This window comes from Leucopleurus acutus, assembly GCF_964270905.1.
Source record: "Leucopleurus acutus genome assembly, chromosome: X".
Lineage (NCBI taxonomy): Eukaryota > Metazoa > Chordata > Mammalia > Artiodactyla > Delphinidae > Leucopleurus > Leucopleurus acutus.
Window position 1 is genome coordinate 110,539,488 of NC_139148.1, and position 72,089 is coordinate 110,611,576.

Here is a 72,089-nt window from a genome sequence, read left to right on the forward strand (position 1 = left end):
CCTGGTGGCACAGTGGTTGAGAGTCCACCTGCCGATGCAAGGGACATGGGTTCATGCCCCAGTCCGGGAAGATCCCACATGCCGCGGAGCGGCTGGGCCCGTGAGCCATGGCCACTGAGCCTGTGCGTCCGGAGCCTGTGCTCCGCAACGGGAGAGGCCACAACAGTGAGAGGCCCGCGTACCGCAAAAAAAAATAAAAAATAAAAATCTCTGGAGATAAAGAAGGGTGTCAGGAATTTGCCTTTTTGAAAACACCCTACACACACCAGTTAATCCCAATCCAAACCAAAGTTGGTGACCACTTCCCTGCACTATTTGTATATTTGCCCTTACTAATGTCTCTTTCTGGATTACCCTTTCCCCTCATCTCTGTCCATCCCTCAAGGTCCATCTTAATTGCAGCCTCTTTCAAAAAGCCTTCTTTGATGTTCCCCACCACGATAGGTAGACTAGTCCTCTCCCATTGCCTTGTGGTGGGAGGTACAGGGAAACAAGAGAGCTGAGGTGTAAGGGAGTGTTGAGGGCGCTAGAAAGAGATAGATTTCCAGGGAAGGAACAAAGATTTGCACTTGGAGTATTATTCATTTGTGTTGAGGTTGCTACATGAGTGTAAAGTAGAGACTTAATCAAAAACAAAGTAAAGCTGTCCAGGCCCAGAATGCGATAGAACATTCACATTACATGTGTTACATCTCTCCAAGCCAAAATTATTAAAAATCCCTGCCAGCTTCTTAATTCCTGGAACATAGAAGGTATCTGATATATATATTTTTTAATTTGAAGACTGAAGTAATAATCAAGGGTCTATATATGCTGTTTGTGAAATCCCTGTGTTATCAAGAACTATGCTGGTTTGCAATAGACAGACCATTTAAAAAATGTCTTAAATCTCAATTCAAAAAACTTTTTTGGATACTTCTGCATATCAGACGCTATTGATGGGGTTAAACACAATGATGGGTTTAATTCCTTGCCTCCCCCTTTTCAAGGAACTAATAATGCAATGGAGGAGACACATAGGTACTGTAATACCAGGCCTAATGAGATTTCTGTTAAATAGAACTAAAAGCAAGTGCTGACGGAGGGTGAATTCTAATTAGTAGAATGAAAGAATTGAGGAGTAGCAGTTTTTGCAGGTTTGTCTGAGATGCATAGAAACCAGTGGTTATCTATCCTTGGTAGATTCTCACCTTTTAGAGCCCTGGTGGCTCGGGAAAAGCCTATGCTTTCTATTTCCCTCCACACCGGAATGAGCATGTGGAGAAATACAAGTGGGATTCTTTGTTGGATCCAATTTGGGGAAAGAGGAGGCCCGGGAAATGTGGACTTGTGCCTGTGGGAAATAGAAGCCAGCGAGAGGGCAGCCATTACCCTGTCAAATCCTGACAGGAAAGTCAGCATGTAATATGAACTCCGTGTTGCTGGTCGTGGGAGAAATGGCAAAAAGAAAGAGAAGGCTTAAAGAGGACACGGCATTCCTAAACTTAATTGAGTCTGAATTCCCCACCTCCAATCCCAAAGCCAGATATGAGCCTACGCAGGGGAGTGCCACAGCTGCAGGAGATCTCATCTGCAGACGGAGGGGTTGGACAAGCTGACTGCTTTATTGCGCTCAAACTCTGGTATGTTATGGTCCTTTTGTATATCCCAGGGTCCACCAGAAGGGTAAGGGGCAAAGCTGATTGGCCCTGGGATTGTAAAGACAAAGCAAAGTACTATCCCAATCACCCAGCAACCTTAGCTGTACTTCCTGGAGAAAGCCATAGGAAAGAAAAGGGTAATTAGGAGTTACAAAATATCTGCGAAATCTTAGTTCATATGCTTGGGAGCTGCCTAAGCCCTGGGGACCAACAGTACAGACAGGAAATCAATATTAAATACTCTTTGTACATTAGCTCCTGAAAGTTCACTATCAACTTCTGAAAATGATCCTCTATAAAAGGCAGCTAAACCTTGGGCAACCTTCATGTGGCTTGGTGACACAGAGGCTAAAAAGTCCCCAAGGGACCCATGGAAGTCAAAGAACAGGAGCTACAGATGATTTTTACAGCGTGTCATTGGGGCTCCAGGCAGGGTAATTCAACCCTGCATTTGCATACAATAAGCACTTCAACTGTGTCCTCAATGAGAAGTACTCGCTAAAAATTTGTGAGTCAGCTAAAAGTTGAAGATCTGGCCTACGGGGAAGAAAGTGGGAAAGGTAAGGGAGAGTAAGGAAGAGTCTGCATCAGGGAGACTGTTCGTAGCAGGGGCCTCCCTCAATTTCCTCTAGAGAAAAAAATTCTTCCCCTAAGCAGCTAGTACGCTGTAGGAGAGAGGAAACAGAATGATATCCCTCCCTGCTGGAGATGTGACGACGGCCTACACTCTCTGGTCACTAGATCCTGATCTCCCCATCAGGCTGAATTTGGTCGCCAGCTGTTACAAAGCGTGCATGTTTGTGCATCTGTATGCACACGTGTGTGTGAGCTCTTGTGCTTTTGAGAACATGTGTGAGTTATTATGTGTCCAAAATAACATAGGAAAAGAATTGAAGGGTAAAGGGTCTCCCTAAGATTAACTGGACTTCAAATGCCCCAAATCCTGAAGCCAAACGTAAGCCTAAAATGGCCCATATACATTCTAACCTTATACATTCTAACCTTATTTTTTGTAATGGAACCTCTTAGTGGGCGGTCTCAAACAGAGTAATATACATAACCTTTCACTTGTCTGTTACCAGCTAACAAACACTGTTGCCGTGGTGGATGAGTAATCCAGTCACCTGTCCTCATATTCCCAGTGTTCACATTAAACTAATAATAAAAAAAAAGTCTCAATATTCAGAAAAAGGGGAAAAACAGGCTGATTTTCTATTTATCTTCTCCCCAAACCTATTTCTGTTTCTGCATCCCAAAATACTGACTAGTATAGCTCCCTGAAATAGGGACGGAGACTGTATGTTTATCTTTCCCCTAGTTTAATGAAAATTTGGACTTCTGTCTGTGTTTCCACCACTAGACATTTTCAAGGCTAGTAACTTCAAGTGAAAGCGAATGAAGGTTTTTAAATCTACAAACCGCATTAAATATTTGCAGGGCACCTCTACAGTTTGGAACCTCTCCCTTACGAGATTATTTTTTTTCCAGCATCTTATTAGGCATGCTTTGTACATGACCTTGGGAGCCAGGGTGTGTTCCAAAATAACATTATCTTGCACCCCAGGAGTACACTGGCAACCTTTAGCTATTACACTTGGAAATTGAAATCAATTTCCCTTTCCCAACTCTGCCTTTATGGCCAGGTGTTTGTAAGGTTATTTTGTAGGCAAAAGTGTCTCCACAGTTCAATGGAGCTGATGAACTGGGATGTGGAAAGCACCCCACTGACAAACCCACGCACCTAAGGTTGAAATGAGAGACGTGCTGTTAGCGGACGGGTTATAGGCTGGCATTCAGATCTAGTTATAGGGCCAGCCTGTGCACACGGAGACGCTGTCCACACATTTTCTTCTTAACTGCCCTTACACTCCTCGGGGCATGGGTGATATACATTTGCTTTAATTACCTTGATGGCTTCAGAGTATTTCTCTTAAATGACTAGCAGTTAATTCCTGGGTACATAAAAGATCCTCTCAAGCATCTCCTAGAGACACCAAACTGATCTGGAAGTAGGAAACAATAAGATCAAAGACGACTGAGGTGTCTGTCTGGAATGGAGGAAGGAAAACAATTACAGCAAGGGTTCTTTAACTTATCAGTGTGATAAGAATGCAGATTCCAAGGCCCGCCTTCTTAGAGATTCCAATTCCTTAAATTTAAGACAGGATGTAGAACCCTACACTGTAATAAGAATGACTGTGAGCAATTCTGAAGCAATGGCCTCAGGACCACTCTTTGAGAAAAACTACATTGGAGAAAGAGTTTTAATTCATAAAATTCATAAAAGGGAAGTGGTGACATCGTTTCAGACGAAGCGATACTAAGCTATCAGGAAAGGAAGGCTTCAGTGACCGTGATGGAGGAGAAACAGCCTAAGCAGCAGTGGTCCAAACTTGGCAGACCAACCAACCAAAGGAAGTTGGCAAAAGCCGCATAAACTTCATTAAATATCTATAAAAGCCTATTTGTATAGAGATTAATGCCCCATTCTAATCTCACCACCTGCAGTACAATAGCAAATGCAGCAATTACACAAAGTTCAGTGCACAGAACTAGTACACAGCAGATATTCAGTAATGGACAGACTAATGGGAAGAGAGCAAAATGGATTTTTTCCCAGACCGCAACCTCAAGAAACATTTGGGGTGGGGAGAGGATATGATTCATAGCCTATGGCCACAAAGCTCTCTGCCAGCTTTGGATGGTGGGACCACAGTCAAAGAACAAGAAGTGAGTGCAGCACTTGCGCCTGTTCCCACAATGCCCGTTCCCAAAAGCTATGATGTTCGGCAACTGCACTGAAGACTTCACACTTTCTGGCCCCAGGCTCAAATCCTTGGCTTTCTCTCCCTTTCCTATTTATTACATAGGCAGTACACGTACACAGGATGAACTGCATCAAACTCAGGGCTTTGCCTTGCATAGGGGGCTACATTGGCACACTGGCTACTCAGAAAGGAGGTCAGCTATGGTGCATTTCCAAAGGAAATGACTGAGGATGGAACATGGGAAAATAAGTCCCCTCCACGGGCTCTAAGAACACTTTGTTTTGTCTTACACGGTAGGGAGGCAACAATTCCCTCCCCAGATTATTCTGAAACATTATGAAGCAGAGGCAATAAACCTGGGAAAGCAGGGGTCAATGAAGCAAAACAGATGAGCGTGTGATCTGAAGTCAAAAAGACCTGGATCTGAAACCAAGCACTGCCATGTGGAAACTGTTAGGCATCGGGAAGGAAATTCAACTCTTCCAAGCCTATTTTCAGATCTGTAACTTGAGAAGGACAATACTAAAACTTCTCTCTTTCATGGTATTATTTTGAGGATTGATTAAATGAGATTAATGCAAAGAATTTAACGCAATACTTGACAATAAGTACTCAACACAAGAAATCGTCTTTATAATGACATGCCATAAGCCATAGCAACATGAGGAGATCGTGTTTGTAAGGACATAGAGAAGCATCCCTACTTCTGTCCTGTCTATGTTGCCTTGGAGATAGAGGAGAGTGGAGAGGGATTTGTGTACTGATGTTAATTATGTATAAATATCTCAGGTAGTTGTTTTTACTATTATTGCCATCTGCTAGAGGCTCTGATTGATACTTCCTTCCCTTGTCTCCACGTGCTGCCTCTTCAATCTTCTAGCCCCCATAGTAAGTCTGAGCCTCCTTAAATGACTGGGCCTCAATTTCTCTGTATCCTGTAACCAGATCAATTTGGCTAAAATTCAAAAGCGAACTAACATCATGCAAAATCTAGTTAATACCAGTAAGAAACTAGAATAACTAGCAAGTGATAAGATTATAACAAAGTTGACTCTCTCCAACACACTTTAAAACACACAGATGCACTACTTTTACTGGCATTAGCTGTCTCCACCCCATACTCCCATCAATCCAAAGGATGATTTGTAGAGCCTGTCAGGGGGACTGCTCTGGTATTTTCTTGTTTTCATGAATAACAGTTGGGGTTTTGACATACTTTCAGAACTGGTAGCAATGGTACCACCTTACATTTGTATGATAATTGTTTTAAAGTACTTTCGAATAGGCAATCCTCATGATAACTCTGTGGTAGAGCCTTCGAAGAGAAGAGGCACGAAAAAGATAGTCAAAATATGACAAAGACTGAGAGACTGAGACAAAGAGACAGGCTGCAATAAAGAGAAAGACAGAGACAAGGAGGCAGACGCAGAGATACAGACACTGAGAGAGACACCAAATGTGAGATAACAGAATTAAAAAGCAACCAGAAGAGTAAGCTAGACAGGAACAGTCAAAGCAGAAAACAGGTGAAATGAAAAGGCAAGGGGGAAAAAAAATCAAAGACCTTATAAATGAATAAACCCTGAGCGTGGCCCTTCAGGAGGGCCAGGGGCTGTCAGCCAAGGTGCTCCTCCTGGATGTCCTATTCAGAACAGTGGTGAACTCAAAGGGCCATCAGTCAGGAAAGATGCATGAGCAAGGAAGGCCTGAAAGATAAAGCTTATTTTCTCCATTAGTTTTTAACCCTTACCTCCTTTTATAAACATGAAACATGACTTCTCCCTTTGTTGTGATAAATCCTCTCTGAGGGAGCTTGCCACCCAACTGTTCGAGAATCACTGACATAGGGCAACTAGAGTGTGTGCTACTGATTTCCATCAGTCAGGAAAAATTGATCAAACTTTGCTTTCTACCATTAAAAATGCTATAACATCAACGATTGTTTTCTAAGCCACACATGTCCCCTGCCCTCTTCTGAAATACTCTTGCCTTCACACGGTTCCCTTTCCCTCGCATCCTCCAAATGCAACAGGGAAGAACAAATCTGACTCCATATTAGATCTGTTTCTTTCACTTGAACCTTTGGATTTTACTGCTTTTGCTTTGAATTAAGAATGTTGCCTATGGGACTTCCCTGGTGGCCCAGTGGTAAAGAATCTGCCTTTCAACGCAGGGGACGCGGGTTCGATCCCTGGTCAGGCAACTAAGCCTGCACCACAACTACTGAGCTCGCATGCCTCAACAAGAGAGCCTGCATGCTGCAGACTACAGAGTCCACACGCTCTGGAGCCCGCGTGCCACAACTACAGAGCCCACGCGCCCTGAAGCCCGCGTGCCACAACTAGAGAGAAAAACCGCATGTCACAACCAGACAGAAGCTCGCGTGCCACAACAAAAGATCCTGTATGCCTCAACAAAGATCCCGCGTACTGCAACTAAGACCCGACGCAGCCAAATAAATAAATAAATATTAAAAAGAAAAAGAATGTTACCTATAACCTGAAATATACAGGATAGCCCGTTCTCAAGGCTCTGACCTTTAAGGGTATAACACTTTCCCATTCATATAGAGATAAAAAGTTGCAGAACAGAGAATAACATTTGTCTTGTTGGAGGTTTATAGGAACGTTGTGACCTGACCTACGTGGACAGATGCAAGAACAAAGGATTCCTACACCAAGAAGCCTGCAACGACCAACCACACCCCCTCCCTCACCTTGACTTTAAAAATGCTTTACTGAAACCCTTCAGGGAGTTTGGGTTTTGGCGGGGCATGGGCCACCCATCTCCTTGCATGGCCCTGCAATAAACCTTTCTTTGTTCCAAACTCCGACATTTCAGTATTATTTGGCCTTACTGTGCGCTGGGCACACAAACCTGTGTCCGGTAACACAAACGCACACATGGTGACAAACTTGCCCATCCCTTGAAACTCACTGGCCTGGACAAAGCTCCACGTGAGATGCAGGCTGTAGAGCAGGACAAAAACTTCAAGTGAGGAGGATGCTGTTTCTTTACAAATAGTCAAAGTTGCCAATTGTGCAGTTCCAGTAAGGGTAGATGTCATCTCTCCACCGATCTTCCCGGAATTGCCTTCTTCACAATGCCTTTCCTTCTGTCATCAACAGTCCTGGTCTGAGATCTTATGTACTGCTGGGGCAGAAGCTATAATAAGGAGATTTGATGCCCTTTTTAAGGCTTAAAAGACTGTATTTTCCCTCTGAAAATGCTTACAGTAACTGCAAGAAGATACTGCTGCTATTTCATAAAAGCAAGGCAGCATGCCCATCTCAGTCCATCCTCAGTGGGCGAAGGGGTCCACTGGCAGCGAAGTGAAGCTAATGCCAAAGGAAAGTCATTAGAAACAGAAGCAGGGGACACGCAAAGAGCAGCTTCCAACTGAGCTCAGCTGAGTTCCCCTCCTGACAGATTGGGCAATATTTCTGTGTTGGGGGTGGCGAAGGAAGTCAACCTCTGACTTTGATAAGTCTTCTTCAGATGTTACCAGGTCACTTGAATAATGACCTGAGGTGGGATTTCAAAAAAATTTGTAAAAGCCATATCCCAGTAGGCAGGCAGCTAGGACGCCATACCCTTGCCTTGTCTCGCTGCATCAACAGGAAATCACTGACTGCTGTGCTTGAGGGAAATAAAACAGGTTCATTTTACTACACACTTCACAGAGAGGCAGAAGTAGCGGGGAACTCAAATGCATGGCAGAAGGTGGGAGCAGGAAAAACTGTATTGAACAATTTGAACTGCATTGCAAATGGCATCACGACCAGAAAATTGAAGTCCCTGCTGCATCGCTGGGAACTGGCTAAAGGGCAGTACCGTTAAGAATGGGTATCGTCCCCCTGTGAGACAATGAGTTTACTCTCACCATCATCACTGCCTCAAACCTTCCCCTGGACGAGACGCGGACCCTAAACTCTGACCATAGCCTAAGCCTCTAATCTTGACCAGCTGCTTTAAAAATTACATCAGGGGCCAGACAAAATCGGAAGCATCAGTTTTCTCCATCCCTACGGCAAGAGAACCAATTCAAAGTAACATTTAGGGTCAGTAGGTGGGATGTATTACCTTTGTATATGAAGAACAGCAAAGAGAAAACTGGGGTTGTAGAAAGGAGAAGGAAGACTTGCCTCGGAAATCTTCTGACAGAAGTTCCTCTTACAGGACCCAAGGTTAGGCAGACTGCTACTTCTGACTAACTGGCTAAAAGTGTGCAGCGCAATGCTGATAACATATACTCAGAGACTCCCCCTGTATAAGGCAGCATAGAGGGAGTCACTAATTTCTCCCACCTCGTCAGAAAGCCTCATTGTAAGGCAAAGGAAACCTCTACATGTTGGCCTATAAGCTAACTGAAGCACAACCCTGTGGTTGGAGGATTTGATTTTTTGAGAAAACCAAATTGGAGAAACCTGGGTTCAACCACTGGCTGTCCCCCTTCCTAGGGACAAGACCTTGGACAAGAAAGTCTACAGTCTCTGAGTCTCACAGTCACCATCTACAACGCAAGATTTCTTAGGATACTTAACTTTGTAGAACTAGTGTGAGGGTTAAAGGAGATAATATACGTAGAGTCCGTAGCACAGGTCACAGCACAAAATAATGGCAGTTATAGTAACTGTTATTATTATTACTGCCCCTACTATAACACAGTTCTCTTGAGAGTTTGGAAGCACGACTTGAGTTTCAGTATGTGCTCCACCACTCCACAGCCTAGCACTTTTGCCCAGGTCACTAACCCCCTCTGTACCTCTGCTTCCTTGCCTGCCTCACAGGACTGTGAAGATTAAATCAACTAGCATATGTGAAACACTTTGAAACAGTGCCCAGCACAGAGTAAGTCCCATATAAATATTAGCTACTATTACTAGTATTTTGGTAAACATCTTGAGGGCTTCGCTTACAGGTCCCCACGGTACCTCCAGCTCCCAGCAGTTTCTCAGCCTGTGCTGCTAAACCTACTGTCTCCACTAAAAGCCTAAATCTAACCACTAAAACTTCAGCCCACAAATGAAGGTTTGGAACCACATCTGCCTGTTAAGATTCTGTCCGCAAAGGCACGTGCCATCACACTTCTCCAGGATCCAACCCTCTGTCGTCTCCCATTTATGAGTCACTGAGATGCCATAGTTGCACCTGTCACAGTAGATTATGTTATGTCAGGAGGACAATGCAACAGCAGACACAACTGGTTGTGGCATGTAAGAAAATGACAAATAAGTCCCAGGAATTTGAAAAGACAGTTTTCGAAAGGGAGGGCAGGTGCTGAGCCTGGATGTGAAGTGAAAACTACGTACAAATTGAAAGATGGAGAAAGGGTTTCTTCATTCCAGATTCGGCCCTGGGCCAAGTTGGAAGTCCACATAATTTCCATTTACATCCTTCCTTCTATTCTCTCAGTGTACCCAATGTCTGGATCGACTACTATGGTAACCCAATTAGGTCTATCTGCTGTAGATGGGACCTTTATTCCAGAATGTTCCCTCTCAGCTCCCTCCTGTCTTGCTCAAATCCCCAAATTCTACTCCTTCAGTATCTTACCTAGGATATACGAGGCTGATCAGATCTTAACCTGTTACTCTTCTCAGGGGCATATTTCACTGTAAAAGCCTTTAGCAGCTTTAGCCTAGGAAAATGTCTCTCCGAGAAAAAAAGGAAGGGACTTTTTGAAAGACAGAGATATGTGAAGAGATTAGACTAGTGGCGGGGGGGGGGGAAACCTTCGGAAGTGCCTACTGAACTCACTCAGTTTTTGCAGCAAATAAATATGGACACTATGTGTTAATTCTTTCCCAAGCACAAGAACTTCAGCAATTAAAAACAAAATGAGGTCCCTGAAGTCATTTATGTTCTAGTAGGGAAGAAAATAACCAAGAAAAATATAATTTTGGATTATGTGAGAATATGAAGGGAATTATTTAGGACGATGATAGAAGAGAGGTTAACAGGAATGAGGGCGACTGAAAAATCATATAGTATGCTAAGGGATGATTTCCTATGTGGCATGGGGCAGGTCCTATACAAGCTTCAATAGTAAGGTGAATCAGAACACATTAGTCCACGAATCTTACTTCCTACAAGAGGAGAGTGAAGGAAAGTGTCTGGCATCTGTACACCCTAACTTTGAAAGCTTCATTTTTTTGTGGGCAAAGAACACCCACTGTCCCTAAAATACAGCTTCTTTTCTTACTTTTCTGCTTCAGTTACTCTCTCAAATGTCATAAATGACTTCCTTTCTACAAATCTTGTTTTCTTTTACTTTTTTCAATACATGATATCTTGGTAACTTATGTAACAATGATCTTAGCGTTTGAAATCTTCTGAAATTATTTCATATGGGATAGTTGTTTTCTTTTTCTATTTCAACTAGTGTTTCACCCACTATGGTCCATAGACTACCTGTTTCTGAATTACTGTGTGAGCCTATAAAAGAAGCAGATGGCGATACTAAGGTTCAGGGGGCTGTGGGTACACTGTGATGGGACAATGGCCACAGAGCCAGAGAAAAACCGCTGATCTGAAGTTTGACCTTACTCAGCACCATTTATTTGAGGACTATGGTCTCACAGACTTTTGCAGATTGCATATGGATTCCCAAAGACTCTGGGCTAAAGAGAACCTTAAACAACATGGTCTATTTTCCTTGATACCCCATGCTATATGCAAGTTTAAGACAGTGTTTCTCAGGTTCTCTGCATGGACAATGTGTGGACCACCTAGGTCATACCCACCTTGTGGCTCTTACTTAAATGTAGATATGAGGTAAATGCGTACTTTCTGTACTATCTTACTTTTTCTGTAAATCTAAAACACTTTTAAAATTAAAGAAAATAATCATCAAAAGAAAAAAGATGGCAGAGTAAACATTTTAATACTAATGATTTGAGAGAAATAATTACCGACACACAATAAAAGAGATGCAGTTAAGAGTGAGGAGCAAAGGAAAGATTCAATATATGGGCAAATCTAAATAAGTACTGACTATGCAAAACAATAATAATATCTTCTGGGGTTTACATAATACATGTTATTAAAATATGCAGTAATAATAACCCAAAGGTGGGGGTGGTAGATACAGTTAAAGAATCATCATGGCATTGCTTTGCCTAGAAAGTCAGAAAAATGTTAATAACTTTATTCTCTAATAAGTCAAGGATGCATGTTATAAGTTCTCTCATAACCACTAGAAGAAGAATAAGAAAAAATATATAACCAATAAACTAATAGAAAGGAGGAAAGAAATGTTCAAAATATACTTAATCTAAAATAAGGAAATAAAGTATAAGGGAACATAGAATATGTGGGACAAATAAAAGATAAAAACAACTAGTTAGAAATTATGCTCAGCCCTCCATGTCCACGGATGCAGAACCCGTGGACATGGAGTGCCAACTATATACCACACCATTTTATATAACGGACATGAGTATCCACAGATTTTGGTAACAACGAGGGTCCTAGAACCAATCCCCTGCAGACACCGAGGGATGACTGTACACTTAAACCCAAATAGATAAACAGTTTCATTACATATGAATGGCATAAATACTCCAATAAAAATACACAGACCATCAAACTTGATTGAAAACAACAAATATATGCTGCTTTCAAGAGATATACCTTACATACAAGGACACAGAAAGGCTGAAAGTTACGGGACAGAATAACTTAAAGTAAAAGGATACAAAAGATATATTATGCTTCCACTAGAAATAAAGAGCTGGTATTCTTCTAGTAAAACAGAAAAAGTAGACTTTATTGTAAGATACATGACTGATGATAGAAAGAGACATATTTTGATGAAACATTCCATCAAGAAGATATAAAAAGGTTTAATTTGTATGCGCCTACGAATATGGCATCAAAATACTGTATGTGAAACAAAAATTGATAGAACAAAAAGAGAAATAGAAATCAAGTAGATTTATTCCAGGAATGTAAGGTCGGTTTGACTTTCAAAAACAAATCATAGCAATTCAATACATGAACAAAATCAAGAAAAAAAAAGATATTCTCAATAATGTAGATAAAGCATTTGATAAAATTCAGAATCCATTCATGATTTTTAAAAATAACTCTTAGCAAACTAATACTAAAAGGAATCTCTTTAGTATAGAAAAGAACTTAACATAGAACTTACAGCAAACATAATGCCTGAAAGTGAAATGCTGAAAGCTTTCTTCCCTGACATCAGGAATAAGACAAGAACGTCCCCCATCACTGCTAGTATTCAGCATTACACTCAAGATACTCACTGGAGCAAGAGGGCAAGGAAAAAGAACTATAATTTTAAGGACTGGAAAGGAAGAAATAAACCCCTCTATATTTTCAGGTGACAGAATTGTATATATAGAAAATATAAAGGAATCAAAAAGTAAACTCTGATAATACTTAGTACCATGACTAGAATCATAGTCCATATACCCAGAGCAGTTGTATTTCTATACAATATCAACAAATAATAATAATATATATTTTAAAGGTATCATTTATAATAACAACCAATAAAAAAGAAAAACCAAATCCATAGGAATAAATCTAATGAAAGATATATTCTATACAGAAAAACTGGGACTTCCTGGTGGCGCAGTGGATAAGACTCCGAGCTCCCAATTCAGGGGGCCCGGGTTCGATCCCTGGTCCAGGAACTAGATCCCACATGCATGCCGCAACTAAGAGTTCACATGCCACAACTAAGGAGCCCACCTGCTGCAGCTAAGGAGACCATGTGCCTCAACTAAGGAGCTGGCAAGCCACAACTAAGGAGCCCTGGAGCTGCAACTAAGACCCAGAGGAAGCAACCAACCAACCAAACAAATAAATAAATAAATCTTTAAAAAGGAAGAAGAAGAAAAACTATGCGGCGTTATTGGTAGAAAGTAAAGAAGGCTGAACTAAACGGAGAAATACACCAAGTTCATAGATTGGGACACTCAATATTTGAAAGAGGTTGACTCTCCCAAATTGATCTACCTATAGATTTATTACTATTCCAATTAAAATCTTACAGTTTTGGTGGAAATTAGCAACATAATTCTAACATTTAAATGGAAATGAAAAGAGCCAAGAAGGGTCAAGTGCCACTCTTTAAAAGGAAAACAGTGCTGAAGCACTTATACTACCAGATAACCAGTATTATTATGAAGCTACAATAATTAAGACGATATGGTATGGTAGAAAGAGACCAATGGCACATAACATGAAATCCAGATATAGACCAATACATATATAGATACCTGATGAATGACCAGTGTGGCACTGGAAAGCAGTGGGAAGATGAAGTATTGGATAACTTAGATATCAATAGGGAAAAAGTGAACCTTGACCCTTACTACACACCATGCACAAAAATAATTTCAAGATGGATTACAGATCAACGTGTGAAAGACGAAACAACAAAAATTCCAAAAAATAACATAGGGCAATATCTTCAAGACCTTGAAATAGAGAAAGAATTCTAACCTGAAGGAAAATACAATGAATGGGTATTTATTGAATTGGTAAGTTCTATTTAAAGGAGATACCAGTAAGAAAAAGAATACGCAAGGCACCAAATGGCTTTTGCAACATATAACCGACAAAGGGCACATATCCAGAATAAAAAGAAATATTATCAACACAATGTTGAATGAAATAATCCATATTCCAAAGAGTACAAACTATATAATTCACATTTCATAAAATTCAAAATAGGCAGTTAATCTAATCAATCAGAATTAGAAATCAAGATAGCATTTACCTTTGGGGAGGTGGGTGGTGATAATGAATATAGGAAATAAAGGAGGTTTCTGGGAGCTTGTAATGCTATTTATATTGACCTGTGTAATGATTATAACAGATATTTTCACTCTGGGCTCATTCACTATCATTTTTGTTGTCTGCGTCAGAGAATCACTTCATTTCACATTGGACCTCCTACTAGTTTCTTGGTTGACGGAGTCCCCTCACTAGCATGGCCATCTCTCTATTACGAGCTTCACATGATGACTAGCACAAACCCTAGCATTCAAAGGGGGAACTGACTTTTTATTGATGTGAGTGAGAGAAAGAAAGTAATGGAGCAAATAAGGAAAAAATGTAGGAATCTATGAAGGACAGAATGCATCCTTCAATACAAGACTACTTGGGAATACATTATTAAAAGGCACAGTAAACCAAAACATGGAAAAGCAGGAGCTACGGCATAATGTCTACTCACCTATCACACAGGGTCAGATACAAAAGAAATGAGAAAGATGTACATAAGAACATTCTCCAGATTTTTCTTTATATATTTTAAAACCCGTTTCTTTATACACGCAAACACAAACTAACGGATGATCACCACCTTCACCATCCCTGCTCGTAATATCCCCTCCTTTACAATCCCAATGTTAGTGTCTTTGTTTCCCCACTGACAAAACAGTTAAAACAGTTAAGGTCATGAGCTTTTCCTTAAAGCCAACGAAATACAAGCAGGAAAGATTCAGGCAGAAAATGAGTTAGTCTAATGGTTCTCAAAGCCATCAGTGTGAATTACAATCACCTGGAGGAGTTCGTGAAAGCACAGTCACAGGCCTTCCCCCTAGAGAGTTTACATTTGAAAATTACCATAGGAGATTCTGCTGCAGGTGGTTTATGGGGGGAGATACTGATCTCGCTCAACACCCTACATTTCCTTAGAATTATTGTGTTATCATGCTATATATATACTCTGGGTCTAATTTTTAAAATTTTATTTTCAGGCTTCCCAGGTGGCGCAGTGGTTGGGGGTCTGCCTGCCGATGCGGGAGACGCGGGTTCGTGCCCCGTTCCAGGAGGATCCCGCATGCCGCGGAGCGGATGGTCCCGTGAGCCATGGCTGCTGAGCCTGCGCGTCCGGAGCCTGTGCTCCGCAACGGGAGAGGCCGCAGCGGTGGGAGGCCCGCGTACAGCAAAGAAAAAAAAAAAAAAAAAAAGGAACCCCATTGTGAATCCTTCAAAAGCGAAAAATTATTCCTTGATTTATTTGTTGCATAAATTCAGATTTTCATATCTGAGTTCACCTGCTGGGAAGAAACGTTCTCCCCACTGTCTAGGTCCTCTTGGCTAGCTTGCTGTTCAATATGTGACCTCACAATTCTCTGGTTTACATGGAACTATTTAGAAAAACAAACAAGTAGAGTTGCAATGTTAACTAGAGTGATTGGATTGAAGGGCTTCCAGGAGCCAGTAGGACAAAAGACAAAAGGAGCATGGGCCTCTGTATGGAAGGAAAACAAAATAAAAGGGAAGAGGTTAAAACCAAGAGAAGCATTCCGTAACTGTGAAGAGATGTAGCTATGAGGCTCAAGAGCCCTAGGCTTGAGATGTTTTTTCCAAGCTGTAGAAGGAATTAGGGGGCAAGACAGTCACTAGTTCCTTCAATAGCAAGGTAAGCTTAGGGAAATCTCTAACCTGATCTAGGGTATGACCACAGAGGAACTAGGAAGTGAAGACTAGTTAGAGAACCAAGAAGGGGAGGATGTAGGTCAGAAACGGGCTATATTTGGAGGATATATCAAGTCAATAGTACAAGGTTATGTCTTATTGTTTCTCTGTGCCCTGTGATAGCCTCAGACATACAGTAGATTTGTTAAACTTAATGAAAATAGCCAAAAAGGGTGGTGTCAAAACTAACCACTGGGGACTGAATGGATGTTATTACCTCTCAGGTCACAGCCCAAAAGGAAGCCATGACGATTAAGTCATAGCAGCAAAGATGGGACTTTTTGAATCATACAGTCTATATATCAGATCAAACAAGAAGCCAACATTTTAGCAAGGAAGTTCCAAATCTCTATCATGAAACTCGTGAAGTTGCTGTGTAAGCACAATAAATAAGATGACACAGAAAAGATTCCAATGATAATGTGCAGCACATAGTAAATTTATAAAATTATCTGTTCCCTTCCTCTTAATTCCCTACCAATCTCAACTTATTTCCAAAAGACAGGACCCCTACCTCCCTTTATTTTTTTTTTTGCCCATACCGCATGGCTTGTGGGATCTCAGTTCCCCAGTCAGGGATCAAACCCATGCCCCCTGCAGTGGAAGCGCAAAGTCTTAACCACCAGACCACCAGGGAAGTCCCCAGAACCCCTTTTTGTAAACATGGAATAATACTGTGGCGGGCCATGGACTACTTTGGCAAAAGTTCAATTCAACAAATTATTTCTGCACACCTAATAACTGCCCAGTACTACAGAGGACACAAAGATAAATCAAACGCAACTCCTACCTTAAAGGAGGTAAGAATTCATAAGTGAAACAAGATGTGCATGAATGGCCTCAATTCGAAGAACAAGCCAAAATGCCATAGATTTCTATTAAATCCCAGGGAACCCGGCGGTTATTTTTAATTACACACAAGAGTTAATCAGAAGAAGAAATGCATAGTTAATAGAATTTTATTTTTCTTAATTGCTAGCAGTGTATCAAACCAATCCATCTGAGAGAGAGCTGGGGTCCTGTGTCACATGGTCAGGGGAGTATATGAAACAAAGAAAGAAGATTTTAGGATGGCATCAATGAGTCATCCTAAACAATGAGTCATCCTAAACAATGAGTCATCCTAAACAAACAATCAGCGGCATCATCCCAAACTCAAGTGCCAAACTGTTTGCTATTCACATCTGAGGGAAAATAAAGGTAGGGAACTTAGAGCTGGGCTTCTCAAGCATAGCTCTAACAGCCCCTTTGGCGTGTCTTCCTGTCCCACGCTAACACAGGATACAACAAGACTCCAGAGTCTGCCATAAACAGAAAGGGCTTCTCTTCCCAGAAAAGCCATCATGTTTCCAGAGTCGGTTCTACCAAGAATTAAGCTTCTGGCTTCTTTGGGAACAAATTTATATATCTCCAATTCATACTCTCTTTGGGGGTTAATAAGTTTCAACTGCTAAAGTAGTGGTTTTCAAATTTTACTTTAGGAATGGAACTTTTTTTTTTGACCCTAAGTGGTCCAGAAATCAACTATGAAAAAGAGATCAAAGTGAAGAAGGTACAGTTGAAGCAGGGCTGTGGATGTGTGGAACCCTGCTGCCCGAGCCTCCATCTTCTCCCCAGTCCCCTCAGTGTCTCCTGAGGGGGCTTTGCAGAATCCCCAAGAAAAAGGTAGCCTTTGAATTATTATTATATCAGAGTCAAAATGTGATTTTAATAACTAGGAAGAATCCCTCAGAAAAGGAATGATAATATTTTTAACAAAATATCTTGATGGTCAACTGGGTGTAAAAGGCTAGATCAGGAGAGCCTGGATCGGAAAGAAAAAGTTTAAAAATACAGCAAGTTAAACTTCCCCGCATTAGAATTAAATAAGAGTTTATGGTGGGGAGAAAGGAAAAAGAATATTTGTAAAACTTTGTGATATTGGTGATGCTGCGAAATTTCACCAAACACACAAGCTTATACTGATGGTCCCTGACTTATGATGGTTCACCTTGATTTTTCAACTTCACCTTCGTGCGAAAGCAATATACCTTCAATAGAAGCCATACTTCGAATTTTGAATTTTGATCTTTTCCCAGGCTAGCCCTGTGCTGTACGATCTGCTCTCCTGATGCTGGGCAGCACAGTGAGCCGCAGCTCCCAGTCAGCCCCGTGATCACGAGCGTAAACAACTGAAACAATTCTGTACCCATACAACCATTCTGTTTTTCACTTTCAGTACAGTATTCAGTGAATTCCATCAGATATTCCACACTTTACTATAAAATAGGCTTGGTGTTAAATGATTTTGCTCAACTGTAGGCTACCGTAAATGTTCTGAGCATGTTGAAAGTAGGCTAGGCTAAGCTATGATGGTCCGTAGGTGTATTAGATGCATTTTCAACTTACGATAGTTTCAACTCCTGATGGGTTTATCAGGACGTAAAGGCCGTTGTAAGACCAGGAAGACCTGTATAAGTGAGTATTTGTTGTGGAAATCAAAGAACTGAGCTCCCAATTCTGGACTGGCATGGGACAAAGGAAAGAGAAAGAGACTAGAGGTAAAAAGAGACCAGTAACAATGACAATTCAGTGCAAGCAAAAATAAAATGTGAGCCGTTTTAATTTATAGAAAAAAAAAGAAAACTGAGAGGGCAAGGAACTTCCAACAGAAAGTGGGATAATAATGCCCTCACATAATTTTATCTAAATTTCAAAGAGCACAACTTGGATTTAGGTCCAAAAACCTATTTGGCACATGAGGGAACTCTGATTTTTCTCTGAGTACGGAATGAAAAATAAAAGATTACTCTCTTGCCCTAATTCTCCAAGTTGTCAGCCCTTCGAGAGAGAGACAGAGACAGACAAAGAAACAGACTATGGGCACTTCAAAGAGAGAGACTGACTATGGGTACTTCCTTAACGCTCCCAGAAAAAAAGTGGAGAAAAGGGAGAGAAGGGTGAAGTAGAAACAAGAGTAATGGAGGAGAAAAGGTAGGAATAAAAAAACAGAAAAGGAAGAGATATGGCATAAACATAAGTAGAAGACTAGGAAAAGACAGAAAAAATAAGGTGAGGGTAAATTTTCTAGCCAAGTCAGGAAAGCTCCTTCCAAAACTCAAAACTCAAACATCCAGTGTGGACCACACATGCATGTACCTGCTTATGTGCCCTAGTTGTTTTTATCTCCAGAAGGAGACTATCATCTTGAGAAGAGAGTTCTACAGAAATATCTTCTATTTCTCATGGCTCCTACAAATCACGTTCCAGTGCCCCCCACCAATGATGCTCAGTAAATGATGGTTAAATGAAAAAAATCACTCCTTGGTTCTCTCTGTCTATTTGTCCAGGTACATGTCCTTTCACCCTCCATGAGAAATGAACTACCTATAAATCCCTTACCACACTGTGCTATTTCAAATCTCTGGGACTTTGCACATTTTAGGTATTCCTGCCAGAAATGTCCTTCACTCTGCCTGCCTGCCAAATTCCTAAATCCTCATCTTATGCCCACTTCCATTATTTTATTTATCATCCAACACATTCATTATCTGTACATATGTTTGCTTCACCAACTGAACTGTGAGATTTAGAAAGATAGATCCTATGTCTTTCTCAGCCCTCATAGCATTCCCAACATTTCTTTCATTCAGTCAACAAATATTTATTAATCATCTATGTCTATCTTGTTACCCAATCTGTGAACTCCTGGATAGCAATGACTGTATTACTGACACCACTAGATGACTAGAACACAGCACACCCCCTCGCACATACAGGGTGCTCAGAATGTGTTGGTTAAATTAACACAGCAATTATAAAACACTGCCAACCTCTGACTATAACCTGAATGTCTTATGTGTAAAAGGACCGGCCAGTATAAAGATTTTGGAATCGTCTTTAGGCAAAGATATTACTCCGTCCCAGAGCCCTTCTTCTTTCCTCAGAGAGATTATTTTCTGTCTCTGCAACTTAACATTTAAAAAGCTGTGTACTGTTTGTTGTTCACTGAAACACCAGGCTAGTGAAATGATTAAAAGAAAAGGTACTGGGGGCTTCCCTGGTGGCGTAGTGGTTAAGAATCCACCTGCTAATGCAGGGGACATGGGTTCGAGCTCTGGTCTGGGAAGATCCCACATGCCACGGAGCAACTAAGCCTGTGTGCCACAACTACTGAGCCCACGAGCCACAACTACTGAGCCTACGCTCTAGAGCCCGTGAGCCACAACTACTGAAGCTCACATGTCTAGAGCCTGTGCTCTGCAACAAGAGAAGCCACCGCAATGAGAAGCCAGCGCACCACAACGAAGAGTAGTCACAGCTTGCTGCAACTAGAGAAAGCCCACGCACAGCAACAAAGACCCAACACAGCCAAAAATAAATAAATTAATTAATTAATTTATTTTTTAAAAAAGAGGGGCTTCCCTGGTGGTGCAGTGGTTGGGAGTCTGCTTGCTAATGCGGGGGACATGGGTTCGAGCCCTGGTCTGGGAAGTTCCCACATGCCGTGGAGCAGCTAGACCCCGTGAGCCACAACTGCTGAGCCTGCGCATCTGGAGCCTGTGCTCCGCAACGAGAGAGGCCGCGATAGTGAGAGGCCTGCGCACCGCGATGAAGAGTGGCCCCCGCTTGCCCCAACTAGAGAAAGCCCTCGCACAGAAACGGAGACCCAACACAGCCAAAAATAAATTAATAAATAGCTGCTATTAAAAAACAAAACAAAAACAAAAACCTTAAAAAAAAAAAGGAAAAGAAAAGGCACTGGAATAAGATAAATCTGGGTCTAAATTCTGACTGCTACTTATTACTTGTGTGATCTTGGGCAAGTTACCTGATCTGAGTCTCAATTTCCTCACCTATAAAATGTGGAGAAAAAGAAATACCAATTCTCCACATTAAATATGTAATAAGGAAACTGACAGGTAGTAAGCGACCAATTAGCATTAGCCAACAATACTGAAAAGTATAATCAAGGTTCAGTATATATCCTTCCCCCTCCCAAAATGTCACAGGCCCTGAATGAAGCACAGTTATAGCTTAAGTGTAGCCCTTTAACTCCCCACTCACTCCTCTCCCAAAGCCCTTCCCTAGTCAGGGGCTGAGACTAGACAACTGCCTGCAAATGGACAAGAATATTCCTTTAAGCTTTCAGAGGCTTCGGGACACTCTGATCTGATTCACCAGGCCTACCTCTACGTTCAATGCAAAATATCCCACAGGCCACAAGGCAAATGAGGCAGCTCACTATCTGGAGTTTGGCTCCCTGTGAAGAAGCAGCTTCTCTCCTCCATTAAAAAATACATATCTTGATATATTTTGAATATATGTGCTTTGTAAAATGTCTTCTGATAAAAAATGGATGTGGGGATCTTTAAAAAATCAGAAGCTAGGCTGAGAATGAACAGAAATAGTGCTAGAGTTATTACTAGGGAGACCAATTGCATGCAGATGGCTTGGCAAATGGTGGGGGGAGGGGGAGGCGTTAGCAGCCTGCAGTGACTTGGAAGCTGGCAGGCAAGGAAAGGGCTAATTGGAAAAGGGCCGTTTCAAGGATTCACTCTGCTGGCATGAAGCCACAAAACATGTCATCTACCTCTTTTTTTTTGTTTGTTTGGGTTTTTTTTTGTTCCTTCTGATTCCACTCATGGGGATGCTAGAGGCTAGAACACACTTTAGGCTCCAGGTCAGGGGTTGGCAAACTTTACCTGTAAAAAGCCACATTGGAAATATTTTATGCTTTGCAGACCATATGCTCTCTGTATCAGCTAATCAACTTTGCTATTGAGGCACAAAAAGAGCCACAGACAATAGGAAAAGAATGGCTCTGACTGTTTTCCAATAAAACTTTACTTACAAACACTGCATGCAGGCTAGATTTGGACCAGGGGGTCATAGTTTGAACCACCTTTGCTCTAGATGAATTCATCTATGGGTGCCAAGAAGGGAAGCACAGAAAGAGTATTTCTGGGAAATGGGGACAACATACACAAAGCCAAGAGCATGAGGTTATGGCCATTGGCTAGCCATACGACCTTGGGTAAACTACAAAATCTGTTTACGGCTCAGTTTCCTTATCTGTGAAATGAAACGATCTCTAGGACCCCTTCCATTGCCAAAATTATGTGACTTTCCTGTCACAGTAGTGATCGTCAAACATTTTTCAGCATTCGGTTAAATCTTCTGTTTAACGAAGTCTTCTGTAGAAGCCCTAAATGCATAACAGATGAAAATGGAGTTAGGCTATTTGAAGCCGTTGAAGGCAACCTGAAGTCCTGCTTTTCCTATTATCAATCCAAATTACTGACCATTCCCAAACTCTTGATTCTCATCCATAGTTTTAAAAATCCCCTATCCCAATAAGGGGTTGAATGATGGATAATAGCTTCATGATAAAAATAATCCATCTCCTAATTCTTTACAGGTTATGAATCTCTTTCACATATATTTTCCCCTAAACTCAAATTTCCCAAGGTATCCTATCTTCACATTAAGGAAGAATTTAACCCAAAGGAATAACTGTAGACATTTCAGGAAACATGGCAAAGGAAAGAGGGGTTTATTTCAACAAAGATGCATGGATATACTTCGGCTTATTTTCCTAAAGATCTTAGAAGTAGAAGAGACTGGTAAACATTTTCTCAAATATTTGAGCTACTTTGGCAACATTAGTCAGAGTTTTTAATGAATGTGACACTTACATGACTAAGTAATCACTGTGTTGTCTTGCCCTAAATAACTTCTGTCACAGAGGCCCATCATGCATTTCTACAGTCTGCAATTAATAGGTTGAAAATTGAGCTTTCCTGTTCACCAAGGATGGTTTGAGGACTGTTCACTACCTATATGACTTTGTTTTAGCTTGTGTGCTTCTGTGTGTAAGAGAAACACAAAGGGAGGGAGGGAAGGATGGAAGGAGGGAGAGAGGGAAAGAGAGAGAGGGAGAGGGAGAGATATCATTTGCTGAGAAAATGGAGCAAGAGGAGAAGAAAGGGGGATTCATTAAGGACAGAACTGAATAATAACTGCTTCTGCAAAGTCACTGGAGTTAAATGCAGCAAAATCGGATCTAAACTGGGATTTTAAAAACCTACTATTATTTCATCTGTTATTCTGAAGACCCTCAAAAAGCCAATAATATCATGGCTAGCTGGCATCTAGGGGGCAATTTTATTCAAGCCAGATGGTTTTTCCTAACAACAACTGCAAAATTAAACTAAATTAACCGGAAGACTATCTCAAATTATTAGCACTGCCTGAAGGGAGTCAAGCAGTGGTGTAGGATGATTTCAGTGACCAAAGTAAAGGGATAATATGATCAAACCATCTCACTTCAATTAACTTCACCATTCATAATGGTCACTAAAGGCCAAATGAAAGGTTCTATGATTTAGTGAGTATTTCCATCCCTTCTGAGATCTTACAATTAGAAGCAGATAATATTGCACCATACTGACTGTGTAATGGATGCAAAGAAAGAAGAATTCATATGCTGAGTTGGAGGACTGAGTTGAAACCAACAACAAAAAAGGAACTGCTTGGAACGGTGTATCATGAAACGTAAGGAACAGTCAACAGGAACCAAATGGGTGAGGAACTAAGTTAGTTTCAGGAATGAAGATAACAGAAGCTAACCAACAGTCTCTTCAGAGTGGACCAACGGATGCAATCAAAGAGCAGATTAGCTGCCCCCTCCATTTACAGGGACAATTTATGTCATGTTGATCATATGTGAAACGAAATGTTACGCAAACACAGATTGAAGCTGTTGTCATCAAACCTGATGACCACTTATAACCCCCCCGCCCCAGGACAGATAGTAGTCACTGGACAGCTCTTTGGAATGGATTCTCTGCCTCTATCCTGTGCTAATGGGGATAAGAAAATCCCAAGACTGGGAATGTGGGGGGAAGGAAATCTGAAGGAAACTCATAGCTATTTTCCAAAGGGGAGGAAATGAATACAGAGGGGCAATAAAATAAAATTAAAATATACACATAAGCAGACACATGAAAAACCTACATTACTAAGAATCACTTCAGTGACTAAGAACTTCCTATTTCTTGAAGTAGTCACTGTAAGGCTCTTATGATTCTTAAAAATTTTTCCTTACCTTGTACTGAGTTTTCTCATTACACCTTTAGCCCACCAGCCTACTTCAACCCTTTTGTGGCTATCCAGAATAAACCTTCCTCTTCTACTCCAATGCGTCAGACACTTGGGTCACATTTCCTCTTTCTTTTCTCCAACACTTTTCTTTTCTGGGCTTCCTTAAGTCATTGCTCAGACTCCTTAGAACTGCTCTCTCTTTGCCTATAATGCATACGTTTTCCTAGATCTTTGCCTGGTTTACTTCTTCACATTGTTCAGGTTTCAGTTCAAATGTCATCTTCTCATAGCAACTGTCTCTGACCACTACATCTAGAGTAGCACCTTCTGAGTTACATTTTGTGACTTAAAAAATTTTTTTAAATATGTATGCATACAAAATAACATATACAACCTATATGTAAGATATAAATATATGAACTAAAACAAAAATGCATGTCACCATCATTCGCTTTAAGATAAAAGATACTGCCAATAATTTTGAAGATCTCTCTGAGCCCATCTCCTCCTACATTAAGGTAAGTAACTACTATCCTAAATCATAATGATTATGTTTTTTCTCTCCTCTATAGCTTTACTAAATTTATATGGGGCCCTAAAATGTACATTTCTAGTCTTACATGTTTTAATTTATATAAATGGAATCATAGCACATGCATTTTTATATGCCTTTCTTTTTTACTATACATCATATTGGAGAGATTCGTGCACGCTGACATGTGCAATCATAGTTGATTCTTTCTCAAAACTGTATAGTCTTTCCTTGAAGGAATACAACATGTTTTCTTTACCATTCTACTGTCAATGGATATTTGGGTTGTTTTCAGATGTCTGCTATTAAAAACAATGCTGTTGCACAGAGGATTTTTAAGGACATGAAAATATTCTGTACAATCCTATAATGATGGGTACATGTCATGATACATTTATCAAAACACATAGAATAAACAACACCAAGAGTGAACCCTAATGTAAATTATTGACTTTAGGTGATAATGACGTGTCAATGCAGGTTCATCGATTGTGACAAATGTACCACTATGGTAAGGGATGTTAATGGAGGAGGCTGTACTTGGGTGGAGACAGGAGGTTTATGGGAACTCTTGTACTTTCTGCTCAATTTTGCTGTGAGTCTAAACCTGCTCTGAAAAAGTCTATTTAAAAAGTAACGCTGTTATGAACATCTATGCATTTATTCAACGAAGAGTTATTGAGTACTTACTATGAACCAGGAACTAATCTAGGTCTGTGGATTTCAGTAGTAAAAAGCAGCCAAAAATGTCTGGCTTCATGGAGTTTATACTGCAGTGGAGGGAGACAGACAATAAACAGGTAAGTAAAATATTCGGCATATAAGATGATGCTAAGTTCTATGGATAAAAATCAGGGGAGGAAAATGGCTTAGGGAGTGTTGGCAGGGTGTAATTTTAAGGTTCACTGAGGAAGTGATATTTAAGTAAAGTTCTAAAGAAGGTGAGGCAGCAAGCCGTTCTCTTCTGGGTAAAGAGTGTCCTAAGATAGGGGCATTTTTGGAGTGTGAAGCAAACAGCAAGGAACTTCACGGGGTTGGAGGTAAGTGAGGAAGGAAGAGAGTAAAAGGACATGAAGTCAGATGGGTAACGAGATGTGGCAGCACGAATTCTATAGACTCTTCTAGGCAATTGTTAGACTTTGGGCTTTTATTCTAGGAGACATGAAAAACTACTCAACATGTATCCCTAGAGTATACAGTGGTACAATGTCTAGTCATAGGGTAGGCATATCTTCAGCTTACTAATAAATGACAAATTATTTTCAAATACAACCACATCAATACACTCCCCCTAGCAGTATTCGAAGAATCCCCATAGCGCCACATTTAACCAACATTTGATACTATGAGGATTTAAACATTTTTGCCAATCTGATGGACTTAAAATGATACCTCACTGGGGTTATAATTCTTATTTCCATGATGGGTGACGAGATTGAACCTCTATTTATTTTTTCCATAAAATAATTTTATTCTAACTCTTCACATCGATTGTTAACATAAGTGCTTTCTTTTTACCAAATCCAGAGCCACTTTTAAAATCACATTCTATTTTATTTAAGTTGTTTAAAATATAGTGTTTTTTCTAACATGAGAATGAGGCTTTCGCTGCTAAATTTTATCCTAACACTAAAGTTACCTTTTGATTTTTTTTTTATTTCCACAAAGTAATCACTTTCAGCATTTACAAGATATTTTAAAATGGTAGAGTAATTTACCGGCAGTAAAAATGCACAGCCCTTAAGTCATTTTTTGGCAAACGCATATAGCTTGTGTAACCAGAACTCTATACAGTATAAAATATTCCACTGCCTCAGAAAGCTTCCTTTTGTCCCTTTTTTGTTCCCACCACAATCCCCTCACTGCAGACCAGAAGTACTGATTTGAGCTCTATCACAGTAGAATAGTTTCGCCTATTATAGAATTTAATATAAATATGAGCATATAGTACGTATGCTCTTTTGACCCAGAGTGTTTTTGAGACTCTTCCATATTGTTGCATATTATCAGTAGCACCTTTAAAAATACTGACAAATATTCCATTGAAAGAATGAACAGTTTGCCCATTCTCCTATTGATGGACATCTGGATTATTTCTACTTTGATATTTTTAATAATTAATCTGCTATAAATATTCTTGAATAATGCCCATTTTATACAATGTTTTCACATCTCTTCGATAAATACCTAGGAGAATAATTACTGTGTCACAAAGAAGAATCTGTCTATTTTCTCAAGTGGTTTTATCATTTCACATTTCTACCAGCAAAGGAGGAGCTCCAGTTGATCCAAAACTTTGAAAACATTTTATACTGTCAGACTTTTTCATTTTAGCCATTATACTGGGTGGTGTCTAATCATGAAGTAGTATCTCATTGTAGCCTATTCATATTTTTATTGGAAGGTTGTGTTTCCTTTTCTGTAAAATGTCCCTCCAAGCCCATATTTCTATTGAGATGTTCGTCTTTTCAAGTCAGGATATATACATTTCCTGGCAACTGATCCCTTGTCGGTTATATGTGTTGCATATATCTAACTCCTATTTTGGGCATTTTACTTTCATGAAGATGTCTTTTAATGATCAAAAGTTTATTTTACTGTGACCAAATTTTTTTAACATCTTTATTAGAGTATAATTGCTTTACAATGGTGTGTTAATTTCTGCTTTAAAACAAAGTGAATCAGTATACATACACATATGTCCCCATATCTCTTCCCTCCTGCATCTCCCTTACTCCCACCCTCCCTATCCCACCGCTCTAGGTGGTCACAAAGCACCAAGCTGATCTCCCTGTGCTATGCGGCTGCTTCCCACTAGCTATCTATTTTACGTTTTGGTAGTGTATGTATGTCCATGCCACTCTCTCACTTTGTCCCAGCTTACCCTTCCCCCTCCCCATATGCTCAAGTCCATTCTTTACAAGGTCTGCACCTTTATTCCCATCTTGCCCCTAGGTTCTTACGACCATTTACTTTTCTTTTTTTAGAATCCATATATATGTGTTACCATACGGCATTTGTTTTTCTCTTTCCGACTTACTTGACTCTGTATGACAGTCTCTAGGTCCATCCACCTCACTACAAATAACTCAGTTTCGTTCCTTTTTATGGCTGAGTAATATTCCATTATATATATGTGCCACATCTTCTTTATCCATTCATTTGTTGATGGACACTTAGGTTGCTTCCATGTCCTGGCTACTGTAAATAGAGATGCAATGAACATTGTGGTACCTGACTCTTTTTGAATTATGGTTTTCTCAGGGTATATGCCCAGTAGTGGGATTGCTGGGTCGTATGGTAGTTCTATTTTTAGTTTTTTAAGGAACCTCCATACTCTTCTCCATAGTGGCTGTATCAATTTATATTCCCACCAACAGTGCAAGAGGGTTCCCTTTTCTCCACACCCTCTCCAGCATTTATTATTTGTAGTTTTGATGATGGCCATTCTGACCAGTGTGAAATGATATCTCATTGCAATTTTGATTTGCATTTCTCTAATGATTAATGATGTTGAGCATTCTTTCATGTGTTTGTTGGCAATCCGTATATCTTCTTTGCAGAAGTGTCTATTTCGTTCTTCTGCCCACTTTTGGATCTCGTTGTTTTTTTCATATTCAGCTGCATGAGTTGCTTGTATGTTTTAGAGATTAATCCTTTGTCAGTTGCTTCATTTGCAAATATTTTCTCCCATTCTGAGGGTTGTCTTTTCGTCGTCTTTATGGTTTCCTTTGCTGTGCAACAGCTTTTAAGTCTCATTACGTCCCATTTGTTTATTTTTGTTTTTCTTTCCATTTCTGTAGAAGGTGGGTCAAAAAGGATCTTGCTGTGATGTATGTCATAGAGTGTTCTGCCTAAGTTTTCCTCTAAGAGTTTGATGGTGTCTAGACTTACATTTAGGTCTTTAATCCATTTTGAGTTAATTTTTGTGTTTGGTGTTAGGGACTGTTCTAACTTCATTCTTTTACATGTAGCTGTCCAGTTTTCCCAGCACCACTTATTGAAGAGACTGTCTTTTCTCCACTGTATATTGTTGCCTCCTGTATCAAAGATAAGGTGACCAAAGGTGCCTAGATTTATCCCTGGGATTTCTATCCTGTTCCATTGATCTATATTTCTGTTTTTGTTCCATTACCATACTGTCTTGATTACTGTAGCACTGTAGCAGAGTCTGAAGTCAAGGAGCCTGATTCCTCCAGCTCCATTTTTCTTTCCCAAGATTGCTTTGGTTATTTGGGGTCTTTTGTATTTCCATACAAATTGTGAAATTTTCTGTTCTACTTCTGGGAAAAATGTCAGTGGTAATTTGATAGGGATTGCATTGAATCTGTAGATTGCTTTGGGTGGTAGAGTCATTTTCACAATGTTGATGCTTCAAATCCAAGAACATGGTATATCTCTCCATCTATTTGTATCATCTTTAATTTCTTTCATCAGTGTCTTATAATTTTCTGCATACAGTTCTTTTGTCTCCTTAGCTAGGTTTATTCCTAGATATTTCATTCTTTTTGTTGCAGTGGTAAATGGGAGTGTTTTCTTAATTTCACTTCTAAATTTCTCATCATTAGTGTATAGGAATGCAAGAGATTTCTGTGCATTAACTTTGTATCCTGCTACTTCACCAAATTCATTGATTAGCTCTAGCAGTTTCCTGGTAGCATCTTTAGCATTCTCTATGTATAGTATCATGTCATCTGCGAACAGTGACAGCTTTACTTCCTCTTTTCTGGTTTGCATTCCTTTTATTTCTTTTTCTTCTCTGATTGCTGTGGCTAAAACTTCCAAAACTATGTTGAATAATAGTGGTGAGAGTGGGCAACCTTGTCTTGTTCCTAAACTCAGTGGAAATGGTTTCAGTTTTTCACCACTGAGGACGATGATGGCTGTGGGTTTGTCATATATGCCCTTTATTATGTTGAGGAAAGTTCCCTCTATGCCTACTTTCTGCAGGGGTTTTATCATAAATCGGTGTTGAATTTTGTCGAAAGCTTTCTCTGCATCTATTGAGATGATCATATGGTTTTTCTCCTTCAATTTGTTAATATGGTGTATCATATTGATTGATACGTGTATATTGAAGAATCCTCGCATTCCTGGGATAAACCCCACTTGATCATGGTGTATGATCCTTTTAATGTGCTGTTGGATCCTGTTTGCTGGTATTTTGTTGAGGATTTTTGCATCTATGTGCATCAGTGATATTGGCCTGTAGTTTTCTTTCTTTGTGACATCTTTGTCTGGTTTTGGTATCAGGGTGATGGTGGCCTCATACAATGAGCTTGGAAGTGTTCCTCCCTCTGCTATATTTTGGAAGAGTTTGAGAAGGATAGGTGTTAGCTCTTCTCTAAATCTTGATAGAATTCGCCTGTGAAGCCATCTGGTCCTGGGCTTTTGTTTGTTGGAAGATTTTTAATCACAGTTTCAATTTCAGTGCTTGTGATTGGTCTCTTCACATTTTCCATATCTTCCTGGTTCAGTCTCGGAAGGTTGTGCATTTGTAAAAATTTGTACATTTCTTCCAGGTTGTCTATTTTATTGGCATAGAGGTGCTTGTAGTAATCTCTCATGATCTTTTGTATTTCTGCAGTGTCAGTTGTTACCTCTCCTTTTTCATTTCTAATTCTAGTGATTTGAGTCTTCTCCCTTTTTTTCTTGATGAGTCTAGCTAATGGTTTATCAATTTTGTTTACCTTCTCAAAGAACCAGCTTTTAGTTTTATTGATCTTTGCTATCGTTTCCTTCATTTCTTTTTCATTTGTTTCTGATCAGATCTTTATGATTTCTTTTCTTCGGCTAAGTCTGGGGGGTTTTTTGGTTCTGTTTTCTCTAATTGCTTTAGGTGTAAGGTTAGGTTGTTTATTTGTGATGTTTCTTGTTTCTTAAGTTAGGCTTGTATAGCTATAAACTTCCCTCTTAGAACTTCTTTTGCTGCATCCCGTAGGTTTTGGGTCGTCATGTTTTCATTGTCATTTGTTTCTAGGTATTTTTTGATTTCCTCTTTGATTTTTTTTCTTTCGGTACACGGGTCTCTCACTGTTGTGGCCTCTCCCGTTGTGGAGCACAGGCTCCGGACGCGCAGGCTCAGCGGCCATGGCTCACAGGACCAGCCGCTCTGCGGCAATGTGGGATCTTCCCGGACCGGGGCATGAACCCATGTACCCTGCATCAGCAGGCGGACTCTCAACCACTGCACCACCAGGGAAGCCCTCGACTTTGATTTTTTCAGTGATCTCTTGGTTATTAAGTAGTGTGTTGTTTAGCCTCCATGTGTTTCTATTTCTCACAGATTTTTTCCTGCAATTGATATCTAGTCTCATAGCATGTGGATGGAAAAGATATTTGATATGATTTCAATTTCCTTAAATTTACCACACCTTGTTTTGTGACCCAGGATATGATCTATCCTGGAGAATGTTCCATGAGCACTTGAGAAGAATGTGTATTTGGTTGTTTTCAGATGGAATGTCCTATAAATATTAATTAAGTCCATCTTGTCTAATGTATCATTTAAAGCTGTGTTTCCTTATTTATTTTCATTTTGGATGATCTGTCCATTGGTGAAAGTGAGGAGTTAAAGTCACCTACTATAATTGTGTTACTGTCGATTTCCCCATTTATGGCTCTCAGTATCTACCTTGGGTATTGAGGTGCTCCTATATTGGGTGCATAAATATTTACAATTGTTATATCTTCTTCTTGGATTGATCCCTTGATCATTGTGTAGTGTCCTTCTGTGTCTCTTGTAACAGTCTTTGTTTTAAACTCTATTTTGTCTGATATGAGAATTGCTACTCCAGCTTTCTTTTGATTTCCATTTGCATGGAGTATCTTTTTCCATCCCCTCACTTTCAGTCTGTATGTGTCCCTAGGTCTGAAGTGGGTCTCTTGTAGACAGAATATATATGGGTCTTGTTTTTGTACCCATTTAGCCAGTCTATGTCTTTAGGTTGGAGCATTTAGCCAATTTACATTTAAGGTAATTATCGATATGTATGTTCCTATTACCCTTTTCTTAATTGTTTTGGGTTTATTATTGTAAGTTCTTCCCTTCATTTGTGTTTCCTGCCTAGAGAAGTTCCTTTAGCATTTGTTGTAAAGCTGGTTTGGTGGTGCTGATTTCTCTTAGCTTTTGCTTGTCTGTAAAGCTTTTAATTTCTCCATCAAATCTGAATGAGATCCTTGCTGGGTAGAATAATCTTGGTTGTAGGTTTTTCTCCTTCATCACTGTAAATATGTCCTGCCACTCCCTTCTGGCTTGCAGAGTTTCTGCTGAAAGATCAGCTGTTAACCTTATTGGGATTCCCTTTTGTGGTATTTGTTGTTTTTCCCTTGCTGCTTTTAATATGTTTTCTTTGTATTTAATTTTTGATCGTGTGATTAATATGTGTCTTGGCGTGTTTCTCCTTGGATTTATCTTGTATGGGACTCTCTGTGCTTCCTGGACTTGATTATTTCCTTTCCCATATTGGGGAAGTTTTCAACTATATACTCTTCAAATTTTTTCTCAGTCCCTTCCTTTTTCTCTTCTTCTTCTGGGACCCCTATAATTCGAATGTTGGTGCATTTAATATTGCCCCAGAGGTCCGTGAGACTGTCCTCAGTCCTTTTCATTCTTTTTTCTTTCTTCTGCTCTGCAGTAGTTATTTCCACTATTTTATCTTCCGGGTCACTTATCTGTTTTTCTGCCTCAGTTATTCTGCTATTGATCCCTTCTAGAGAATTTTTAACTTCATTTATTGTGTTGTTTATCTCTGTTTGCTCCTTAGTTCTTCTAGGTCCTTGTTAAACGTTTCTTGTATTTTCTCCATTCTATTACCAAGATTTTGGATCATCTTTACTATCATTATTCTGAATTCTTTTTCAGGGAGACTGCCTATTTCCTCTTCATTCGTTAGGTCTGGTGGGTTTTTGCCTTGCTCCTTCATCTGCTGTGTGTTTCTCTGTCTTCTCATTTTGCTAAACTTACTGTGTTTGGGGTCTCCTTTTTGCAGGCTGCAGGTTCCTAGTTCCCGTTTTTTTGTGTGTCTGTCCCCAGTGGCTAAAGTAGTTTCAGTGGGTTGTGTAGGCTTCGTGGTGGAGGGGACTAGTGCCTGTGTTGTGGTGGATGAGGCTGGATCTTGTGTTTCTGGTGGGCAGGTCCACGTCTGATGGTGTGTTTTGGCGTGTCCGTGGCCTTATTATGATTTTAGGCAGCCTCTGTGCTAATGGATGGGGTTGTGTTCCTGCCTTGCTAGTTGTTTGGCATAGGGTGTCCAGCACTGTAGCTTGCTGGTTGTTGAGTGGAGCTGGGTTTTGGCATTGAGATGGAGATCTCTGGGAGATTTTCGCTGTTTGATATTCCGTGGATCTGGGAGGTGTCTTGTGGACCAGTGTCCTGAACTTGGCTCTCCCACCTCAGTGGCACAGCCCTGACGCCTGGCTGGAACACCAAGAGCCTGTCCTCCACATGGCTCAGAATAAAAGGGAAAAAAAAAGAAAGAAGGAAAGAAGAAGATAAAATAAAGTTATTAAAATAAAAAATAATTATTCGGAAAAAAAATTTTTTAATTAAAAGAAAGAAAAGCAGACAGACAGAACCCTAGGACAAATGGTAAAAGCAAAGCTATACAGACAGAATCACACCCAGAAGCATACACATACACACTCACAAAAATAGAAAAAGTGAAAAATATATATATATATCATTGCTCCCAAAGTCCACCTCCTCAATTTGGGATGATTTGTTGCCTATTCAGGTATTCCACAGATGCAGGTACAGCAAGTTGATTGTGGAGATTTAATCCGCTGCTCCTGAGGCTGCTGGGAGAGATTTCCCTTTCTCTTCTTTGTTCGCACAGCTCCCGGGGTTCAGCTTTGGATTGGCCCTGCCTCTGCGTGTAGGTCGCCTGAGGCCGTCTGTTCTTCACTCAGACAGGATGGGGTTAAAGGAGCAGCTGCTTCAGGGGCTCTGGCTCACTCAGGCCGGGGGGAAGGAGGGGTACGGATGTGGGGCAAGCCCGCGGTGGAAGAGGCCAGTGTGATGTTGCACAGCCTGAGGTGCCGTGTGTTCTCCCAGGGAAGTTGTCCCTGGATCCCGGGACCCTAGCAGTGGCGGGCTGCACAGGCTCCAGGGAGGGGAGGTGTGGATAGTGACCTGTGCTCGCACACAGGCTTCTTGGTGGCGTCAGCAGCAGCCTTAGCATCTCATGCCCGTCTCTGGGGTCTGCGCTGATAGCTGCGGCTCGCGCCCGTCTCTGGAGCTCCTTTAAGCAGCGCTCTTAATCCCCTCTCCTCGCCCACCAGCAAACAAAGAGGCAAGAAAAAGTCTCTTGCCTCTTTGGCAGCTCCAGACTTTTCCCAGACTCCCTCCCGCCTAGCCGTGGTGCACTAACCCCCTGCAGGCTGTGTTCACGTCGCCAACCCCAGTCCTCTCCCGGCGCTCCGACTGAAGCCCGAGCCTCAGCTCCCAGCCCCGCCCACCCCAGCAAGGGAGCAGACAAGCCTCTCGGGCTGGTGAGTGCAGGTTGGCACCGATCCTCTGTGCGGGAATCTCTCCGCTTTGCCCTCCGCACCCATTTCTGCACTCTCCTCCGCGACTCCGAAGCTTCCCCCCTCCGCCACCTGCAGTCTCCGCCCGCGAAGGGGCTTCCTAGTGTGTGGAAACCTTTCCTCCTTCACAGCTCCGTCTCACTGGTGCAGGTCCCGTCCCTATCCTGTTGTCTCTGTTTATTCTTTTTTCTTTTTCCCTACCCAGGTACGTGGGGAGTTTCTTGCCTTTTGGGAGGTCTGAGGTCTTCTGCCAGCGTTCAGTAGGTGTTCTGTAGGAGTTGTTCCACGTGTAGATGTATTTCTGATGTATTTTTGGGGAGGAAGGTGATCACCGCGTCTTACTCTTCCGCCATCTTGAAGCTCCCCCCGACGTCGTGACCAAATTTATCAATCCTTTTCATTTATGGTCTGCACTTTTTAAACTGAGCTTTTTAGTTTCCATGAAAAATCTTGCTGGGATTTTTACTGGAATTGCTCAATTTGGAAAGAATTGACATATTTACAAAATTGAGTTTTCCCCTCCCTGAACAAGATAAATCTGTCAAATTAATGGTTTTGACAAGTTTTAAAATTTTCTCCATAAATATATTACACATTTAAATGGTAGCATTTTAAATAGTACTTTAATCCTTTTTAGAAAACCACTTTTGTCTCTGTGTATCACCTTTATTACTGGATCTCAATCCTTTCTACACATTACAATCAACTGAGGATCATCTTAAAATAACAGTATAATGTATAGTATAGTATAATAATAATGCCTGAGGGTACACACACAGTGGTTCTGATCTAATTAATCTGGGGTGAGGTCTAACTGCCAAGTGAACATTCAATAAGTATTGAGAACTACTGCTTTATGTCGCACCTCAACTTTTACATTTTGCGCCTATATTTTTTTCTACATGTAATACCTTTGCTGTTATCCTACTGCTTTTTTAATTCTTAAGTTGGATGTTTAACTCATTAATTTTCAGTCTTTTTCAACTTCTAATATAAGCACTTCAGACTCTATATTTCCTTTCACTACCACTTTATCTGTATTCCCCTACTGTACTTTGATATGTACTATTTTATTTAATATTAGGTTTTAGATGAATTCTAAACCTATGTTTTCTTCTGTGACCCATGAGTAAAATACTAACATGCTTTTAAATTTCCAACTATAAGGGGATTGGTTACATTTTTGTTACCCATTTCTTACTTAAATGCATTTTGGTTAGAGAATATAATCCGTATGATACTGATTCTTACAAATTTTTACAAATGTGTTTTGTGGCAATTGTACATGGTCACTTTTTTATATGCTTGAAAAGAATTTCTATTCTCTAATTGTTGGAAACAGTACTCTAATTGTATATGTCCACTAGATCAAACTTGTCAATTTTGTTATTCATTTTTTATTCTTTTGTCAGTCTTCTATCTATATCTTTCCTGAGTTTTATCTGCTTGATCTATCAATTACTTGGAGAGGTATACAAAATTCTCTTATGATGGTGGAGCGGTCAATTTATCCTGACTCCGTGTTTACTTTCTCTTTCCCTAGCAGCTCCCTTTCAAGTTGCTGTCCACTCAGGTGATCCAGAAACGGACCTCTAAAGCACAGAATCCAGGACATTCACACCTGGGATCCGTATCTGGAATGGCTCTTTGCCTAGTAACAGCATCATGTGAAATTTACACATGCAGGTGGGATGTCAAAGCCCATACGGGAAGCCGGTGGTGAAACTGAGCAATCAAGGTATTGTAGCAGTTCCTTGCAAAGCATGGAAAGAACTACCTCTCCATCTTCATCCCTATCTCTGATTCAATTCAGGACCCAAAGGCAAAGTAAACACCACAGTATTTAGTCAGTGGTGTTTCAAATAAGGAAATTCTTCTCTTTTTCATATGCTATAAACAGTCCAAGAGATAAAAATAGAGGAAAACTAACCAAAAAACCCAAGGTGACACCAATATAGAAATCTAAAAATAAATCAAGACCAAAATAACCAGGGTGATTGGTTATTTCCATAAAGTAAAGACAGAATGCCTTACGCACGTGTATCTCAAGACATCAGCTCAAACATCAGGCACCCCAGTTTTGAAGATACATTTAGCTACTGGCAGTCTCAAATTAATTACAAGCTGTTCATCCCTAAAAAAGACATTCAATTTTAAAGGGCAAGTTCTGAAATTCATGGAGGGACTAGGAAGATAGAGAAGGAACTCTGGCTGGTGTTGATGCTGGTATATATATTAGATTGACCCATACATCTTTGCTCCACCTTTCTCAACTTTAACTTTCCTTCCCCCTCTCTACATAAATCTCTCAGGATCCATGTGTCATTTTTTCTCCTACAAGACAGGTTTTAGTGTTTATTATTTCCACTAGATTTGGTTTCACCTGAATTGACAGATTGATATATAGATAGATAGATAGATAGATAGATATAGATATATTAAATGTAATATATATAATGTGTAATACATGACAGGTAAATATATATAAGCATAAATATATATATATATATATATATATATATATATATGCATAAATGACTTGATGGGTAGGAGTGGCAGAGATAGCCGTATGTCCCAGGCTCATTCTTCGATGACACCAAGTTTAAAGGCAATAAATTTAACATTAACTACATTTCCTGGGGGAAAAAATGACAGTCATTAAGCCCCCTCCTAATATGGTTCAACCACTGTTATTAGAATTGGCTTTCCGACTCAACTTGATAAAAAGAGTCCATTGGTGAAGCATTGAGCACCTCACAAAATGCATGTGATAGTCACAAGTTTCCTTTTACCCTTCTCAGAAGAAGAAAAAAAAAAGCTTTGACAAATAACTATGAAGGACTAGGAGGCTGGACTGTCCAATATTGAAAAGACTTGACCTTGTCTCCCTCTGGAAAAAAAAGAGTAGAATAAGGCAGCCAGGGAGTAAACGGTGCAGGTGAAGAGAAGGGAACAGCCCACACAGCCTGAGACGCATCACTCATAGACTATTAAGCTAATGTGTGTCATCCTAAGGCTGGAAGATTAATCAGTGCATACCAGCTCCTGCTAATGTCCCTAGTTCTATAAATCACCAACAGTCCTAATTAGGATCATCTCTTAGGAGACTCGCCATATTACACTGCCTCAGAAATACAGAAGGGAAACCAAAAATAATGAGATTGTGGTGGTTGAGGTCATCCCTGCCTCTCACTTCTGTAGATCTATTTATTTTTCACTCAACAAATATTTACTGAGTAACTACGACTTGCAGGCATTGTGTTTAGCATAGCAGTGAATGAACTCGGCACTCATGGAGTTTACTAAGAAAGACATGAGTCCTGCCATCAAGGAGATTGCCAAGAAAGGGACAGATAAAAGGGTGGAAGAATTCATACAAGAAAGATATCAGGGAATCTGTTGATAAAAGGGAAGAAACAGAAGGCACGATAGTTTTCATACTAAGTACTTCCTTGCTATGATGGTTGCCAGGTGAAAAACAGGGTACTTGGTCAAATTTGAATTGCAGATAAATAAGAAATAATTATTTTAGTAGGCGCATACCACTCGTATTACTTGGGAAAACCTACACTAAAAAGTTATTCATTGTGTACGTGAAATTTGATTTCACACTATACTACAAAGCTACAGTAAACAAGAAAGTATGGTACTGGCACAAAAACAGAAATATAGATCAATGGAACAGGACAGAAAGCCCAGAGATAAACCCACACACACATGGTCACCTTATCTTTGACAAAGGTGGCAAGAATATACAATGGAGAAAAGACAGCCTCTTCAGTAACTGGTGCTGGGAAAACTGGAAAGCTACATGAAAAAGAATGAAATTAGAACACTCCCTAACAGCATACACAAAAATAAACTCAAAATGGATTACAGACCTAAATGTTAAGGCCAGACACTATCAAACTCTTAGAGGAAAACACAAGCAGAACACTCTATGACATAAATCACAGCAAGATCCTTTTTGACCCTCCTCCTAGAGAAATGGAAACAAAAATAAACAAACGGGACCTAATGAGACTTAAAAGCTTTTGCACAGCAAAGGAAACCATAAACAAGACAAAAAGACAACCCTCAGAATGGGAGAAAATATTTGCAAATGAAGCAACTGACAAAGGATTAATCTCGAAAATATAAAAGCAGCTCATGCAGCTCAGTATCAAAAAAAAACCCCAAATAACCCAATCCAAAAATGGGCAGAAGACCTAAATAGACATTTCTCCAAAGAAGACATACAGATGGCCAACAAGCACATGAAAGGATGCTCAACATCACTAACCATTAGAGAAATGCAAATCAAAACTACAATGAAGGGGCTTCCCTGGTGGCGCAGTGGTTGAGAGTCCGCCTGCCGATGCAGGGGACACGGGTTCGTGCCCCGGTCTGGGAATATCTCACATGCCGCAGAGCGGCTGGGCCCGTGAGCCATGGCCGTTGAGCCTGCGCGTCCGGAGCCTGTGCTCCGCAACAGGAGAGGCCACAACAGTGAGAGGCCTACATACTGCAAAAAAAAAAAAAAAAAACTACAATGAGGTATCACCTCACACTGGTCAGAATGGCCATCATCAAAAAATCTACAAACAATAAATGCCGGAGAGGGTGTGGAGAAAAGGGAACCCTCTTGCACTGTTAGTGGGAATATAAATTGATACAGCCACTATGGAGAACAGTATAGAGGTTCCTTAAAAAACTACAAATAGAACTACCATACGACCCAGCAATCCCACTAGTGGGCATATACCCTGAGAAAACCATAATTCAAGAAGAGTCATGTACCACAATGTTCATTGCAGCTCTATTTACAGTAGCCAGGACATGGAAGCAACCTAAGTGTCCATCAACAGATGAATGGATAAAGAAGATGTGGCACATATATACAATGGAATATTACTCAGCCATAAAAAGAACCGAAATTGAGCTATTTGTAATGAGGTGGATGGACCTAGAGTCTGGCATACAGAGTGAAGTAAGTCAGAAAGAGAAAAACACTGTATGCTAACACATATATATATGGAATCTAAAAAAAAAAAATGGTTCTGAGAAACCTAGGGGCAGGACAGGAATAAAGACGCAGACATAGAGAGTGGACTTGAGGACACAGGGAGGGGGAAGGGTAGGCTGGAATGAAGTGAGAGAGCGGCATGGACATATATATACACTACCAAATGTGAAGTAGATAGCTAGTGGGAAGGAGCTGCATAGCACAGGGAGATCAGCTTGGTGCTTTGTGACCACCTAGAGGGGTGGGATAGGGTGGATGGGAGGTAGACACAAGAGGGAGGAGATGTGGGGGTATATGTATATGTATAGCTGATTCACTTTGTTATAAAGTAGAAACTAACACTCCACTGTAAAGCAATTATATCCCAATAAAGATGTTAAAAAAAAGAACACTCCCTAACACCATATACAAAAATAAACTCAAAATGGATTAAAGACCTAAATGTAAGGCCAGACACTATAAAACTCCTAGAGGAAAACATAGGAAGAATACTCTTTGACATAAATCACAACAAGATCTTTTTTGACCCACCTCCTAGAGTAATGAAACTAAAAACAAAAATAAACAAATGGGACCTAATGAAACTTTAAAGCTTTTGCACAGCAAAGGAATCCATAAACACGATGAGAAGATAACCCTCAGAATGGGAGAAAATATTTGCAAACGAAGCAACTGCCAAAGGATTAATCTCCAAAATATACAAACAGCTCATACAGCTCAATATCAAAAAAACAAACAACCTAATCAAATAATGGGCAGAAGACTTAAACAGACATTTCTCCAGAGAAGACATACAGAGAGCCAACAAACCCATGAAAAGACGCTCAACATCACTAATTATTAGAAAAATGCAAATCAAAACTACAATGAGGTACCACCTCACACTGGTTAGAATGGGCATCATCAGAAAATCTACAAACAACAAATGCTGGAGAGGGTGTGGAGAAAAGGGAACCCTCTTGCAGTGTTGGTGGGAATGTAAACTGATACAGCCACTCTGGAGAACAGTATGGAGGTTCCTTAAAAAAACTAAAAATAGAATTAATACATGACCCAGCAATCCCACTACTGGGCATATACCTAGAGAAAACCATAATTCAAAAAGACACATGCACCCCAAAGATCACTGCAGCACTATTTGCAATAGCCATGTCATGGAAGCAATCTAAATGCCCATCGACAGACGAATGGATAAAGAAGATGTGGTGCATAAATACAATGGAATATTACTCAGCCATAAAAAGGAACAAAACTGGGTCATTTGTAGAGATGTGGATGGACCTAGAGACTGTCATACACGGTGAAGTATGTCAGAGAAAAACAAATATATAATATTGCTTATATGTCGAATCTAGAAAAATTATACACATGAACATATTTGCAAAGCAGAAGTAGAGAGACACAGACATAGAGAACAAACGTATGGACACCAAGGAGGGAGGGGGGTGGGATAAATTGGGAGATTGGGATTGACATATATACAGTACTATGTATAAAATAAATAACTAATGAGAACCTACTATATAGCACAGAGAACTCTACTCAATGCTCTGTGGTGACCTAAACGGGAAGGAAATCCAAGAAAGAGGGGAGATATGTATATATATACATATAGTTGATTCACTTTGCTGTACAACAGAAACTAACACATTTTAAAGGAACTATACCCCAATAAAAATTAAATAAGTAAATAAATTTAACCAGGCATCCTTTATTTGCATTCATTAAATCTCACAACTCTACTCCCTATTATCTCTCTTTGTGATAATCCCAGCAGAGATTTCTCTGGGAGGGAGGGGAGCAAACCAGTATGTGGGCCTCTTTTTAATTTTATCAGCACCAATATTCTTAGCCAGAGTGATCTTTTAAAGCATATAGCAAATCACATCACTCTCATGCTTAAAATCCTCTCCTTAATTTCTATCATATCCACAATAAAAATCCAAACTCCTTACCAAACTCTGTAAAGGTCGTACATGATCTGACCCCTGCGTATCCCTCTAAATTTCACAACAGCCCTATGCAGAGGACAGCATTATTAGTCCCATTCAACAGGTGAGAAAAAACGAAGCCTAGATAAGGAGAATGTAAACTACTCTATATGAAAACTAGCTGTCTCGTATTAAAAGGATTATGGAATTAGTGCAAGGGGTATAAACACAAATTGGAAAGAATTAAAAATGATAACATCCAATGTTGGGAAGCATGCAGAAAAATGGGCACTTTATGCATCATAGTGTGAATTGGCCATGGCGTTTTGGAGAGAGATTTGGCTGTGTTTATGACCATTTGAAAGTATGCGTCCTCTGCGTGACCGTTCATATTCTAGGTCTTATCCTAGTTACATGTCCACGTACGCTCATCTATGTATGTAAATGTATAAAAGAAGATCAGAGAGTTCGCAAAAAATTCTTTTTGGTGGTTACTTCTACGGAAGAGAGTGAGAGTGGGGCAGGAGGGGTCAATAGGGACTTTCACTTTTTACTGAATTCTTCATGAAAGATTTATGGCTAGGATGTATTTGTGATTTTCTTATGTTCTTTAAATTAGTATTTTTTAAAAATAAAGACAACAAGCTAGATAAACACACTCCAAAAGTCTTTGCTGATGGCAGGATTATGAATACCTTATTTATTTTGTCTCTTCAAACAGGGTACCCTTACCTTAACTGAAAATTGAGGGCTTCCCTGGTGGCGCAGTGGTTGAGAGTCCGCCTGTTGATGCAGGGGACACGGGTTCGTGCCCCGGTCCGGGAAGATCCCACGTGCCGCGGAGCGGCTGGGCCCGTGAGCCATGGCCGCTGAGCCTGCGCGTCCGGAGCCTGTGCTCCACAACGGGAGAGGCCACGACAGTGAGAGGCCTGCGTACCACAAAAAAAAAAAAGAAAAAAAAAAAAAAAGAAAATTGACTCTTTAGAAATCTTGATGGACACTAGAGGGAAAAACTATCACGTAAAAACCGCAAGTCATTTTCTTTATCGGAAATAATAAGAACTCAAATCAACTTTGGGACAGACTGCTCTTTCATTTTGGTGAAATTCCCCTGAACAGTCCCTGGTTATATAAATAAAACACGTCGATTTTTCTAGGAGAAATCTATAAAGTAATTTGAATGTAGAGGTTTGAGAGTCAAAAGTAGCTGTTCTCTTCCATAATGTAAATTCTTATATATGACGGAGTCAGGGCTGTTTCTGCAGATTTTATTGCTATGGGGTTGGTAGGGTGGTGGCTTTCGATGAATTTAGACCACTCTGTGCTTGGATGGTTGCTTGTGCACCTGGAGATGTGGAAATGTTTAGCAATTTCCCACTAGATAGCTTTAGTTGAGACCTAGAAAACTACAGGAGAGATGCACAGACATGAACCTGACCTACTGCATACATGTAATTCTAATGAAAGGGGAACCACAAGGTTTATGTGACTTAAATTAGACTAGATTGGTAGCATTCTATGTATTGTACTTTTAATTTGAAACCAAATGATCCGAAGTTTGGAAATGCACTGATGCTGAATACATTATCTTCTCACGTCACTGTCTTTATGCTGAAAGAGTAAGGGTACAATTCCACAAGGCCTCAAACAAGAGAGTGGGAATTGTCCTTTCAGAGGAGTTGACATTCCCATTAGCAGTCATTAAAATGACAGGACTTGGGGAAGGAAATTAGAGCATGGGAATTGGTCCTCATTTCGAGATAAGGGGAAACATTTTCTCTCCCTGGGCATAGAAGGAGCTGGTGCTTGACCTAGAAGCTATCGTGTAAATACAATCACATTCTCTGCTGCTTGGTGCAGGGAGTGGCAGTTAGCTAGCTGCTGGCCACAAAGAAGCCAGCCAAGACCTAGGCAGAGAGATGCCCTTTACGAAATCCTTACGGGCTGTGAGAGCAGCCACGTATACTACTAGTGGGGGTGGTGAAGTTTCCTCTATGCTGCATTTCCCTTCTGTGACCTCCAATCTTTCAGCGAAATGTTCTGAAAAGAAGGGCTAACTTCACGCGTGTACCACATGTGCAGGTGCACAGGGCAACACACTGAGATGGGTCCCGCCATGCTTTTAATGCTGTACGGTTGCCATCTTGAAATTCATAATAAATTTTTGAACAAGCAGCTCACATTTTTTTGCCACTGAACCCCACAAATGGAATAGCCAGTCTTGCTCAAAAGTTTCAGCCTTTTATCAGCTGTAAGGCACCTGGGACAGGTCACAGGGTCTTCACTGCATGGTTGAGGTTGTGATAACCACAGTGGACATAAACAGAAAGTCCCTGTACCGAGCAAAGCCACTGATCCTGAGGCTGTTGGCAGCACGGGCAGAGCGCTTTGACCAAGTCACAAGCACCCTTGAAGATTCTCATAAAGTGGGAAGACGTGCAAGAGGACCTAGGCAGACGGAGATCTCAAAGTCTCTATAATTTAATTAAACAAAGAAGACATGACTTCACTGAAAGTCCATTATCTGGAATTATTGGTTGTGGCCCTTTGGTTTGTTTGCATTTCTTTGCTTTTAATGACGGGCATACATTAATCATGTGAAAAGTTAAGAGAAGCAGCACCACCCTTTATACAAGTCAGGAGGAATCTTCATGTGCACTTAGTCCAGCAATTCTCATTCTATGTGTTAAAGACCGCTGAAGGAAGGTGCTAGCACAGGAAACTATGTGCGCCAGGATCCTCTGTAGGCAGGATAAATAAAGGGACTAATTGTCCCCTCAGCTTGAGGGCTCTTACCTGCCCCTTCTCCTTACCTGTTGAACTCCTACAGACGCTTTGGGCCTTAGCTTAGACATGACCTTCACAGGAAAGCCTTCACAGGCTGCCTCAGGTGCTCCTTTTCTGAGCTGCCAGAGCACCCTGTACCTGTTCCACGCTACCTATCTCCCAATAATTTACCTGTCTCCCCTATGGAGAATGAGTCTTTGGAAGTAGAAAGCCTGGCTCATTCATCTTTGTTTTCCCTACCACTTAGCAAGGCTCCTGCCCCATCTTAGGTGCTAGTAAACTGTGGGTGAACAACCACCTGCATGAACAAAGTACTATATTCAAACTGCATATGATGCTGCAATTATTTAAAAAACACATTTGTTTTATAGTCTTACCGTCCTTAAGTATTCAACTCACAGATACATTAAGTACGCATTACTATCATGGCAGTCTGTGAAATTCTTTGCTAATAAAAAGGGTCCTTCGAAATTGAAAATATTGAGAATTACATACGTAGTTTAACTCTTACCGTACAAATGAAGGTACAGAGGGATTACATTCACTTGCGCAATGGCTCAAACTTTATCAAGGGCAATAGGGCCAACAGCCAGCACCTGGACCTCAGTCCTTGCCTGACTTTTCTAATTCCCTGTTGTTTCTCCCTCTCAACCCCTAAATTTCGCAGTGCCGCCTGTGAAAACAAGATTGATGTAAAATAGCTTTCCTGCATAGAGAACAGACATATGGTTGCCAAGGGGGAGTGGAGGGAGGTGGGGAAGGGTTGGATTGGGAGTTTGAGATTATCAGATGTAAACTATTATATACAGAATGGATAAACAACAGGTTCCTACTGTACAGCACAGGGAACTATAGTCAGTCTCCTGTGATAAACCATAATGGAAAAGAATACAGAAAAGAATGTATACATATGTATAACCGAATCATTTTTCTGTACAACAGAAATTAACACAACATTGTGAATCTAGTATACTTCAATTAAAAAGAAAGAAAGAGAAAAAAATTGCTTTCTTGTACTGGCTCCTCCCTCAGGTCTACAAAGCAGCGGCAGCAAAGTGGCCCAGGTCTCAAGGCCCATGTCTGGGACCCAAGAGGCTAAATGCAAGAATCATGCAAGGCAGTGGGCAGGCAGGCTGAGTGTATCAGCGTCAGGTCACGACACAGCACGACAAAGCCGTCAAGTGTTCTGTCCAACGTAGGGTCTGGCGACATCACATGCTGAGCCAAGGGGTGAGGGTATAAAAAATTTCTGCAGCCAAAATTCCCAATAGTATATGATTCCTAGAAAGGCAGGGCTTATCTCATTCACTGCTCTATCCCTAGTGCCTAGCACAGTGCCTGGAACACAGTTGTTACTTAAATATTTACTGACAGAATAAATACATTCAAAATGGGTGTTGAGCTTCTTCTCCACGTCTCAAAGGGACGTCTCTCAAAGCTACTTCCAGCAGTAAACCTTTTGCAGGTCCACCTGTCTGATGCTAAATGAATACCCCATGGTCTCAGTTTGGCTCCCTCAATATCCAAATTATCATGAGAGGCAACAATTAAGGAAAGAGGGGAATACCCAAGGGGAACCCATCCTTAAGGTTGTAATTGACGGGAAAAGATGGATTCCACCTGAGGCTAAAATAAAAGACACCAGGTCAGAAGCTCACACGCATAAATGGGCCGTTCAAGCTTATGCCGCAAGTAGAGTGAAAGCACTGCTACCACTCCCTGGAGCGACACCCACAGGAAGGCCTTTTGTAAAGACTTTGTTTTGTGTTCCTTTTAGGTTTTCATTTTATGCTCCTTATAATGCGGTTCCTTCTGGATAAATAAGGGGAGGGAGATGAGTAGAATATGATAGGTAGAGAGGAGTGTGACTGTTTCTGGGTTCCACACACCCCAGGTATGGACCCTGAGCCATGCACACTCCTGAGAAGTTCTGATGTAAATTTACCTTTTCTCCATAACGGGGTTGGGGACCTTGAGATTTTATAACAATTACTTCCACCTTCATTTGCCCTGCTTGTTTAGACACAGATTTTGTGGCCACTTCAAGATGGGAATTTTCTGATAATTTTCACCTGCCTGGATGCCATTTCATGATACCTCTTTATGCGAGTTTTCATGTCATTAATTTCCCCTCTTTACTCCTGTTAGGAGCCAGTGTCCTTTAATGTCGTCCATTGAATTTCCCAGGAGTGAACACCTTTTTTTCATCTTGCAAACATCTCCTAATTAATGGTCACCACCGCCTTCTCATTAATGCTCAATACAGGAGGTAATTAATGATCACTCATGCACCAGATGAGATTTTCAGGCACGGCTCACTCCAGCAGCGCTGTAGCTTTTGTGACCTCAGCCTAAATTCTGTTTCTATGTCCTTTCTGTAAGGGGAAGGATGCCACAATCTCACTTTCTCAACTTCTCCAAAGCAACAGACAACAGACCCTTTCCATCAGTCAGTAAACATTTTCAAGTCTTCTCCATGTATATATACATATATATATACACACACACATATATATTTTTAAGTTCAATGGCAATAAAAAGGCACCACGGTCCTTCAACTATCTCTCTCTAGCTATTACCTCCACTCTTCACATCCACAGCAAGCATCTTCCATGAGTAATCTACACTCACTGTCCCTACTTGCCTTTTAACCAAGTAAAATCTGGTTACTAAAATACACTTGCGGGCTTCGCTGGTGGCACAGTGGTTGAGAATCCACCTGCCAATGCAGGGGACCCGGGTCTGGGAAGATCCCACATGCCGTGGAGCAACTAAGCCTGTGAGCCACAACTACTGAGCCCACGAGCCACAACTACTGAAGCCCACGCACCTAGAGTCCGCGCTCCGCAACAAGAGAAGCCATTGCAATGAGAAGCCCGTGCACTGCAATGAAGAGTAGCCCCTGCTCTCTGCAACCAGAGAAAGCCCACACACAGCAACAAAGACCCAACACAGCTAGAAATAAAAAATAAAATAAACTTGCTACTGAAATTATTCACTAAGCTCAGCACTTACCTCTAAATGCAAAAATCTTTGAATTCTATGTGCCATATATTTCTAATGACCATCACTTTTTTTTTTTTTTTTTTTTTTTTTTTTTTTGCGGTACGCAGGCCTCTCACTGTTGTGGCCTCTCCTGTTGCGGAGCACAGGCTCTGGACGCATAGGCCCAGTGGTTGTGCCTCACAGGCCCAGCCGCTCCACGGCATGTGGGATCCTCCCGGACCGGGGCACGAACCCACGTCCCCTGCATCGGCAGATGGACTCTCAACCACTGCGCCACCAGGGAAGCCCCACCACTTTTTTTTTTAGTAATTATTCTGGTTATGTTTATAGTACCGCTTAGTTTGTCTTGGCTCTCATCAAATTTCTTATATGTTTAGCCTCATTTTCCTTCACTTTACTCTATCCATCACTTAAATATTGATATATTCCAAGCTTCCTCCTTGGCTCTCTTTCCTAAAATCATCTACTCTTCTGTTTTTTCTGATCATTTTCCAAACTGGTGTCTTCTACCCCATTATATTTCCTGAGTCCAGGTTCATTATTTGGCTTTCTACTGAAAACCTCCACTTAGATGACCCACAGATAACTCACAGGCAACATTTTCCAAGCTAGATTTATCATCTACCCCACTTCAAATCTACTCCTCCTCTGGAGTTCTTAGTGAAGAGCATCACTACTCATCAGTTGTTCATGTCAGAACTGCAGAAGTCAATCTTGATTCCTCCATGTCTCTCAACCCATCAAACACAATCAAGTCTTGTCAACACGAATTATCACTTCAACTCTTATCTTTCTTTCTCCACTAATAGTTTATCCCCAACAGTATGAATTCCAAAATCTTTATCACAACCATCCAATGCTCATCTATGTAACTGATGTTTATTGTGTTGCCAACTCTGTTCTAAGCATGGTGCAACATGCTCTTCGGGTTAAGTCCGTGGCTACCTCTGTAGTGTCATCTCTTCCGCCAATCCAACCTCCTTGCCACTCTCCTTGCTTGAATCATAACAATTTACTTACGTCTAAATAAATACACACTGCTCTGTTGCTTCTTTACCTGTGTATAGACTATTTGTTGTAACTGAGGGATTTTTCAAAGGTTCAGTTTAAGTATTAATTGAAAATAATTAAATACCAAGTTACTCTATACTATTTGTTCCAGATATGTTATTTGATTTTCTTCCTGGCAGTCCTTCTGCATTGTCATTGGTCAGACCCATTGCTACTACAAGGAAAGGAGTGAACTGGGCTGAGGAGGTCTTTCTGGAGCTTGGACATGTGGGCTAGATGGACCTGAGGTGAGGAAGAGAACCAAGGGTAACAGGTCTGCTTAGGAAGTCTTCCAGCCCAGTCAAGAAACGCTGGACCAGATTGGGCTGAAGTTACCCAAATACTTTTGGAGTACACTTATTCAATACTTTAACCCAAAGAAATTCTTTGGTATAGAATCTAAATCCTGAGTTAAACCTGCGAGAGAAAAAATGCTGAGACTCAAAGATCTTTTACCCTCTTCTCAACAAGGGGATGAGCCCCATGTCTTTATGGGTATTCTGCTACCACTGAAATAGGGAAAGAGAACGGTGAGGAATGCTAACATCTCTTTGTCCTTTTTTTCTATTTCTTTAAGCTTCTCATTACCTAACACTACTCCTGGATCATCCCCTTTACTAAAATTCAACTTGTTTTCTCAATATATCCTTCAGTGAGTGTTCCCACCTGCTGCAAATGCTATCTTTGCAGAGATTATTTTCCAATCTAATTTTCCAGCCTAATACTCCCCGCTGACCATTCTTGACTCTCTGGCTGGTTTGTTTGACTCTGACTCGAGAAACCTCCCTAGGATTTGAAACTCAGCATGGAAATAAAATACATCCATTTCCTCCTGACCCTAAAACCAGACCCAGTCCCAACTATAAGAGATACAACCTAATTTGGGGGTCTTGACTATAAGAAATCACAGGTATTCAAACCATCATCAAATCTTTGTTTCTTAAATTATTTACTGGCAATGTTACAAATGCATTGCTGGTAAACAACTGCTCTAAAATCCAGTTTCCAAAACACTATCTCTCAATTTCAGAACAAGAACAACAAAAAACATGTATATAGGATTTATTTTGTACTGAGCACTGTTCTAAATTGACTATGAGACAGGCAATACTATTACCCAAACTTTACTGATAGAGAAATAGGCAGAGAGAAACTAAGAGATTACCAAAGGTTACACAGCTAGTAAATGTTAGAGGCACACTTTTAAACTAGGTCATCTGGCTCTCAAGTCCATACTCTTTAACTATTAATGTTATTCTTGTCCCCTTTTGATTATCAGGCCAGAGGTAAAATTCATCTGACATTTCACATTCTCTCCCTAACAGACTTTCAAGATGCTATAATTAAAGACACATCTTACAATATCCTAATCTAAACCCCACATTTGAAATATCCAATACAGTAGCCACCAGCCACAGGTGGCTACTGAGCCCTTAAAATATGGCTAGTGCAACTGACCAACTGAATTTTTAATTTTATTTAATTACTTTAAATTTAAATTTAAATAGCCACATGTACCAATGACTACTATCTTGGACAGTGCAGTATCATTGGCTTTTTTTTTTTCCTGGTGTGGTGATGCTGAATTTTCTTAGCTTTTGCTTGTCTGTAAAGCTTTTTTTTTTTTTTTAACATCTTTATTGGAGTATAATTGCTTTACAATGGTGTGTTAGTTTCTGCTTTATAACAAAGTGAATCAGCCATACGTACACGTATATCCCCATATCTCCTCCCTCTTGCGTCTCCCTCCCACCCTCCCTATCCCACCCCTCCAGGCGGTCACAAAGCACCAAGCTGATCTCCCTGTGCTATGTGGCTGCTTCCCACTAGCTACCTATTTTACGTTTGGTAGTGTATATATGTCCATGCCACTCTCTTTGTCCCAGCTTACCCTTCCCCCTCCCCGTATCCTCAAGTCCATTCTCTAGGAGGTCTCTGTCTTTATTCCCATCTTACCCCTAGGTGCTTCATGACCTTTTTTTTTTTCCCTTAGATTCCATATATATGTGTTAGCATACGGTATTTGTTTTTTCTCTTTCTGACTTACTTCACTCTGTATGACAGACTCTAGGTCTATCCACCTCACTACAAATAACTCAATTTCATTTCTTTTTATGGCCGAGTAATATTCCATTGTATATATGTGCCACATCTTCTGGCTTTTCTTTAGTAAACAGAAAATGGATGTTGACTAAGCACATATTTGCCACTGAAAAGAAAACAAATGGATGAGCATGGCCTTTTCTTCCCAATATAATAGGGCATAATTGGGGATCTAAGACACAGGGAAAAGTACATAGCAATGCAATGTTGATGTTGAATGAAGAGTGCTACTAGGACAAGGCAGGCCAAAAGAAGTCATGACTCAACCAATTCACAGATAGGTCATGTTTGGTTCATGGCAAACAGGTACAAGGTTACAGCCAGAGAGCTAGGGGACAAGATCAAGAGGGTACAGATTGAACAAGAGAAAAAGCATACATCATACTTTTGGATGTTAACTTAAACAACAAGGAGCAGATCAGCTGTGGTATAAAAGCTGAGGCAAGTCAGAAGTCTCAGCAAGGCAAAGGGGCTCAGGTATAGTACAGCCTGAGTGTATATGCAGTGATTAACTCACACTAGGCATCACACAACAAAGAATGAAATTGAAATAGGAAAGCAGATGATACATTTTAAAAGAAAAGTGCAAGCAAGTGGGTTTACCTTACAGATGGACCTACAGGTGGACCAGGTCCTTTCAGACCTTTGATCCGAATAATAACAGGTACTGCCTCGTGGGCACCTACCGTGAGCCTGACACCATTCTACATGCTTTATACATACATAATATATTTAACCTTAGAAGGAAAGTATTATTAGTATCTTCATTTTATAGATGAGAAAACTGAACCTCAGGGAGCTTATCTTCCAAGAATCACACAGCTGTTTAGGGGTAAAACCAGGATTTGAATCAAAGTCTGTCCAATTTCAAAGTCCATCTAATTTGCACTACTCTATAACTATAAAGTAGATATCTTCAGGCATAGAGGGAAAGTTTCTTTGGGGGGAATTTGCCAGACCAAACAGGGAAAAGGAGTCCTCTTCAAAGAGAAGTTGAAAAGAGTCAGAGCCTGAAATGATATGTCTGATAAGGTGTTAACATCCAAAATATATAAAGAATTCATACGTTAATATTAAAAAACCCAATCCGATTAGAAAATGGGCAGAGGACCTGAGGAGGCTTTTTCCAAAGAAGACATACAGATGGCCAACAGGCACATGAACAGATGTTCAACATCGTTAATCACCAGGGAAACGCAAAGTAAACCACAAGGAGGTGTCACCTCACACCTGTCCTAATGGCCATCGTCAAAAAATCTACAAACAACAAATGCTGGAGAGGGTGTGGAGAAAAGGCAAGACTTGTGCACTGTTGGTGGGAATATAAATTGGTGCGGCCACTATGGGAAACAGTATGGAGGTTCCTCAAAATCTAAGACTAGAACTACCATATGATCCAGCAATTCCACTTTTGCATATTTATCCAAAGAAAATGAAAACACTAATTCTATAAGATATATGCATCCCTTTGCTCACAGCAACAGTATTTACAATAGCCAAGATATGGAAGCAACCTAAATGTTCATTGACACATGAATGGATAAATAAGATGTAGTACATATATGCAACAGACGATTACTCAGCCATAAAAAAGAATGAATTTTTCCCATGTGAGACAACATGGATGGACCTGGAGGGTATGCTGCTTAGCGAAATGTCAGGTAGAGAAAGACAAATACTATATGTTTTCACTTATATGTGGAATCTAAAAAAGAAAACAAACAAATATAATAAACCAAAAACAGACTCACAGATACAAAGAACAAACTAATGGTTACCAGAGGGGAGTGGAGTAGGGGAAAGGTAAAATAGTTGAAGGGAATTTAAAAGTATAAACTACCAGTTATAAAATAAGCTAGAGGGATGCAATGTAGAGCACAGGGAATACATTCAATATTTTATAATAACTTTCTATGGTGTGTAATGTATAAAAATATCTAATCACTGTGCTGTACACCTGAAACTAATATATTATTGGAATTCAACCATATTTTAATAATTTTTTTTAAAAAAAGAGAGTCAGAGGCTGCATGCTGGGCATACGTTGGTATACCAGAGAGGGATAGAGAGCTTCCATTGGGGGAGTGCCTGATAGTCTGAGCAAGGATAGAGACGTGTAAAAGTGGAGGGGCTATACTGGAGGCAATAGCAGAGGATGGAACATTGCTAATATTAGCTCCCATTTACCCATGTACAAGCCACTGAACTAGATGTTTCCCAGATAATTAGAGGATTCATAGCTAACGTTTATAATTCTCACTTAAATTATTTATGGGAAATGGTATGAACTCCATTTTATAGACAAAGGCTTGAGCATATGAAAAGGCATGGATTATAACCCAGGCCTAACTGGTTCTAAAGTCATGCTTCTTGCTTCCTGAACAAATGGCTTCCATGCAAAGCAATATGGAAGGCTTGGATCTTTCCCTACCCTTCAAATGATCTCTTCTGAGACTTCTTCCTATTATTTAGATCTTCTTTTAGGTTGAGTACATGTTTCAATGGCCAATGTCCAGACCATACAGGATCTCTTGGCCTATGAAGATTATACCTTCTCCTCAGCTATTAATTTCCATAGGAGTCAACCCAGTGGTAACTCCAGAACTTCTATACGGTGAGGAAATGTAGGTATGGTGATCTGCTTGGAGATCTACCCAGGGAATCTCTCTCGAAGATGCATCTCCACATCAAGCTTTTAAGCACATGCTTCTTGCTTTGATTTACACAAAAGGTTCGACTTTCTAATTACTGGCCTACTTTTTACATTTTATTTTTATTGAAGTGAAATTTATGTATAGAGAAATCCACATGTCTTAAGGGTACAAATGTAATGAGTTTTGACAAAAGTATACCCTCCTGTAACAAAACCCAAGTCAGGATATGGAATATTTCTATCCTCCCAGAAGAAAGTTCCCTTGTTACCTCTTCCCAGTCAATCCCTCACGGCAACCCCTAGCCCAGGTAACCACTGTTCGGATTGTTTTGTCCATTCCTGAGATTCACTGAAATGGAATTATAAGTATATACTCTTTTTTCTCTGGTTTCTTTCATTCAACCTTGTGTATACAACACTGATCTATTAATTGATGAGTACATTCTTTCCCCATCATATTTTTTTGGCCAGCATTAACAAAATAAAGTAAATCCTGTCATTTGTGACAACATGGATCAATCTGTAGGACATTATGCTAGGTGAAATGAATGAAACACAAAGGAACAAATACTAAATTACACCTATATGAGGAATATAAGATAGTCAAACTCATAGAAGCAGAGCACAGAATGGTGGTGAAAAAGCACTGGGGGAGGGGAAAGGAGGAGGCCTTGGTCAAAGGGTGCAAAGTTTCAGTTATACAGGGTGATTAAGTCCTAGACATCTACTGTACATCATATGGCATATAGTTAACAACACTGAATTTTACACTTAAAAATCTACTAAAAGAGTAGATTTTATGCTGTGCTTTTATGTAAACAAACAAAAAGTGGGAAGAAACTTCATAGGTAATGGATATGTTTATGGCATTGATTGTGGTGATGGTGTCATGGATGTATACTTATCTCTAAACTCATCACACTGTATACATTAACTATTTACAGTGTTTTGTATGTCAATCATACCTCAGTAAAGTGGTTTTAAAAACGACGATCTGGACTTCCCTGGCAGTCCAGTGGTTAGGATTCCGCACTTCCACTGCAGGGGGCCTGGATTCGATTCCTGGTCGGGGAACTAAGATCCTGCATGCCGTGCGGTGTGGCCAATAAATAAATAAGTAAATATTTTAAAATTAACTTTAAAAAAAGACGGATCTATGTTTCACCATGCATCAGTAATACATTCTTTTTGCTGAGTAGTATTCCGATGAACGCATACAGCATAATTTGTCCATCCATTCTCCTGTTGAGGGATATGTGGGTTGTTTCTATCTTGAGGGTATTTTTTAGAAAGCTGTTATAAATATTATGTACAAAGTCTCTTTTGTAGACATATATTTCTCCTGGAAAAAGTGCCTAGGAGTCAAAATGCTGGGTCACAGGGTAGATGTATGTTTAATCATAAGGAAGTGCGAAATAGTTTTCCAAAGTGATTGTAACATTTTATACTCTTACCAGCAAAGTACAGGAGTCTTGGTTACTTCACATACTAATAAAGCTTTGCTCTTGTCAATCTATTTAATTTTAGCCACTCTAGTGGGTGTGTAGTTGTACCTCCCTATGGTTTCAATTCACATTTCCCTGATGACTAGTGAAATTGAACATCTTTTCAGATGCTTGATCGGGCTGGATTCTTTTTGTAGTGGTAGACTATACATATCCTCTGCCACAATTAGCCTGATGTATTTTTGGATTGAGAATGGCAGGGCTAATGGAGGTTATGAGATGGCACAATGCCCCTCCGTCAAGCAACCTCTTACCATGTCTACCCCAAGCAAAGGCCCTGCTACTACTGCTGCCGCTGCCACTGCTGCCTCTGAAACTGTAAAGTAGTGGTCTTTCTGCTTGAGCAATTACTTTCTCAAGTATCAGAATTATAGTTCTATTTGTTTCAATTAGCTTATAAATCAAGCCAAACGTTAGTGTTCTTCCATCCAGGACTTAAACTCTTAAGTTTCCAGAAAGGAAAAAAGGGGAATCAACTTTTGAAATTCACCGTTCATACACAGATTTATGTCCCCGTAATCAGCCCAGGGCAATGGAGATGGTCTTAACACTGTATAACTGTGTTGCAATTTAGGTTTTACTGAGTTTGAACAATGGAATCTCCAAAAAGTAATTTAAAAATTAGGAGAGAAAGAAAAAGCAACAAAAGATATGGAGAAAAATCAGATAGATGAATATGAAGCAATGGTTACCTTTTCAGTGCAGAAATGCCTACATCTGGTGTGAATGAGTTTAGCTCAACTTGCCTTGGTATGATCTTGTTTTGTTCCAGCCAAATGAATTTTGTATAGTAAGACTCAAGGCGAGGGGAGGATTAAGAATCGGCTGGATACATTTCAGAAGCTTGAATGTTGTAATGGGAAGGGATCTGCAAGGTCATCTAACACAACTCCCTGCAGAGTGCAGGAATCAAGTCATGGAACCTAGATGTGTTCCTACCTTTTAAAGTCCATTGGTCAGAGTGACAGCCTCTGGAGCCACACAAAATATCAATAAGTCTATTGTCTTCTACATGTCAGCACTTCCTAAGTTACAAAAGGGCTATATGCCCTCTACCTGCAACTCAGATTTGACCCCCTCAGTGTCTTCAGCCATCGCTTATAGAAACCATTAGCCATCAAGGTCATCTTTGTTTATCATACTCCAGTTTGTCAACATTCTCTCTCTATATCCCCCACAAACCCCATATTATGTAAGTCATCTGACCAGCACAGGTGACAGTGGGACCATAACCTTCTAGAAAAGATACAATGTACTCTCAGATTACATGAGCTTTTTGGTCAAAACACCAGCATTGACTGGTTTTGCCACTACAGTCAGCTAAGCCCATAGGTTTTTTCACAAGCAGTCACTTCAACCTTAGTCTTTTATTTTTTTTTTCTTTTTTGGAGGAAGAGGGCGTCAAGTACAGAACTTTTCATTTGCTCTTATTATACTTCATCTTGTTAGTTTCAGTGCACTGTTCTATCCTGCCAAGATTCTGTCATACCCTGTGAAAATTCTTTGTAATTTCACTCTTCCTTTTTGCTGGAAAATCTTGCCATAGGATCTCAGCACACTTCTCTGCTTTAGAACCTAGAACCTAAAGGATACAACTGAATCAGTCCTTGCTGCCTCAGGTTCTTAGAGTCATCAGTGTGAACATCAGTATTCACTGCCCAGGACCTTAGGAATGAAGATGATGGTACAGGAAATAAGGACATTGTTCTGCAATTTTATTGAGCACAGGACATCATACAGAGATATTTTTGTTTCACTAAATTCCTGATATGACATCATTTTATTTATTTTTCTTCTTTTTTCGGAGAGGGAGAGGTAATGGCAATAAACCATAATTCTGTGTAACTAAGGGTCCAAGTTAATTGTATTGAATTTAATTGGGACTTCATTGGAATGTAACTTAACCAAGTTACTAACTAACTATGTAACATCTGAATTTCGACTGAGAATATTATCGACTCACTAACAAAAAAGATATCAGGTCAAAAAAGTTCCATCGGAAACCAATGTCTCCCACCCTTGGAAGCAGAAGAGTGGGGTAACTTTGCTCTTTGATCTCGCCTCCTTAGTCCCTCAATATCAGAGCTTTCTAAAAGGCTAACTTTGTAGTTTATGTTTGCAGCAATAACACAGGTGAGTAAGGGTTAACTAAAAAACATTCGTCTATTCAGAAAAGATTTAAACTGTTATAATGCAAGTATTCTTCATGGAGATTTGACATCTCCCACATTACCACTCAAGAGAGTGTATACCAAAGAATTCATGGTGAGTATGTCAACACTCTATAGCCACTTTTCACAAAAGCGCTAATGCACACCCCTCCCCCGCTTCCCTTTAAATCTAAATTTTCACCGTTTTACTAAAACTCTCATTGCCTGAAACTAATCAGAAATTTCTCTGAATCTTAGTTCATATTTTATGGTCTCCCTTTACTCTTTTTTTTCTTTTAATTTAATTTTGGCTGTGTTGGGTCTTCTTTCCCGCATGCAGGCTTTCTCTAGTTGTGGCGAGCTGGGTCTACTCTTTGTTGCGGTGCGCGGGCTTCTCATTGCAGTGGCTTCTCTTGTTGCAGAGCATGGGCTCTAGGCGCACGGGCTTCAGTAGTTGTGGCACGTGGGCTCAGTAGTGGTGGCTCACGGGCTCTAGTTCACAGGCTCAGTAGTTGTGGCGCACGGGCTTAGCTGCTCCACGACATGTGGGATCTTCCTGGACCAGGGCTTGAACCCGTGTCCCCTGCACTGGCAGGTGGATTCCTAACCACCATGCCACCAGGGAAGTCCCTGGCCTCCCTTTACTCTTACCTTTATCCAAAATCTTGGTTTGGATAAAAGTCTAGTAAATTACACATACTCAACCAAAGGAGGTTTAAATCCTCCAAATAACTTCCCTCTGATGAACACCAATCAGGCAAAAGTTCCACTCTTTGATCAGAAACAACTAAAGACCTCGGATAAATTCATTCAAAGCAAATTCTGGTTTTGATTAAACATGTTGCTCTCTTCAAACTTTATTCATTACCTATAATATGTGTCATCTATCAAAATAGTTTTAAAAATAAATGTTTAGAATTTCTGCCCAAGGTTTTTAGAAAGCTCCACTTCTCCCACCATACTCCCAACTGTCAGAACCTAAATAGAATATTTCAAAGTGTCCATATACCGATGTATGGCAGGAGCATGAGGTTAAGTTGGGGAGATCTGCTTTCTAATCCCATCTCAGCCTCAGTCATCTCACTGTTAATATTAGGATAATACAGGTCTCACAAGGTTGTTGTTAGGATAATTTCTATAAAGTGAACAGTATATAGTATAGTAGGTGCTCAATAAAGACCAGTTGCTTTACCACTTATACCTAGTCTCATCCCTGTGGCAAGGTCAAACACTAAATATTATCTATACAGAGGAAATTCAAGAATAAGATTCAAATTTCACCCCTGCGGTCACATGAACATTTCTTTCAAGTAAAATGATATGCCTTCATCGAAATTATCAGAGACTACATGAAATGAGAGGAATATCTAAATTTTAACACACTTTACATTATGTGGGAGAAACTCAAGTTCAGCTAGCCTCCTCACTTAACTAGGGTATGTGGGTTTGCTTAAACACATAATACTTTTCAAAACAAAGATAAAGCTCCAATTCATGGATTTACTCGTTGCAGTTACTTGTTCTGGATATGTGACAACTTGCTGTGTGTGTGCATATGTGACTGCGACATATTTATACTTGTGTTTTTGTGTGTGTTTTATAAAGATGCTTATGTTTTCTCTTAAATCAAGCTAGAAACCTTTTGAAATCAGGGATGGTATCTCTGTTATAGGAAACCCACAACATGAACAGCGTACATGTCTTCCCCATTAGACTGAGCTTTCCTGCCTAACAAGGGCCAAGTCTCCTGCAACCCAGCTCAAAGTCTGACCCACAGATGTTGCTGACTGTCAATCCCTTGTTGATTAATTATGTGAGCACAGAGCAGAGCCTGGAGATTACTTATAGATCCTGAGAGCAGCTGAGTATGTATCTCAGAGACCTGTGTCACACAACACTGAGCCCTAGATTTAGGATGTCCATAATGACGTCATTCCTGGGTGAGGTGCTTAAATGGCTAAAGAAACTGCAGATGTTCACCTTGCATTAATAGAATCACAGTCAAATGGCTGATAAAATGCATCTACAGAGAAGCACACTAAGAACATGACTGGTGGGGAACTTTCTTGGAACATATACAACACTGGGCTGGAATTCAGAGACCACCTGGGTTTCTGTGCTGACACTACCACTGATATTTCTGTGACCACATCTAATTTACTTCATCTATCAGGGTCTCAGAATCTAGATCGTTACGAAATGAGTAGGTGAGACTCTAAGTGTCTTCCCAGGTCTACCAGTCTGAAGTTGAACATTAAATCAAAATAGATGTTTCTATCTCAGAACTCAGGCGAAAATCAGAATCTATATGTCCAGGTTAGCACGTGACCAATTGCTGCTTTGGTCTTGAATTGTTTCTCATACATTCAGCTTGCATCCCAGCTACAGGAGTCGCAGCTCCCACATCTGTATTTTAGGCCAAAACCTAGGCCACGGCTGCTGAAAGTAGTCTGGGCTTTTAAAAATATCTGTGTTGATTGATTGATCTGGAAAATGAGAAATCTGACTACTGGTGTGGCCTCACAGCTGTGATGTCGAGATTAGCAAGGTAATATATGTTAACATTGGCACTGCTTTGAGCTGGCTAAATAAGGGATGGTGTAAGTTCAGAGTAAATGCACAGATCAGGATCAATTTTCTACTTCCTTCCAAACTTTTCCACCGCTCGGCAAATAGGGAATAACATGATGGGGTCTGCTGGCTCTTTTGAAAACCTATTTTTTTCAAGAAGCCTGGTAATTCTCTGTCTCACCATAAAATGGTAGTTAAAAAAAAGACTTTCTTGGAGACCTACCTCAGTAGTGGGCACCGAGATCAGTCAGATATGGTTTGCTGTGAGGGATTCCAGAGACGTTCTCTGTCCCCAACTCTGCTCAACAGCCTCTCTCCTTATGGCTCTTTATAGTTCCTGAGACTCTCACCTGGGAGTCACCTCTGTGGAGAGAAAAGGCAAGACATTCATAGTTTGGATGATGGGAAGAAGGACAAGAAATATGTGCAGGGCACTCAAGGAGATAAGAGATGTTACGCTATAGCATTTCTTTTCTTCTTTTCCCCACAATTGCATCAGGACTAGAACCAAAGTGGGGAGGGGTAGCCAGAACAGAAAATACACCTTCTCGCCTTCAGATGAAGCAAAATAACAACTTAAATATGACTTATAGAGGTAACAGTTGTCATTTTATTAGACCCTGGGTCTACCATGCAGCCGTTCCGCCTCTGACTTCCTCAGTGGAATCCACACACTGTCACCATCTCTTCTGCTACAACGGTAATCCAAAGCAACATCACCCCCACCTGGATTTTTTTTTATCGAAGTATAGTTGATTTACAATATTATATTATTTCAGGTGTACAACATAGTAATTCAATATTTGTATAGATTACTCTCCTCTTAAAGTTATTTAAAAATACTGGCTGTATTCCCTGTGCTGTACATTACATCCTTGTATCTTATTTATTTTACAGCTGGTAGTTTGTAACTCTCAATCCCTTTCCCCAGTCGTGTGCTTCCCCCCAACCTTCTCCCCACTGGTAACCACTAGCCTGTTCTCTGTATCTGTGAATCTGTTCTGTCTTGTTATATTCATTCGTTTTATCATCAGTCTCTTTAACTGGTCTCATTGTTTCCACACGTGCCTCTTACACCTACCACACAGCGGCTAGAATGATTGTTTCAAAGCATAAATCAGAAAATGTGACTCCCCGGGTTAAAACTCTCCAATGGATTCCCATTGAAAGTGGAATGAAATCCTAAGTCTTTTTCATGGTCTCTTGACTATCTCCGTGACCTTACATCCTATCTCTCTTTCTTTCCCTTTAAAGTCCACCTACACTGACTTTCATTCAGTCCTTTGAACACTCTGAGCCTGTTCTTATCTCAGGTCATCTTGCACTTACCCTTCTGCACAGAACTTGCTTTTATGAAATTGCTTTAAAAAACATATTTATTTTCCACACTCCTTCACTAAGTGATAAACTCCACGAGGGAAGGGTCCTTGTCAGTCTCGATATTTATTGCATCCTCAGTGCTTAGGCCATAGCTGAAATATAATAATCACCTAATAAAGCTTTGTCAAAAGAATGAATAAATGGCAAAAGGAGCCAGCGAGTCATGAAAAGAAGTGTAGATGAGTAGGCCAAGCAGCCACAGCTGAAACGAGCTAGTCTGGCCATAGTGAATCAAATCATCATGCTTTTGTGACTTTCCTTAGAAATCCTCAGCACGTCAGAAGCAAAACAATCGGGCGGTGGAGGTTATCCAGGGTTTGGATTGGCAAGGCAAGAACTCTGACAGACTGCTGAGGGGCTAAGGAGTCCCAGGATGTTAGTGAGCACATCATCGAAGCAGCTGCCCACAGAGCCCAGGTGAGCATGCAGACAAACCCCAGTGGGAGGTACAGAGCTGGAAGAATTAAGGGCTTGAACTAACTAAGGGCTTGAAGGTGACGATGGGACTAAAAGGAGAACACTCAGGGGGAACTAAGTGGTAAAGAGCCATAGAAGCACAGGAGATTGTGGTTAGAGAGAAGGATCGGAATTCAGGATCATTGATCAGGGCTCTTCTCAGTGATGACAGAAGGTACTTATGGCTGAAATGAAGGGAGTATGGAGTTGGGGAAGTAAGTTCAAGGCCAGGATGGAAAGACCGCCTCAATCATTTAGTACTGCCTTACTTAGCTATAATGTGTCTCCCCCGACAACACTGTGAAAATTAATAGACCATTCAAATTTACAGTAGACTCCCCACTCCTTCAGGTACAGTCTACCTCATCATTCAGGGCCTATCTAGAAAAGTTCCTGATACAAACTGATCCCTGACTTTGGAAAACCTGGGGTAGAATTAAGTATAAGGGGACTTCTCTCTAGCTTTCTTTCATCTGCATTTTCTCCACCTCTTTGGCCCTATCCCTAGTTCTAAATCTTTCTTTTTCTATGTCAAAAAAGATCCAACCTTGGTCAGAGGACCCTAATGGAGCTGGTATCTCATCTAATTTACGGTAAGACGAGAATGGCTTAGGACTTAAAGCCTTACCAATGCCAGGCTACATGAAAATTTTGACAGCATCCTTCCTGTCTTAACTCAAATCAATGAATAGTAAATAAGGTGGAAATTTAGAGCCATTGTCAGTGTCCACTTTTGCTAGACTTAAGGTCATCTCCAGCAGGCATTATCCCCAGGCTCCTCTGCTGTACTACTGAATATTCATGTGGAATTAGGATCTCTTGGCAGCACTGCCATCTATTTAGATTAAACCTGGATTACAGGCCCTCTGACTACACGGGATCAGGAAGGGCAATGAAATCTCAGAGCAAAGAAAATTACTCTAATCCCCACTCATCTATCTGGCTACTGACATGCCCCCCGAGGAGAAAGTATCCCTCCCTGGAGCATGAGATCCTTAGGGACAAATTTCTCAGTGCATCATTTTCAGATCCATTAGGACTAACGTGCATGATGGTTGCTAGGATACTATAAATCGGGAAAGAAAACATCATGTAACAGTAGGTGCAGGGAGGCAGGCGCTGGCCTGTTTTGCAGACTATGTACTGGGCCGTTACTTATTAGCATCATGATTAGGATCATTTCCAACAGCTCCTGTCTATTTTCCTTCTGGAAGCTAGGATGTGATTGCATTTCAATTGGTAAAGAGTGTTTATAATTCATATTTTTCGAGAAGTAATTGAATTTGTGAAAGTTGAGCCTCATAACTATTACTGAGGAATCTATTAATGAGTAAGAAGGAGGCTGGGGTGTGCAAGTGTATGTTTTTTCCCCTATTAAATGGCAACTTCAATTTGGGAATGCAATCACCCTCCATTGATTTGCAGTGTATTCTGCCATCGTCCAGATAGCACTTTCAAAGAGTTCTGTAAATGAGATTTGTAGCTGGGGTAATTGCTGCTGCAGAAGCATGCAGTAGAAGGCAAGCTTTCTAACTGCCACTTTCTTGATGTAACTTAACTACCTCCTTTCCAAATCAAAGCTGAGTGACAAAGAAGACGAAGTTCTGTTTGATTTTTGCCCTTGCTATTTATCTCCTAGAGGCAGGAGACACTTCAGGCGACACTTTGATCTCCATCTCACTTTATGATATTAATTACCTAGCTAGAAAAATTTTTTTCATGTTTTAGCAGGTAGCTCAGTCTTAATGATCACAGCCTAATTACTGTTTAGAGTTGGGGATCTTCTCTTAAAACTAACAAACAGTAACCAATCCTTTTGCAATGATTTTTCAATGCTGTGGCCCAAGAGAACATAAATAGCTCCTTCTTGGATAGGACTTCCTACTTGTAAGTGCGGTGCTTTAATGAGGGTTAGGGAAAGACTAAAATTCATCTCCAAAGACTGACTCAGACTACATCCAAATGCCTGCTATTCGTTGACAGTGGACACACACCACCTGGGTCAGCAGTTAAAAAGCAGACTCTTCATCAACTACCAGTCCCTGCATCTGAATGCCTGGGGAGGGCTCATTTGGAGAACACCACACACCTGGGACAGCCCCCTCCCCCACCAGTATCATACACAGAACCATGAGGTAGGCTGGTACCATACTGGGTCTGTATCATTTCTCCTTCTGCATTCATAAGTTTCTGTTATAAGGAATTGACACCTATCTGCCTCCCTCTCTATTTTCCACCTCTCACCACAGTTTGAGATTTGGGGGGAGGGTGCACGTTATTATTTATTACTTTGGCTTCCCACAGTCCTTATAGATTTTTGCACCTAGCAAGTGCTTAATTAATAGTTAATTAAACTGTCACTATAGTAAATATTAAGAATTAGGTAAAATAATTCTTAGTGCCTTTGCTATAATTGAACACGCCTGGATGAATCAAATTATCTTATCATCTAAAAATAAATTTCAGCCAGCTTTGAAATCTTTGCTGTTTCTTTTTTATAAAGAGAAAGGGGAAGACAAAAAGCTTTCAAAAATAAATTTTAAATTCTACGGACAAAAGATCCTAATGATGATGATGGTAAAAGAATGGCAGGGGTGAAGGTTACCATTTGCCCAGGTCAGAGTACCTTCCCACCTAGGCCCTTTGCTTGCTGTAACTTAAGGTCCTAGCATGCCCCCTAACGTTGTCAGAACTGGGTCAAATTGTCTACAAAATATAGTTCTTCAGTAATACATAATAGGGAACTGCTCTCAGGGAAATTGTGCAGACACAGTGAGGAGCCATAAGGAATGGAACAGAAATGTCAGCCTCGAATATATCTGTCAAAGTAAGCTATCTACCATGAAACTTGCCTGGAGGAGGACGAAAGACTGGGCTCTCTCATTTGTTTTTTCCTATTATTGGTACAAGCTGCTAAGAATGACTAAACACTTCCAATCCCTAAAAGTCACAGGAGATGACCACTGGTGGCCAAGTATTTAGTAATGATTCAACTCAGCTTGACACAATCGTGGGAGAGCAGCCTGACTGAAGGATTTGCTTCCTTACAAAAGTGACGAAGGAGACTCCTTTTCTAGCCTCTATTTTATCAACCTTAATTCTTATTTCTTCCTACCAGCTGTCTCCCACCATTCAGACAATTTGCTTGGCAAACTTAAAGGGAAGAAGAGAGTAAAATAAGCAGATAACTGGATGCAGGGCCAGGCTGTCAGGAATTCAGGGTCCCTAGAAGCAATTCGTGTTGTAAGAAGTCAAGGGAGGAACTTAACCTTGAGTCAGCCAGTTCTTCTGGGCACTGGGCACACAGGTTTTTCTTTTTTTTTCCTCCCAAGAAATGCAAACAGCATCTGCGTGTGAGCATGGGCAGCCTGGAAAACCAAATTTGTAAGCAACGGAGTGAAGTGTCTGCAAGTCAATCACGATCCTGAGACAGAAGTGAGAGCAAAGCTTTCAGAAAGAGTAACTGTCCCCCAAATAGGACAAAAATAAAGTAAATGGATTTTATTTGCAGTCCTTTGAAAAGTATGGTCTGTGTATTCCTGGTGTCCTCCCAGAGATCTTTTCATAGGGTCTGCAAGGTCAACATTATTTTCCTAGTAATATTGAGATATTCCTTGCCTATTCCCGAGGGTTGGCATTTTCACGGAGGGTGCAAAAGCAATGGTGGTAAAATTACTAACCGCCTTAACATTAGTCAAAGCATTGACACCAAACTGTGATTAGTATCATACTGAGTAAGGGCTTTTCTACAATACTACTAATAAAAACTGCTTATACAAGTTCATCGATATACTTTCCTTTCAAAAACAATCTTGAAAAATAAGACGTTCTGCCTTTATTACATTTTGATGCCCATGAGAAAATGTTTCTGACTTTGTCAAAAATGTTTAAATTCCGTATGTCTTTCATGTCACAACAGGAATCTAAGATATACTCTTCTCTATACTGATAGCTAGTATATATTAAAATACATATAAACATAGTTATAGTTATGCCAAAAGAGCTAGTCTTCATAATTAGGCTTTTAACATGCATATATGATATGGACAATGACCAAAGAAAGTCCAATGTTTTTACAAGGGAACAGCCATTTTCAATTCCTTACGTGGGATCTCAAAAATAACTTAATAATCCCAGAACGGACTCTGCTACCAGGCAGGCTGCATTTTGAGTCCCAGCTTTGCCACCCCTGTGCGCCAGTTTCTCCATTTTGCTTAAAGAGCTGAGAGGATTAAATGAGTTAGTATGTGCAAAATGCCTAGACCCATGCCTGGCACACAGTAAGTGCTATGAGTTAATTGTTTGAAACTGAGACCATGGGTGAGTACCAAACACAGTATTGTTAGAAACACATGATGGGAGTTCATGGAGGCCAAGTGTATGTGTCTTGTACTTTAGCAGGTATCAGTAAAATCTAATTAGCTCATGTCTCAGACTAAGAAAGTATTACTTTCTTGGGCCTATCTAATTTCTACTGGGCTTTTCCCAGTTTGAAACTGGGTCTTTGTTATTTCCTGAGGGTGTGGGCAAGTTCAGTACTCAATCACATATAATATTTTCCTCTGGTTTTATGCCACTTTTACCAGCATACTGATCTATTTTCTTCTGCCACCAGATTTAAGTTTCCAGGGTTAGATCCTGACTCCTACTTCTATGACACACTATTTTGTAAATCTGGTTTCACAACATCTCCCTTTCTTACCAAAATGTATTTATTTCTAAAATTGTCACAAAATCATTTAACAAAATTAAATGCAATGCACTCTTTAAAAAGAAAAGTCAAATAAGACCTCTGGGGTATTGACAATGTTCTAGTTTTCGAGCTGGGTAGTGGTGGAATGGGTGTGTCCTCCGTGATAGTTTATTGAGCTGTACATTCACGTTTTGTGCACTTCTCAGTATCAGATCTACTGCACAATAGATTTAAAGGTAAAATGAAAGAAACAGATAAAGGAAAAATGTCATGTATGTTCCTTTAGGAGGAGATACAACATTGCTACAGTTTAACTCTTAAATTATGAATTATGTTAGGACACTGATTTCAAAAATATTAGTATTCTTGCTTTAACCTTTGACACAGCTTTAAATCTGTTACACACAAGGCTCCACATCAATGCAGAGATTTGTTTCCATTGTTTTAAAATTCCATTCAAAGGAATAGCTCATTTCCAGAAGCTGATCTCAAAACAAGGCACAGAATTGTGGCACCATGTTATTTCAAACTGTTCCAGCAGGAGCTTAGGCCAGCATAGTATTTCTCCTCCAAGTATTGCCCATGGTCACTGAGAAAGGTGGCTCTGGTTTGAGACCGGTACCTAAGAATAACACCATCTGCTTGAGGAGATTGTTGGTTTTGAATCTCCATGGCTTGCTAAAGCCACCTGCAATGCTGATTCTGAAATCCAGTAAGACGATATATATATAGCAAATGACGGCTGGCATCTGGCTGGTATCCTTCCTTGTAAATCTTTGTAAATCCTTCAACAATTTAACCATCCCCTTTGATCATGTTTTCCATTTCATCTTGTAATGTTCTAACTTCTGTATTCACTGATCTCTAGCTTTTTACAGTTATGAGAAACTATATATTTGAAATGAAGCTAGCTTTTATAGAAGTGGCTACATTTCTCTAAATTTTCTTTCTTCCTTATCCTTTATTCACTTGCCTTGGCATACTTGACTTTTCTTTCTGAGAAAGTCATTTGGGAAAATAATATATGAGACTTTTCCTTTCATAATTTGATTTGTACCTATCACGTTATATCTCCTGACACTTTACAACATGCAACTAACTTCCACTGATAATTAATGTTTGCAGTCATCCATTTTTATTAACATTTTGAACAGTGACCATGCTATAAGAACCAGAAACTGTATAGGCTGGACCATATAAGTGGAGTTTAGTGATGACTTTGTAAAAATGCTTACATCAGCAGGAATGGAGAAAAAAAAATAGCACCTTCAAAAAGCCTCTGCTCTACAAAAACAATGAGAACATTGGCAAAAATTATAAGAATCAACTTTTTCAAAACTCTGGAAATTAATGAAATGGCTGCAATAACCTTATGAATATTTATTTGAGAAAACTGTTTGAATATTGATAAAAGCAGTGACCTTTGTGCCATTTTAACATTGCCAAGTCCCATTCCTTTTCCCCACCTCCACAGCAGCCTTGAAAGCCAGCAATTTTTAATCATAATGATAATCAGGCAGCCTGACAGCCACTGCAGAGGGTAGGATGGGGTTGAACCTCCTTCACAGCCCCATTTCCAATGAAGTGTCATTATTTGACTTACCCAGTGATTTTCTGGAATATCCTATTGGAAGTCTTCTCTTTAACTGACCTAAGAGATCACTCAGTATGAAGAGCATTTTCCTAAGGGGGATTTGTTTAAAATCATTCTTAGCAATTGTTTAACATTAAGGATGCCTAATGCAATGGATACCAGTTGGACAAATGGTAGGATAACCAAATATCTTAAAAGGAAAAGGTGGGGAATTAGATATCCCTAGGAGTCTTTGAAAAGCTCCTACATTTTCCCATAAATCTAGAAGACCATGCTCATGTATTAGTCTCTGCATATGCCCAAGGCTATACACATATTCAGGAAAGACTTAAGGCTCATGCAAAGTCCCTAAGTCATGACTTCTACCTGATTCAGAGGCTCTGCATAAAATAAACACCAAGGCAAATATTACCAAGCTGATAAGTATCAACTGGCTGAGTGTTGAAGATGTGTCCCAAAATGCACAAATAGCCACCCAGTAAAGAATGGGAGTCTCACAGGTTCCAGGAATGTAAGAAAATCTGTCTAATCATTAGCTCACTAAGATAACTGAGCAAAGACTTCAAGGGCCATACACAACAAAGAAAACAGAGTTTACAGAATAACTTCAGAAAAGTAACTATATCACCCCAAAACACTCAGAAGCAAATCCTTGGGAAGGGGGAATATATAATTTCCTGATTTTACACGTTATTTAAAATGTACAGTTTTCAACAACAACAACAAAAGAACATGCAAACAAATAAGGAAGTATGGCAAATATATAGGACATAAAAAGTAAAAAGGATCTGTCCTGGAGAATATCTAGACATTAAATTTACTAGACAAAAACTTTAAACCAGCTGCTATCAATATGTTCAAAAACAAAAGGAAATTATGCATAAGAAATTTTTATAAAGGATGAGGACAGCCTTTCACCAAATAGAAGATATTAACAAAGAAACAGAAATTACTAAAAAGTATATAAGAATTCTGGAGCTGAGATGTAAATAACTGAAATTTAAAAACCCACTAGTAAAGCTCAACAGATTTGAGAAGGCAGAGGAAAGAATAGGGAACGTGAAGATACATCCACAGAGATTGTTCAGTCTGAGAAACAGAAAGTAAAAAGAATGAGGAAAAATGTACTGAGTCTTGAAGACCTGTGGGATATCATCAAGCATACCAACATACACATAACTGAAGTCTCATAAGGAGACGAGAAAAAAGGCAGAAAGAATATTTTAAAGATATAATGACTGAGAACTTCCCAAATTTGATGTAAACTATTAATCAACACTTTCAAGAAGCTCAACATAAATGGGTGTTGAATTCTGTCGAAAGCTTTTTCCTGCATCTATTGAGATGATCAGATGTTTTTTCTCCTTCAATTTGTTAATATGGTGTATCACATTGATTGATTTGCATATATTGAAGAATCCTTGCATTCCTGGGATAAACCCCACTTGGTCATGGTGTATGATCCTTTCAATGTGTTGTTGGATTCTGTTTGCTAGTATTTTGTTGAGGACTTTTGCACCTCTGTTCATCAGTGATATTGGCCTGTAGTTTTCTTTCTTTGTGACATCTTTGTCTGGTTTTGGTATCAGGGTGATGGTGGCCTCGTAGAATGAGTTTGGGAGTGTTCCCCCCTCTGCTATATTTTGGAAGAGTTTGAGAAGGATAGGTGTTAGCTCTTCTCTAAATGTTTGATAGAATTTGCCTGTGAAGCCATCTGGTCCTGGGCTTTTGTTTGTTGGAAGATTTTTAATCACAGTTTCAATTTCAGTGCTTCTGATTGGTCTGTTTCTATTTTCTATTTCTTCCTGATTCAGTCTCGGAAGGTTGTGCTTTTCTAAGAATGTGTCCATTTCTTCCAGGTTGTCCATTTTATAGGCATATAGCTGCTTGTAGTAATCTCTCATGATCCTTGATGTGGCACATGGAATATTACTCAGCCATAAAAAGAAACGAAACTGAGTTATATGTAGTGAGGTGGATGGACCTAGAGTCTGTCATACAGAGTGAAGTAAGTCAGAAAGAGAAAAACAAATACAGTATGCTAACACATATATATGGAATCTAAAAAAAAAAAAAAGGTTATGAAGAACCTACGGGCAGGACAGGAATAATGACACAGATGTAGAGAATGGACTTGAGGACATGGGGAGGGGGAAGGGTAAGCTGTGACAAAGTGAGAGAGTGGCATGGACATATATACACTACCAAATGTAAAACAGATAGCTAGTGGGAAGCAGCCGCATAGCACAGGGAGATCAGCTGAGTGCTTTGTGACCCCCTAGAGGGGTGGGATAGGGAGGGTGGGAGGGAGACACAAGAGCGAGGATATATAGGGATGTATGTATATGTATAGCTGATTCACTTTGTTATAAAGCAGAAACTGACACACCATTGTAAAGTAATTATACTCCAATAAAGATGTTAAAAAAAAAAGCACAACAAAATCTGTGTAGTAAAAATGCAAAGGGATCCTCACCTACACAAATCATAATCAAACTGATGAAAACCAAAGACAATGAGACAATCTTGAAAGGTACAAGAGAGATGCACTCCTCATATGCAAGAGATCCCGAATAAGATTAACAACTGATTTCTCATCAGACAACAAAGAGTCCAACTGACTGAAATGAAAGGATACTGGACAGTAATTCAAATCCACATGAGGAAATAAAAAGCACTGATGAAAGTACATACATATATAAATGTAAAAGACAGTATAAATATATTTTGTTTATAACTCTTCAAGACTGAATCAAGAAGAAAAATTTGCACAAACTAATTACTGGTAGTGAAACTGAATTTCTAAAAACAAACAAACAAAAAGACTCCCAGCAAACAAAATTCCAGGACCGGAGAACTTGACATGGGAATTCTACCAAACATATAAAGAAGAGCTGATACCTATCCACCTGAATCTTTTCCTAAAAATTGAAGAGGATGGAACACTCCTAAATTCCTTCTACAAGGCCAACATTGCCCTAACATAAAACCAGAAAAAGACTCTACAAAAAAAAAAAAAGAAAATTACAGACCTATATCTTTCATGAATATAGATGCAAAACCCTCAGCAAAATGTTACCAAACCGAACCCAACAATATATAAAAAAGAATCATACACGATGATCAAGTTGGATTTATTCCAAGGTCACAAGAAAGGTAAAATATACACAAATCAATCAATGTGATACACCACATTAAAGAAACAAAGGATAAAACTCACGTGATCAGATTCTTTCCCCATATAGGTTATTACAGAATATTGAGTAGAGTTCCCTGTGCTATACGGTAGGTCCGTATTAGTTATCTATTTTATATATAGTAGGGTGTATACGTTAATCCCAATCTACTAATTTGTCACTTCCCCCCACATTTCCCCTTTGGTAACCATAGGTTTGATTTCGAGATCTGTTAGTCTGTTTCTATTTTGTAAATTAGTTCATTTGTATCAATTTTTTAGATTCCACGTGTAAGTGATATCATATGATATTTGTGTTTCTTTGTCTGACGTACTTCACTTAGTATGATAATCTCTATGTCCATCCATGTTGTTGCAAATAGCATTATTTTGGTTTTTTTAATTGCTGAGTAATATTCCGTTGTATATATGTACCACATCTGGGATATATGTATTATAACTGATTCACTTTGCTCTACACCCGAAACTAACACATAATTGTAAATCAACTATACTCCAATAAAAATTTTCTTAAAAAGAACAGTTTTAGAAAAACAAAACCAATTCCCCCAAAATGTTACTCTGAGTATATTCCAGACTGACTTTTCAAAAAAAATAACAGGCTTCAAAGTAAATAGATGTCCCTGGACTCCAAGGGAAAAAGGGTCATAGATTCTCAAGAGGAGAAATGAAAAATAGGGACTCTGCTCTCTCCATCACCAAAGAGTTAAAACTTGCTCAGGTAACTGAGGGAAGAGCCAATCTCAGGAATTTAGCAGGGAAGGCTTGAGAAATTATGTCTCAAGCCCCCCAGACACAACCGCTTCTATTGCCTTCTGAAGTCTGTCACAAATAATGGAATAAAGTATGCACAGAGTTAACAACAAAAACAATCACATGACCATCCTGAAGCATAAAACAGCATTTGACAAAATTCAACTTCCATTAGTGATAAAAACTATAATCAAAGTTGGTATAGAGAAAATATATCTCAACATAATAAAGGCCATTTATTACAAACCCACAGCTAACATCATACACGATGGTGAAAACTTCCAAATTAAAAAACTAGACAAGGATTCCCACTCTCACCACTTTTATTTAAAAGTCCCAGTAGTCAGACAAGAAAAAGAAATAAAAAGTATCCAGATTGGAAGGGAAGAGGTAAAACTGTCATTGTTTGCAGATGACATGATAGTATATATAGAAAACACTAAAATCTGTGCCAAAATCTATTAGAACTAATAAATTAATGCCGTATACTTGCAGGATACAAGATTAAAATACAGAAATCTGTTGCTTTTCTACACATTAATAATGAACTATCATAAACAGAAAGCAAAAAGACAACCCCATTTTAAATTACATCAAAAACAATATAATACCTATGAATAAAATTAACCAAGGAGGTGAAAGACCTATACTCTGAAAACTATAAAACACTTATGAAGGAAACTGAAGATGATACAAAGAAACAGAAAGATATCCTAAGCTTTTAGATTGGGAATATTGTTTAAAATAGCCATATTACCCCAAACAATATACAGATTTACTGTAAGCCCTACCAAAATACCCATGACCAATTATTAGAGAAATGCAGATCAAAACTACAATAAGGTCTCACCTCACACCAGTTAGAATGGGCATCATCAGAAAATCTACAAACAACAAATGCTGGAGAGGGTGTGGAGAAAAGGGAACCCTCTTGCACTCTTGGTGGGAATGTAAATTGATACAGCCACTATGGAGAGCTGTATGGAGGTTCCTTAAAGAACTAAAAATAGAATTACCATATGACCCAGCAACCCCACTCCTGGGCATATATTCAGAGAAAACCATAATTCAAAAAGACACATGCACCCCAATGTTCACTGCAGCACTATTTACAATAGCCAGGTCATGGAAGCAACCTAAGTGTCCATCGATAGACGAATGGTAATGAAGATGTGGTACATATATACAATGGAATATTACTCAGCCATAAAAAGGAACAAAATTGGGTCATTTGTAGAGA